The following is a 72089-nucleotide window of genomic DNA, read 5'->3' as shown; positions in this document are numbered from 1 at the left end:
AGACCTGGACTGGAGCAGCAGCTGCCTTGGACTCTGTCCCAGGCTCTGCCAAATCTTCATGGAGCCCTCCTGATGAGATTCCTTCTCCAAGTCTCGGTCCAGTGTCCCTAAGCATCCCCCCTTTTCCGACTCCATGTGAGCTCAGGTGATCTAACCATGCTTCTTGGGGGTTCCTCCAATGAGAACAGTAGAGAATGCTCAGCCTCCCCACAAACTGGCTCTTGTCCAGGGCTCCCATTTTCTGTCCCATCCTCTTATGGCCAGAACTGGAGCTGCACCTGTGATGTCAAAGAAGGTGATGGCTCCAGCTTTTCTGGGTTGGGATGATTCAGGACAAAACCCTTTAGCCCCTGGGGCTGACCCAGCTCTGGCTCCCAAGGGAGCAGAATCTGAGCCCAAATCAGAGCTACATTTTGGTTCTTGTTTCCTTCATCAAGTCATCACCACAGAAAAGATCGAAATTTTCTGTCCCTGCTTCTTCCTTAATCTGCCCATGCTGCCAGAACAAAAAAGGAAGGAAATTTAAACAACGGAAATCTAGTTCTCAGCTCTCTAGAAGCTAGAAGTGCTGGGATGGCCAGATTCTGTCAGGGGCTCTGTCTTCCTGGCTTATAGATGGCTTTCTGCTCTCCATGTCCTTGCATGGTCCAAAAAGAGACAGCAAGTTCTCTGCTCTCTCTTCTGATAAGGGCAAGAATCTCGTCAATAAGGGCCTCACAAGACAGGAGTGGCAGTAGGGGGCAGTGCCGGGCAGAGTTCACAACGTGTATTAGTTACATGCGCACCCAAAATCACTGTCGTTAGAGTCCAAAGCCCATTGGCACCTTGTGTACACCCTTGCTTTATAAGTTCAAATGCACAGATTAAAATGCACAGGACACGGTATGTTCAAAGGATGTATCCACCGAGCCTGTTGGCACATGCTTTCAGTCTCAACACTCAGGGCAGAGGCAAGTGGATCTCTGTGAGGTCAAGGCCAGCCTGGTCTACAGTGTATATTCCAAGGCAGCCAAGGAGACAGAGGGAGAGCCTATCTCAAAAATAAAGAAATAGATAATCTCATCTTCAGCCTGACTGGTGATGAAGAACACAGTGCCACCTACCAGGTCACCTACCCTTGGGTCAGCTACTTAAGTTTTCTGGATCTCACTCAGTCTCTTCATCTATGGAATGGAGATCATGCAGGCAGTGTTGTCTGCCAGGACAATCAATTAAGTCGAAAGCAGGTAAGATGCCTGGTAAGATGCTCGGGAAAGGTGGGGAGCCTTGCTTTCTGCTGCTCTTGACACTTTCTGATGAGAGTAGGAAGTTTGCCATCCTGCCCTGACCACATCTATGAAGTTTCCTCATCTCTTGCAGCCCATATCGCGAACAGACAGGGTCTCTGATGGTGAGAGAGAGCAATTTCCAGCTTCTGCTTCATGCTTCTAACTACCTGCATGGTATTTTTAGACAAGAACCTATTTACCTCTATCACCATAAAATGATTTTTAAATAAACTTAGGAAAAATAAAATTCCTCCCCCACTGAGATAATCTCAGGGAGAGTCTGTAATTTTCTATCTCAAGTCCAAGTGTCACAGGCAAGCATAGGGAAGAGCTTGGTAACCTGGGGTCACTTGGGTTGGGTTGTTATTCTTCTAGCAATGCACTTGATAACCCAGCTGCTTCACCTGAATAGATTATATGCACACACTCCAAGCACCCAGAAAATTTGGACACCCCCCCCCGGCACACAGACCTAGATTACATACACACACATGCGCGCGCGCACACACACCCCTAAACAATGAGATAAGTTTCTTCTGCCATAGCAAAAATCAAATGTAGTTTCCATCCAAGAACACTTGCAAGGCATCCAGACCCAAGAATGAAAAGATCAACCCAGCCTCAACTCTTTGGGGTGCATGCATAGTAAGGTAAGCTATGTCCATGAGTGAACTTTTTGGGAGAATTCCCTGTTTTCCATCTATTGCCCATGCATAGTCATGTACATGATTAAAATCTGAGTCATTATGGGAAATAACAGTCCCATGAGGAAAGATGATTATATGACCTAACCTATCAGTCAAAATAGAGACTCACCTGGGGCTGGAGAGAATGCTCTGCAGTTAAGAGTACATATTACTCTTCCAGAGGACCCAAACTTGATTGCCAACACTGGCAAGTGTGCTCACAAATCACCTGTAACTCCAGCTCCTGAGGATTTGACACCTCTGGCTTCTGCAGGCATCTGCACACATATGCGCATAACCACACACATGCCCACACATCCATACACGTAATTAAAAATAAATCTTTTCTAGTGGAAAACCACCCAAACTGTCTCCCTTTGTAGCCAGTCCTTCTTTCCTTTAGATCTCATCAAAAGATACTTCAGGTTACAAAATGGGGCTCATGAGTGCTCTCTCATTCTTAGGGACCAAGGCTCCCTCCAAAGGATTCTGATCTTTTCTATTGATTTGCTTGAAATAAAGTTTCCTTGGCACGTTTGAAAACCTGAAGGGTAGCAAGGGGAGGGTGGCTTTTATTTATATTCCTTAAATAAGAGGCTGAAAACTTAGAAACACCCAACCATGACTCCAGACATCGTTAACACAAAGAACCTGGTATCTCCATGCTCTGGGAGCAGGAGCAGCAATCAGGGCCCTTATGACATGCCAGCAATCTCCTCCAGCATTTCTGAAGTCAAAGGTCTAGGGATTTTCTTTTTAACTGGGCAGGAGAAAGAAGGAAATATTTGCAGGGGGAAGGATATAAGCTGTGTGTGTGTGTGTATGTCGTTATATACTCATATGGCAGAAGTCAGACATTCCCTCCCCCTTGTGCAGGAGCAAGAAAGAAGGGATTTTATTCTAAAGCCCTGTTGGATTATTTTAAAGTTTCCCCCCAAGAAACTGAGCCCCTAATTTAGTACCCTCTTCGAAACCGGCACCTCATGGTTGAAGGCCACCCAGGCTCTCACATGGACCTTCAATCACATTCCATAAGTGAGGTGCGAAGCTGACAAACCATCCATGTCTGGAAGAGACCACTTAGAGAAACTGCAATAGGAATGGTGGTTCTGTAGCTCCCAGGTGTCAACAATATCAGCTATTTCATGATACATCTTCTCCGGGCAAATCATTGTCCTTATCACTGTAGTGTGGCTAAGACTCCTGGCCAGATCTCCTGGAGACCTAGGCTGGGGTACAGATATTCCTGGGTAGCTCATCTGTATCCATCCACATTGTGCCAAAAGCACTGAGTTTTCCCAGATTCTCCCGTACCTCTCATAACAACGCTAAGAAGAAAGTGTAGTTATCAGAGTCATCCCATTTTTCAGATGAGAGGAATGAGGAACAGAGACGCAGCAGCTTTTGCCTAACATGACTCAGCCAATCACTGAAAGGTCTAGCCTCTTGCCTTCCTAGATAGGGTGAAGTAAATCCAAACTCCTGCTTCTTGCATTGCTAATGAGTTCCCCATCATCTTCAAAGAAAATCAGTACCAGTGTTCTTGGGGTTAGAAAGATGGCCCAATAGTTAAAAGTACATGCTGCTTTAAGTGATACCCCAGTTTGGTTCCCAGAACCCATGACAGGCAACTCACAACCACTTGTAACTTCAATTCCAGAAGATCCGACACCCACTTCTGGCTTCTACATGCAACTATACCCACATGCACATACTCTCTACCATACACATACACACACACACACACAGGGAGAGAGAGAGAGAGAGAGAGAGAGAGAGAGAGAGAGAGAGAGAGAGAGAGACTTGCATAAACAGAACTAAGAATAAAAATAAAATCTTCAAAATGTTTACCTCTCCAGAAAGCCTCAGAGAAGAGGCCTTAGGCAAGGATGGCCTCTTTGGAGTCCTCTGCCATTGTGGTTCTATAATTCTAGACACACAGGATAATCATCACAAAAACACAACAGTTCAAAGAGGTAGAAAGATATCTCACTCACAATGGAGAAAAATAGAAACAGCCATTATAGCAGCCGAGATAAGATAAACCTGCCCAATGCAAGGAGCTCTGGAAGAAACATGATTAAAATCTGTACTTCATGTCCCACCCCCTGACTGCAATGGGTTCTCAGAAACCAGTATGAGCCAGAGCCCTGTCTGAGTTTGGGTTTTTATTGTAGTGAAGAGATACCATGACCATGGTAACTCTTATAAATGAAACATTTAATTGTGGGGTCTCATTTACAGTTTCAGAGGTTCAGTCCATTATCATCATGGCTGTATGCAAGGCAGACATGGTGCTGAAGCCGAGAGTCCTGCCTCTTGACTCAGAGGCAAGAGGAAGTCGACTAACTGTCACGCTGAGAGAAGCAGGAGCAAAAGAAACCTCAAGGCCTGCCCACAGAGTGGCATTACCTCCTCCAACAAGGCCACACCTCCTAATAGTGCCACTCCCTTTGGGGGCCATTTTCTTTCAGACCACCACTAGCCCAGAGAAGGCAAATGTCACAAACAATGCAGCAGCAAACGGCAATTGCCTTCAAGGGAGAAGAAATCGATCTCTGTGGACTGTCACAAAGTGGGAACTTTGGTAGAAATATAAGTTGTGCCTTCCTCTCTTCAGACCTTTGGGGTTGGAAAAGACTACCTATCGGCTGCTTTTAGATTGTGACATCCCTCTTTGTGGTCAATACAAACCAGACACAAGACTTCCCTAATTTTCAGATGAGGAAATAAGTTCAGAAAAGGCAAATGAGTTACTTGAGGTTAGAAACATGATCACACACACACACACACACACACACACACAGAGGCTAGGGACTGGTCAGAAGGTCAGGGACAGCCTTCAGGGGTGAGGCTCTTTCAACTAAGACAGGCAGCAAGCCACTCTGATGCAGTCCATGCTCAAATCAGCATTAACCTCCCAAACTCCTCAGTACAAACGGCGTTTGTGTAGCCAGAAGAACCATATGGTCCAAGAGTAATAGAAAATAGTCACAGAGCTGGACATGGCAACGCATGTCTCTTAACCTAGCATTCTGGAGGTGGGGACAGGAGGGCTGCAAGCCCTATGCCAATCTGGGCTGCATAGTTCTTGGGCTACGTAACAAGACTCTTTCTCAAGACAGAAACACAAAAGATAGGGAAGGAGGAAGGGAAGCGAGATGAAGAGGAGAGAAAGGAAGAGAAGACACTATAAGAAACCAGTGTCGCTCCCAAGGTCCCAATGAGGAGCAGAAGGAGGGAAAACATGAGCAAAGAAGTCGGGACTACGAGGGGTGCACCCACCCACTGAGACAGTAGAGCTGATCTATTGGGAGCTCACCAAGGCCAGCTGGACTGTGACTGAAAAAGCATGGGATAAAACTGGACTCTCTGAGCATGGCGAACAATGAGGGCTGATGAGAAGCCAAGGACAATGGCACGGGGTTTTGAACCTATGTAATGTGCTGGCTTTTTGGGAGCCTAGCCAGTTTGGATGTTCACCTTCCTAGGAATGGACGGAGAGGGGAGGACCTAGGACTTACCACAGGGCAGGGAACCCTGACTGCTCTTTGGACTGGAGGGGGAGAGGAGTGGGGGGAGGGGGAGAAGGGTGGGAGGAGGGGGAGAAGGGTGGGAGGAGGGGGAGGGAAATGGGAGGCTGGGAGGAGGTGGAAACTTTTTTTTTCTCCTTTTCTCAATAAAAAAAAATGGAAAAAAAAATAAAAATGTCCATACTTGAAAAAAAAAAAAAGGAAATGCCTAACATGCCAACTGCTGTAGATAGGACCACCTGCCACCACACACTTACCAGGACACCCCTAGACAAATGTCAGCCAATCGGGGGTTCTGAATCTCAGAGACCCCTTACCCCCACCTTTACTACTATAAAAAAAAACAATTCCAACTGAGTTTGGGGATCTCTGGTTATTCTAATACTTTGGACATGTGGAGAGACCGAGTTTGCAAAGTTGATTAAAATAAAGGCTCTTTGCTTTTTATATACGGAAAAAGAAAAAGAAACTAGTGTCATTCATAATAGAAATATTCTCACTACTTCACCCAAGCATCCCTAAAGGTGATTCCTTATAATAAGATCATACCACCTATATTCTTCTGCAATTAATTTTTTCCACTCATTTTTTTGTTGTTGGGGGGATGAACTTCGTCCATGTTTGTATATGACTTTCAAAGGAATCCATCCTCGTTCCGTAGAGCAGCTGCTGACCCCTGAGCCAAACCCAGCCAGACACCCCTTTGTTTATGGATAAAGTTGTTGCAGTACTCCCATGGTCGTTCATTTAAGTATTGCTTACGGCTGCTTCCTTATTACAGTGGTGGAATAGCTGTGCCTGGGATGGTGTGGCCTGCTAAGCCTATAATATTTGCCATCTGGTCTTCTCTAACAACGTTTCCTGACCACCTCCACCCCATTATAAAGCACACCATTGTATTACTGAAATAATTTATTCATTCTCCTATTGGTGGGCGTTCAGACTGCTTCACTTTGATGTTATTTAGACTGTGGTTGGGAATCTTGCACACATCTGTGAATTTATCTAGGGTGTGCATTTAAAGATGTTGAAGCATGTTCGGCTTTTCTGGAAATTTAATTTTTTTCCCTCCTAATTGGTTTTGCTAGTTTATGCTCCCAACAGCAATGTAAGATAACTATTAATTATCTTCTGCAATCTCAAATTCTGAACTGCATTTGGTACTGTGCATATGAAATAGAATCTTCAAGTTTTCGTTTGCATTTTCTCTAATTGCTAGAGAAAGTAAGCCATTTGGGTTCTTCAAGAGCTTGCCCGCCACTGCTTTGCCCACCTTCCAGGATGGTGTTCGCCTCCCTCCCAATCTCTCTCCAGTGTAACACTACATAAGCACCACCCCCGCCGCCAGGGCTTCCCCTTCCATGTTCAGATTTTGAAAAATTAAATACTTCTTAGTGAAAACCATCCTTTACATGGTCTGTGCTTTTGTGACTTATGCAATCATTCCTTACAAGAAAAAGAATGTCCATGTGCGTGTATAAATATTCAAATTTAGAAGAGAAAGATCAAATGTCTTCCAGCACCTTTATACCAACAAGGCAATGTCTCAGAGACACTGTGCATCAAACGCCACCAACTCAGTGTTTTCAAACTTTTAAATTTTTGCCAGTTGATTGAGAATGACATATCACTGAGGCCTTCATTTACATTTCCCAGATCACTGATTATATGAAATGTTTCTTTGTGTGTTTCTTTGCCCTCTGCATACGCCATATGCAAAATATTGATTCATATCTTTTGCCCATTTGACTTTGGGTCTGATTTTCTTTGGGATGAACAGTTATTTCACATTCTTGTAGCCAGTCCTCTCTAGAGCGTGTGGATTACAGACCATCCATTACAGACCATAGCTGATGGGTAGGATAGAGTAGACTTTTTGTGTCTTGCCCTCTGTTTCAAGGGCGTCTTTTCACTTTCTGTAGGGTATCTCCAAAAGTCCTTAATTGTAATAAAATGGATTTTGCTGACCTTTTAAATATCCAGCAATCTTTGTTACCTTCTGTTTATCTTCTAAAGAAATCTTTCCCTACCCTCAGAAATAATCAAGACAAGCTCTTACATATGTAGAACAAGAAATTGCACAACAAACAGTTCAGCTCCTAAATGTCAATTGCTGGGAAAGGAAATCAACCAGCTGTGGTGGATTCAGAGTAGAAAAGCACAAAACAGCCACTCCAGCAACTACAGGAAGACACAACAAACTGGAAGAATCTGAATACTGTCATCTAAAAGTAACTAACTCCCCGGGGACTTAGTGCAGGTTTCGGGCTCTTTTTGGTAAAGTTAAAAATAACCAAACAAATTAAAAGCATATCGTTTCAGGAAAACATAAATAGCATAAAAAGGAAAGGAGAATAATAAGCCCGTGATTGAGAATGATGGCTTCCACATGCTGTTGAGGTGAAGGGCAGGACGGAGTGGGGAGCTCTCAGAGGTGGGCTCTTACCTCAAGAGCTTGGCGTTTGCTTTGGACAGTGGCTTCATAGGTGCTTGTTGCCTTTTTAAGAGAAGCTAAATGTGATAAATACAAGCAATTCAGGAAAAAATGAAACTGCCCAAACTAAGAGTTATAATTAATAAAATTACATCTTCCTGAAGTATTGATTTTTTTGATGTTTCTTCAATGAGAGCATAGGAGCAATCCTCCTAAATCTTCTCCTAAACTTTTTCTCTTCTTTTTCCCTTTTTTATTGCTTTTATTGAGCTACATATTTTTCTCTCTCTCCTCCCTTTCTCTCCCCTCCTACCTACTCCCATGATCCGCACGTTCCCAATTTACTCAGGAGATCTTATCTTTTTCTACTTCCCATGTAGATTAGATCCATGTATGTCTCTGTTAAGGTCCTCTTTGTTGTCTAGTTGTAGGCTGGTTTTTCTTTGCTTTATGTCTAAAAGCCACTTATGAGTGAGTACATACTATATTTTTTTTTCTGGGTCTGGGTCACTTCACTCAATATGATGTTTTCTAGATCCACCCATTTGCCTGCAAATTTCAATGTCACTATTTTTTTTTCTGCTGTGTAGTAATCCATTTTGTAAATGTATCATATCTTCTTTATTCATTTTTCAGTAGAAGGTCATTTAGGTTGTTTCCAGATTATGACATTTGGCTATGACAAATAATGTTGCTATTAATATAGTTGAGCACATGTCCTTGTGGTATGATTGAACATTCTTTGGGTATAAATCCAAAAGTGGTATAGCTGGGTCTTGAGGAAGGTTGTTTCCTAATTTTCTGAGAAATCACCATACTGGTTTCCAAAGCGGGCTGTATCAGTTTGCATTCCCACCAGCAATTCAGGAGTGTTCCCCTTACCCCACATCTTCTCTAGTATAAGTTGTCATCACTATTTCTGATCTTGGCCATTCTTACAGGTATAAGATGGAATCTCAGAGTTGTTTTGATTTGCATTTCTCTGATGGTTAAGAATGCTGAGCATTTCCTTAAGTGTCTTTCAGTCATTTTAGATTCATCTGTTGAGAGTTCTCTGTTTAGGTCTGTACTCCATTTTTTTATTGGATTATTTATTCTTATGATGACCAATTTCTTAAGTTCTTTGTATGTTTTCAGGATTAGTCCTCTGTACAATGTGGGGTTAGTAAAGATCTTTTCCCATTCTGTTGGCTGTCATTTTGTCTTATTGACCGTGTCCTTTGCTTTACAGAAGCTTCTCAGTTTCAGGAGGTCCCATTTATTAATTAATTGTTTCTCTCAGTGTCTATGTTGCTGGGTTATATTTAGGAAGTGGTCTCTGGTTCCAATGCATTCAAGTGACTTCCCCACTTTCTCTTCTATAAGGTTCAGTATAGTTGGTTTTATGTTGAGATTTTTGATCCACTTGGACTTGAGTTTTAAAGCTTTACGTTTCAATTTTAGGTATGTAATTCACCTGGATCTGTGTTTGTAAACTGGCCATTTGATGGTTTTCTAATGTGGATTATTATTTATTTCTATGCTATCAGTGTCTTGTATCATACCTACCCCTGGGAGGCTAATATAAATGTTCCTGGGTTCTCTGGATTATATGCTATTCTTCTATCTTTCCAAACTCACAAAGTAGTATACCTTTTAAATTAGTACAGCTCTCAGACAAGTCTTGGTGCCTTGCAGAGGGAATCTCCACCCTCTTCTGCTTTGAGATGCCTTGGCTAATCACAGCTCTTGAATATTCCACATTCAGCTTAGAAAAAAGCCTATGGAATTCCACAAATAATATCTTGTTAGGATTTTCATTGCAGTTATATTGGCTTTATAAAGCTAATTTTGGGAGAGCCGACATCTTTCTACTATTGACTCAACATGTGCTAGAACATGGACTATATCTCTGTTCTGTTCTGAGAAAACAGGGATTTTCTTATAAGGGTAAGAATATTCTTTCATAGAACTTAGACAATTTTTTCATTAGATTTATTCCTAAGCATGTTACATTTTGCTGGTATTGCAAGTATATTAATGCTTTATTGCAAATACATAGAATGCAATTAATTTTTGCATATTGATCTTTACTATTTTTATTTCACTTTAAATTTTTATTTTACAGGGGGAGAAGTGGGTGGGTGCATGTTTCAGTGTGCAGGTGGAGATAGAGGACAGCTTTTAGGAGTCTGTTTTCTCAGACTCGCAGTCTTGATGGCAGATTTTCACCAAGCTTTCTCACTAGCGCTGTATTGATCTTAGAGCCAACAAACTTACACTCTTCTAATTCTAGTCATTGTTTTAGTGCTTTTTGAGGGTTTTTTTATTATTTGGCTTTTTGTTTTGTTTTGTTTTGTTTTGGGGGTTTTGTGTTTGTTTGTTATTTTTGTTTGTTTTGTTTTGTTTGAGACAGGGTCTTACTATGTAGCCCTGACTAACCTGAAACTCACTATGTAGACCAGGGTAGCCTCAAAATTATAGAGGTCCTCCTTGGCATTAAAGGCATGAACCACTATACCTGGCCTCTCTTGATCTTTCTATAACATACGATCAAAAATGCCAAACGCTGAGGAAGCACACAATTTTCCTTTAAACTAGAGATTTTTGAGAATAAGGGGGGCACCGTCATTATTCCCTGCATGTTATTGAATTTGGGCATACGGACATGCTACCTTCTTTGCTTGTAATCCCTTCTGGAGGAGGAACTTCTTTAACTAGGCCAAGTGCACGGGCTAAACCTTATAAAACCCTTTTGTTTAATGGGGAAGGCAAACATTTAAAGTTAAGGAGACAGGGGCTGGGTTCTCTGCACTTCCTTTCAATACTGCTTCAGAGTCTCAGTCAGCACAGCGACAGGAGGATGCAAAGCAGGAGAGGCAGGATTTGAGAGAAGAAGCAAAGCTGCCGCTCTCAGAGGTCGTTTTGATTGTCAATAATTCTAAGGCGGCAACTTGGCGATCTGAACGTGAGATAAATAAAAGCACAGTGCTGGTTTCTGTCTACCTGGAGGTTCCAGAATGTTCTCTGCCTAACTGAGAAACTCCAACTCCCTGTCACAAGTCACAAGACACTAAGTACCTGCACCTTCTGTCGACAATGCATGAGGAGACAATGCCTCAGAGACAGCCCAATATGGTTCAATTTGCCCTAACAGAAGCAAGAAACACATCCAAAATAGAGTAATTATCTTATCAAACCCCAGCACTATTGGCAATCTGAGAATGAGGTCTCCAACAACCTGAACTGTCACATGCTGTATTTTGTCACTAGCATCCCCAATATAAACGCAAAACTGTGAAAACCAGGGGCAAGATTGAATGGCAATGGATCCATTCTGGCGCTGGGCGTGAGTCACTTACTGAGGACATAAATTATAGCGCTGTCACCATCAGCCATCCTATTTGCAAATAAATGTTGTCATCTAATTGTACAAGACTTGGAGATTGTTTAACAAATTTTTCCGAGGGAAGGCTCAGCAACAGCTAGGACTGCCAGACACCCAGATTCTATCTGTCGCACCAGGCTGTCTCTCTCCATGGGACTCTTGTTGTTTGGCGGGACAGACACTGTTATCCTATCTTCTCAACCTCCCTTGGAGATAAAGCCACAAAGGCCAGGTGAGCTTCTTGACTGATTCCATTAAAGGGTCATTAAGAAGAAGAGATGGAGAGAGGCAGCTTCTGAAAAGCAGCAGGAAAGGGGAGGACAGCTCTCTTTGTTACAGGATGTATGGCCAAGCAAGATGCCAACGCTGGGGCTATAAGCACAAAACCTATTCTTTTTTTTTTTTTTTATGATCATGCTAGAAAAAAAAAGAAACCACCACAACCAACCAACCAACCAACACACACACACACACACACAAACGTGCACACACAGCAGGATGAGAAGAGCTAGAAACAAAGCCTGGGATCCCTGGATGCCTGGAGTGTGGAGTGTGTGTTTTGAGCCTGTGGATATCCACTAGGGAGTCCTTGACTCCTCTCTTCTGAATGCCTGACCTGTGCATCATCTTTTCCTTCACATCCATTATCTTCATCTCCATATTATCCCCACCCTCATCTGCATCCCCATCTTCATCTCTGCCCCCGCCATCTCCCAGAAATGTCTCCCTTCCATTCATCCACGATATCAACTATGTTAAGCAATACCACTTTTGAGAATGTTCTGCCTTCTAGTCACTGGATTATCCATCCACCTGATATAAAGCTATCTGCTCATTTAAATCTCTAGCACAACTATGGCCCCATGCACCTGTTCCTTCCTGGGGACCTTCTCAGAGAGATCATAATCTATACCCACTGTAAGGTGCCTGTAACAGTTAGCATTGATTTTCAGTTTGACAGGATGTGGAATCACAGGCGAGACCAGCCTCTAGGCATGCCTGTGGGTGATCATCTAGATTAGGTTAGCCTCTGGATGTGTTGTGAGGGATTTCTTACAGTACCTTAAATAAGGTGAGAAGGCCCGCCCTAAGGGCTGGACCAAATGAAAAGGAGAGAGAAAATAAAAAGCTGGCAAGCTCTCGCCACCGTGAGTTCCTCACCACCATGGACTGTAGCCCCTTAAACTGTGAGGCAAAGCAACCCTTTTCTCCTTTAGAATGCTTTTGCCTGGTGTTTTATAGCAGCGACCAACCAGACACGTAACTAAGAGAGTGTCTAAAACTCCTAGTCATTTCACACAGGTGGGCCTGGCCATGTTAGCTCAAGTTCCATGCCCATGAACTGTCCAAGCTTTCATGTATGTCCCTGTGATGTTATGTGACTGAACCCCCCCCCCAGCCCTTCTTCTGTCATGCCTTAGTAACTAGTCCCAGTCCCGTCCCTCAGGGGTAAGTCACTATCAGCATCAGCCCAGGTTGAGGTACTCAGAGGCGGGTGAAGAGAAAGCCTCTGTTGCCATTTTGTAGAGGCTCAACACATCTTTCTGCCTTTTCAGCCACCCATATTTTCTACCCCAAAGGACGGTGATTGCACTTCCTGGGATTATCAGTGCATTATTCAGTTTCTGATGATATATTTTCAGGGCTTTCTCAGACACACTGCCCTGGTGATAAAGAGGTGGATTCACAGTGGGAATTCAAGTAGTACAGGAATATCGAAGTGGGTGAGGATGGGGGTTCTGTTTGGCATCGCCTCCAACCCCCCGTCACTTGTCTTTTGCATCAAAGGAGCTCAGATTCAGAGTCTGGGAAACTCAAGCCAAGAAGAGTCCAGGACAACAAAAGGAAAGATAATGGCTTTTTACTGGGGGAAAAAAAAGAACCACAAAAGCAGACTAGACCTGCTTATCTTGCATTCTGGCAGAACGGCAGACCACCAACTCAGATACTTCAAAAGACCCCTGGCTGGTTCCCCAGCCCCTCCCCGGGGGTCCCTGCCGAGAGAACATCATAATACATCTCCTCATTTTCTCCTGCACTTTTGAAGTCAAAGTGTGGTCTGGTTAATTAGATGTTAGTGGGGGCCAGGGGGCGCTGGAATCCAAACTCAATACATTTCATTTCTGAAAGACAAAGAGGTCAAGTGCATATTAAACTTGAGCACGCAGGGAGCTCAGCTGGGGTGTTTATTCAGCCGGACGCCTTGCCTTGCAGGTTAGGCAGAGAAAATGCCAGGCAGCTTTTGGAGGCTGGCTGGGTGCAAAGACGGGCCTGGAAGGATGCCCATCTTGCATTGTGGGAGAAGAGGGGGTGAGGGAAGCCATTCAAATGTTTGCAACATAAATAGCCTGGTCCCCACAGTCAGAATTTGAAATTTCTGCCAATATCCGACTCCTTTCATGAGACTAGCCGGGTAAACAGACCGGCTCTTCATTTCACCTCCTGCTGGAATCAAATCCACCAATTCGACTCTCTCTGGGGGAGCTGGCAATGGCAAGGGCCTCCTGAGAGCCCCTTGGAGCCGCTGGACGGAAGCTACCTCTCACTTCTACTCCTGGGCTTATCACAGAGCCACAGCCAGTTCTTTTTTTGCCCTTCTTTCTCCTCCCAGTTTCTTTGACGTTAGCAGTAAGGAGCATGTGCACACCACTCCATCCCAGCTTCAGTTTGATGACTCCATAGTTTTGAGAAAACCAAACACATCCGATATACATATTATAAGATACCCATGGGCTCGTATATTTAAATACTCCGTCCCCGATTGGTGGGTTCCTTTGGGAAAGATTAGGAGGAGGTGTGTCACTGGGGACAGGCTTTGAGGTTTCAAAAGTCCATGCCAATCCCGAGGTGATTTCTTTGCCTCTTCCTTAAATATAAAATGTGATCTCTCAGTCTACTGCATGTAACCTGCTGGCCTGTCTTGATGCTCATAGCCTCTAACCCTCTAAAACTGTTATTCTCGATAAGCATTTGCTTTGGTCATGCATCTTATCACAACAGTAGAAAAGTAACTAAGCACAGACCTTGCCATCAGAAGCTAAACCTAGTGCAGGCCCAGCAACCCACTTTGTAGACCAGGCTGGCCTCGAACTCCCTGAGATCCTCTTAAGACTCTGTTTTGAAATATCCCTCCTGTTTTGTAATGTTCTGTTTGTTTTCTCCTTTCCTGCCATGTGTCTCCATTGGGAAAGGAAGGGCTGGTCACACGTGGGGTGTCCACATTAAGGAAACTACTCATTCAGCTGCTGAATTACATTCACGGGCCACCATTGAGAGCACGCCCTGTCTCCAGACCACCTGGCTCTCACCCACGATTTGGGCACCTGGCAATCCTAAGACTTCTTTCTCCCGAAGGCTCACTAAGCCCCTGCAGCAAATCTCTCCAAACAGGCAGAATGTCATGTAGACGCACTGCAGTTTGGGATTCCCTAAAGCCGTCCATTTAAGATTTTTTTTTTTTTTGTCTCGCCAAAAAAAAAAAAAAAAAAAAAAAAAAAAAACACACTGTAGCCCACTGCAATGTGGGGTGGATTCCGCACCATCTCTAATCTCAGTTCTCTGTTCTATTTCTGCAGCATGAAGTCACTGGGCTGTAATTGTTTCCCTCCCTGCGCAGTGCTGGGGTTCCCGAATCAAGCCTGTATTGAGACAGGTTTTTCTTTTTCTTTTTTTATTCCGGCTCCGCCAAGAGTGGGTGGGGAGAGAGATCTGCTGAACTCACAAAGCTGTTTCCAAAGTCTGCACTTGTCGCCATCTTTAGACATCAGCGACCCGACGTGGATTCTCTCGAAAAGCTGTTTCGACTCTGACTGCCCCAAAAATCTAAATTGGGAATTCGAGGGAACCATTCCTGGTGATCAAAGTGGTGATTCCCATCTGCCTGGATTTCAATTCCCCAAAATAATTTACCAGGAACCTCAGAGAAGTAGTTGAGGAGGATGCCAGATACACAGTCACCAGGAGGGAATTCTTCTTTTGCACAGTGAATGGAGCTGTCCTCCTAGAACTGCAAGAGCAGAGGCCACCAGCTTCCACAGTATAGAACCTTGTGTGGCAAGAGAAATGCTCAAAGAGCCTGCCGCCCACACAGGCTTGACATTAGTGAGATATCCCTTCACCCATGTTAGACTGGCAATTACCCAAAGGTAAGCAGTGGCAAGGATGCAGAGAAGGGGGCGCTCTTGAACTCTGTCAGTAGAACTGCACATTCATAGAGCCTTTGTGAAAAACAATATCGGGATTTGTCCACAGAGTAAAAACAGAAGTGCTGTGCAAAACAGCCACCTGCTGTCTGGGTGTGTCTGTAGAAGATGCGAGGCCAGCGAGCTGAAGAAATCTCTCTCCTCACAGTGGCTGCAGCTTCGTTCAGTTAAGATACAGAATCAAACTAAGTGTCCACCAACAGACGAACAGAGAAAGAAAACTTACCCTTACCTTCCCCAATGAAGGACCTTCCCACAGTCCTCTGCCTGCTCCCGACACCCAGACAGCCACGGTCGTATCTGTCTTATCTATCACATCTGCTGGGAATTGAACCCAGGACTTCTCATATGCGAGGCAAGTGCCCAATCCCTGAGCTACCTTCTGGGTCCTCATTTTGGTTTCAGTTGTTGTTGCTGCTGTTTTTGACAGGGGATTGATGTGCACATTTTGCTTCTGTCATCTATCCATGTTGTAGGTCAGGAAATAAAGATGCGTGCGTTCACACATGCGCACACACACACACACACACAAAACAGTGATGGACTGTCATGTCAGACTCTTTCCAGCTGGTTTTGGGTTTGGGAATTTTTGTTTGTGTGTGTGTGAGAGAGAGTGTGTGAAAGAGAGGGAGAGAGAGAGAGAGACTGTACAAGTTCACTTGCCTACCCTTGCGGAGAGGCCACAGGTCAACACCAGGAGGCGTCTTCTTTCCACTTCCCCTTATCTTTTGGTCAGATTCTCTCGGTGAGTCTGGAGCTCATTGTTTTGACTGAGCTCTGAGAATCCCCCTGCCTCCACCCATCGCCCTCCAACTGTCAGGTTACAGATGCATGTTGTCAATCAACCCAAACTCGGGTCCCCACAGCAATCACTTTACCCACAAGGTCTTGCACGTATCCCAGGCTGGTGTTGAGTACAACAAGGTCATCCTCCTGCTTCAGTCTTCTGAAGACAGCCTTGACCAGAATACACCACTAAGTCCTCCATCTCCCCTGCTCTTGTCATTGTAACTGTGTGTGCACCTAACATCCCTTGCGCTTGTCTTTCAATGGGAGAATTTCCCGAACAGAGATAGTCAAATCCAAAAAACCAGCAGTGTTGTTTGTTTTAATAGGTACCTCAGGTTACATTCCCCCAGAGAGTGCAGAAATGTCATTTAGTGCTCAGCCTGGTAAACTTTAAGTTTGTAGATTGGTTTCTAAGATGGAGATAAATTATGGCTCATTTTAGGCAATTCATCTGTGTCCTGAGGGGGGAAAATCCAACTATATATGAAGGCCTACAAAGACCTAAGTTATTCTGTCAGACACTGTCTGAGAAATCCGACAGCATCAGGGTTACAGAACTGAGCTGGCCCTGGTTCAGGGACTGTCCAAGGCAATCACACATCATCACTATGACCTTAAATAAGCTTCTCCCATTGTTTATCATCCTCATGAATAATTTTATAATAATAATTATGCCTGTAACTTGGAAGATTAAAGATGATGCTAGGGCACTGAGTGTTAGCAGTTTGGCATATATAAAGAGTTTAGTCAGTCATTACTGGGCTAGTTATTTTAAGTTTTCGGAGCCTCTGTTTTTTCATCTGCAAAGTGGGGGCAATTATCACCTATCTTAGAGAATGAAGTAAGTAAGGAATTGGGTCGGAACAATGCTTACCTTATATTAAGTTGTCAACAAAATTAGCTAATACCACGCTTAAAATGCAACACTACCAAGGCGGAATCAGGCTCAGGTGGCTGCCCAGGCCTAAATGTGGTGTCAGCGTGGGCCTGGAACCCACAATCCTCCACAATGCCAGGGAAGTAACTTCCTGCCAAGCTTAAGCAAGGTATGGATTCTTGGAAAGCCACACCCATTTCCCAGGATAAAGAAAGCAATCGGCATGCACCTGTGCCGTCACTCTCTTTTCTTCCGCGGTAGTTGACACCTATTTTAGCTCCTCTCGCTGTTGTGGCTGTGAGCACAAGGATTTCTCAAACCACCATGTTGAGACTTCATGCCTCCAGCTGCTGCCCTGGCTTCTCACTTCTTGAGGGTTGGTTGCATGCCCAGATGAGTCTCCTGGCATGAGGTGATGATGACCCAGGCTGTTGGAAGAGTTTCAGTTATTCAAACAACCTACCCTGAGAGAGCATTTGTTGAAGGCAAAGGCCTAGACTGAGGGCTAGAAGGAGAATTCTAGAAAATGGAGCCCCTGCCTCCAGGAAGCAGTCAGTCCACCCTGGCTGCTCTATTCCACTAGGCGGGCTGGCGCACAAAAGCCACCTGCACTTTGGGCAGAAATGGCTTGCTCACTGATCCAATGGAAGATACAGCTAGTGCTTTTAAAAAAGAGAGAGAGAGAGAGAGAGAGAGAGAGAGAGAGAGAAGAAGAAGAAGAAGAAGAAGAAGAAGAAGAAGAAGAAGAAGAAAGAAAGAATGTATGAAAGAGAAAAAGCTCCAAGCAAAGTCATTAATTGTATTTTGGACCCATATAAGAAGCCCACTTCACCTCTTTCTGAGGATCAGCTTGACTCGATTTACCAAAGGCGCTAATGATGCTCTTATTTGAAAGTTAAATTGCATTTTTTAGCTTGGGAACAGAAGTACTAGCCTTGACCTTCGGCTAAACCAAGGGTTGTGAATATAGTCTGAAGCCTTATGAATGAAAGACACAGAAAGAGCCACAGCATATGGAGTCAGGAAAAGAGCTGCAAACTATACTCTCTGGTGACCAGGTCCCATTAGGGTCCCCACACAGACCCAACTCACACAGCAGACTCCACCAGCAGATGAATTTTCACCTCTGGTGGGGAAGGGTGAGGGAACTATTTAAAGCCTACTCACCCACACTGGAAGGGTCCAGAAAATACATATTTCACAAACACATGGTATATTAGGCAGCTTTCTGTTGGTGTCACAAAGTACCCGAGGAAAAGATGGTTACAAGTAGTAAAAGTCTGTTTTCCTTCCCAGTTTCAGGGTTTTCAATCCTTGGTCACTTGGCACTAATACTTGGGGCACATGGTGAGGTGAAGCATTGCAACACAAGTGTATGGGGGAGACAATTGCTCACCACATGATAGTCAGAGAACAAAAAGAGAAGACCATGGGCCCACCATAGTTTTTGAGGTCACCCCCACAAGAATCTACTTTCTTCAACTAGGCACCACCTCCTCAAGAGTCTACTATTTCCCAACAATATTATCAATATTGGTGACCAAGCTTTAGCCACACGCACTTTGAGGGAACCCTTAAGCTTCAATATTAGAGGGCAATTATTTTTGTGAGGAAGAGAGATAAATGGTTATAGATGATAGACAAAAAGTTCATGGACTGTAGATAGGGTGCATAGACTGATATATAGACAAATAATAGGCTGTAGGTAGATAGATTGATAGAAAATAAATTATATATAGATACATGCATAGATGAATGATATAAATGATAGATAAATGATAGATGATAGATAGATAGATAATAGATAGATAGATAGATAGATAGATAATAGAAAGATAGATAGATAGATAGATAGATAGATAGATAGATAGATAGATAGACAGGATTATTATGGACAGATAATTAAACCATAGCTAAATAAACTAACAGAGAAATCATAGATAGATAGCCAATATCCCTGAAGTGTTCCATGATTGCTCTTTATGGGCCAGAGCTTTCAGTAAGAACTGTAGCCATTCTGCTAGAAAACTTAAGTGCAATTGGAATAATTGGATGCAGGCGCGATAGGAGCCAACGGCAGTATTTGTGCACCAAGAGTAAGGTGGGTATAATTATAGTAATGAGCAGCAGAGGTAAAGCAACCATTAGAATGGCCTGACTCATGGAGACTTGTGGCACTGGCTACATAATCACGGTGTCCCTAGAAGGGAAACAGATAGGGTGCCTACTAAATCACTCCTCTGTCTGTGCAAGTAAGAAATCCTTCCACTAAAGCAAACAAATGTCGAGCTCAAAGCACAAGAGTAGAGAATTGTGTGCCCCTCAGTCTATTTCCAGCTTGGAGTCAGTTTGCAGATCTAGATCCTCCTGAAGGAAAGGGAGCTAGGCTCCTTTGAAGAAGGACCTGGTTTATTCTGAGTCTTCCACAGCCCTGTTTTTCTCAAAGGGACCAGTGACCTTCTGCAGGGTAACTGGCAAGTGCAGAGTGATCATCTCTTACCCCTGGGCCTCCAGGAATGTGATTATACTTCTGTAGGGCTCAAAGAAAATGGGAAGTGACTCTTATTTTTAAGAACCCATTTTATTGTGTGGCTTCTTTCTATATCTGACACCATATCAAATCAAGTCACATAGTAGTAGGCCATCCCAGGAACATGTGTTTCAAGGATTTGATAGTGTCAAGCTTATATGGTGGGGTGAGAGGCCCTAGGTAAAATGTCAGTGATCCAGGATCTTTGATTATAGTAGAGAATAAATAGAGTAAGCTAAACACCATCAGGCAGAAGAATAAAGTATAGTGCATCCCCCTGTGTTTTACATGACGTCTAACTGGGGTCATGGCCTAGATTATCCGACTAAAGCCTTATGAAACACAAGTGAATTGCTTATTGATTGGAAGCTTAATGATTAAAGAGTTTTAATCATTATCCCCGTCTCCTCCCCTAACCAACTCATCCTCCTCCACACCCGATATCAGAGAGAGCTTTTGAAAATGTAGTCACTCATCTGCTTAACCTACTATCAAGAGCTTATTGGGAAATCCAAGCATCTTACCATAGAATTTAAGACTTTGCTAATTCAACTCCATCTCCCAGGAATTACTGTCTCACATCATCTACCCCAGCCTCCTCAAGATGCCTCTCTATCTGAAAACCATCATTTCCCCTACCTGGTACTATCTCCTCTATCTTTCCTATGTTTAATTTTAACCATCCTCCAAGCTAAGATATCACCCCCATTTCTAGATTCTATCACTCTTTTGTAGTTCTCTTTCTGAGTTTCTCATATTCGGTTCCACTTATGTGTCCTCCTATGTTTCTTGTTTACCCCTTATTCCTTCTTCGTGAATACGCTCTGGTATACAATGTTTATAAACATTGGTGAGTGGGTGGATGACTTAGTTGAACGAGTCAATAGGAAACCAAAAATCCTAACTACCAGAGAAAAAGCAAATATGGTTGACAGACCATTGATTGGATAGATACGTGTGAAAAAGAGAGAGATAGAGGGGAAAGAGAGAGAATGCTTGCACAGGTAAATAAATAGTAATGGATGGGAAGGGAGATGATAAATGGATGGATACATGCATGCATGGATGGATGGATGGCTAGATGACAGATAGATTGATAGATAAATAGAAGATAGATGATAGATAGATAGATAGATAGATAGATAGGCAGACAGATAGATCAATGATAGATAGACAGACAGATAGAATGCATACATATACAGGTGATAGATGTTGAGTTGGAAGGTAGGTAGCCCAGATATTCTAGAACTTAAATACTCCTCTTCTATACCTCTAATGACTCAGATATTCTTCTCCCTAAAAAGAAGAAAAAAAATGTTTATTTTTCTCTCAAGTTAAATCTTGCAGAGTCTTTTTGAAAAAAGAAATGGGGAGCAAATAATCCATGACTCGCTTTCTTTTCTGTTAATGACACCCGTGTTGGCAAACTGCAGCTTGTAAGATATTCCTAAAGAATATAAAGGCCAAACTCATGTAGCTGTACACATTGGAAGATTCTATGACTTAAGCGAGTGTTTTCTTCCCCAAAACATCCACAGTTTCACAATCCATATTTCAGCAACAAACCAAATAGAAGTTTTCCAATCCTTATTGAGGTTCCTATCAAGCTACACTAGCTTCACATCAGCAATTAATTTAATTATATATTAGAATCATATATTTGTGTACCTTTTATTGTCCACTACTGTAATAAGGAGGCCTCTAGTTAGTTCCCGGCCACTTAGCACCAAAATAATCACACAGAAACTATATTATTTAAATCACTGCTTGGCCCATTAGCTCTAACTTCTTATTGGCTAACTCTTACACCTTAATTTAACCCATTTCTAGTAATTTGTTTATCACCATGTGGCTGTGGCTTACCAGCAAGATTCCAACCAGTGTTTGTGTCTGGCAGGGATACATGGCTTCTCTCTGAAATGACTCCTTTCTCCCAGCATTCAGTTTAGTTTTCTCTGCCTTCCTAGATTCTGCCCTGATCTAGGTCCAAAGCAGTTTCTTTATTAATCAACCAATCATATTCACAGAATAGAGAGGGAAATCCCACATCACACTCCCTCTCAAACATGCCCTAAAAGCAAACATTTCGAAAGATTCTGTAGACATCCTGATTGCCATGTTCCATGGCTATAGAAAACCAGCAAAAGTACACGCCTTTACAAGAACTGAACCTTTTCTTTCTGGGATCCAGGTGGGCATGGTACATGCACTATGTGCCTCCTGACCCTCACAACAGCTCCACAAAGAAGGTAGTAGTGTTCGTAGTTCACACTGTACAGGTGATGCCATCAATTCCCAGAGAGGTCGAGCAGCTGAGGCAAGGCCACTGCTCTTCATCAGTGAATCTGTGTAATCTGCGTAGTGTCAAATGCGCTCCCACACAGCTCTAAGCAACTAAAGAAGCAAGCATGCATCCTTCCTCTCCGAGCCAAATAAAATTACTTTCACTTGCTACTTTTAAAAAGTACAATCCATAGAACCAGCTTAATGGAGCACACCTGTAACCCCAACATGCAGGCGGCAAAGACAAGAGGAGACAGAGTTTGAGGTTATCAAGTAGGACCTTATTTTAAAAAAAAATGAAGAAGGAAATGGGAAGTGAGGAAGGAAGGAACAAAATGAAGGGGGGAAAAAGGAAGTCAGCCCATAAACCTATTTTTCCTAATGTGCCAGGCTTTCCTTCACTGCGCTAGAAAAAGAAGGAAGAAGGAAGCCTGGCAGTTCAACTAGCTGCTTGTATTCCTTCCCCAGCCTACAGTATCTCCAACCACAGCCTTCTCTGCATTCAAGGAGCCTTAGCGAAAAGGTCATGAATTTGAGGAAAAGCAAGGAGAAGTATATGAGGAGATACACCTCTGGCTGTTTCCAGAAAGGGTCTGTCTTAGTTAGGGTTTACTGTTGCTGTGAAGAGACACCATGACCACAGCAACTCTTAAAAAGAAAACATTTAATTGAGGGTGGGTTGCTTACAGTTTCAGAGGTGAGGTCCATTATGATCATGAAGGGGAGCATGGCAACAGGCTCATGTGGTGCTGGAGCTGAGAGTGTTACACCTTGCAGGCAACAGAAAGTCAACTGACTGTTACAATGAGGGAAGCATGAGAAGAAGAAACCTCAAAGCCCACCCCCACGGTGACACACTCCTAATAGTGCCACTCCCTTTTGGGGCCAGTTTCTTGCAAACCACCACAGGGTCAAGTGAAGAAGGAAGATCTGCCCTGAAGTAGGGGACAGCATCCTAGGGGTTGGGGGCTTAGACTGGAAAAGTGGGGGAAAGGCCCTCGAGTACCAGCACTTGTCCCTCCCTGCTTACGGATCACGATTCCATGTGACCAATTGCCCTGCTCCTCCACTGCCTTGACTTTCTGCTATGGTGTGCTGCACCCTCAAACCAAACGCCCGCATAAACCCTCCCTGCCTGAAGGTGCTTTCATTGGGCATTTTGTCATTAAAGATGACTAAAACAGAGTCCACTTACATGAAATGCAGAAATAGAAAGAATTGTAGTTTCTAGGTACTGGAGGGACAGAGAAACGGAAAATGGTTGCTGGTGAACACTGGGTTTCTCTTTGGAGCAACAAACTTGTTCTGGAATTAGAAACTGTCAACAGCTGTGCAATCCTATGAATTGTATTCCTCAAAGAGGCAATTTTATGGTTATGAATTCTATCTCAATAAAAATTAATATTTTTAAGAGGCTAGAAATCACATAAGAGATTTTTGAATGCCCTAAAATTGGAAACGACCCAACATGAGAGGAACTTGATAGATGATTTTCTAAATTGGAAAACAGTCCAAAAATGTGCATATTGTTACTTTGTAAGGAGTAGTGAAGCTGAAAGAAACTATCCTCAAGCATCAATAATAAATACATTTCAATCAATCATACTCGAAGAAAGGCAGAATTATCCTGCCCTCTGTGGAAAATTATATTATAGATTCATTGTCAGATGAAGAGGCAATGACAGTATTCAGCCAGGGATTATGGGGGAAATATTAGAGGCATGTCAAGAAAATAATAAAATCATCTTGATTCTGCTGAGTTTTTATCATGTTCATTGTATTTGTCAGTTAAATGAGTCATTTGTTACATCAATTTTTGTTCTAAATAAAAACTTATTTTTGTACCTTAAGAAGAGTTGTGGAGGAAGGAGGAGGTCTCCTGAGCTGAAGGTGACAGTAGACCTGAAGAAAGGTTTGGAATTCTTCTTTCTGAAAGCCAGAGGCAAGACATGAGCCAGGTCCCCATTGTCTCACTCATCGACTCATCCTCCCTTCTCTTTTGGATACAGACTCCAGGGCCACTAAGAACAAATATGGAAGCAGATGCCTAGGACAGATTACTCCAGGAAAAGCCTTGCTCTGTTCTTACTGTTCTCAGATTTGGCCTGCTCAGACCCCCGAGTGTCTCTCAGAGAGGTAGCCCTGCTAAGGTCGGCTCTGGCTTAAGGTTCATGGATAGATCAGCCTGCATTGAAGTTCATGGAACTGATTTAGATTGCCCAAAAGTTCTGCAGTGTCAACCTGCTAATGCCGGAAATCTGCTTCAGTTCCCGGACTTAAATCCACATCAACAACTTATGATTGCTTGATAGCTCTTTTTTGATTCTTTCCATTGTCATGAGCATTTTTCTCCAAAACATCATAGAACAAAGAACTTCAAAACTGAATCTAAGATTTCCTGGGTAGCACTCTGGCTGTAATTAAACCTTCTACAATAATAATAATCTACACAATTACTTTCCTCCTCCTCTTTCTCCTCCTCTTCTTCTGCTGCTTCATTTTCTCCTCCCCCTCTACATCTCTCTCCTCTTCCTCCTATTTCTTCTCTTCCTCCTCTACCGCCTTCTCCTCTTCTTTCTCCTCCCTCCTTATGCTGTTGCAGTGCTACAGACTGAACTCAGAGACTTATGAAGGCTCATCTGCTCTGTCACTGAGAAATGCCCCCAGTCCTCAGTATAGTCCCTGAAAATAAGGGAAAAGAACAACATGAGGTAAGGAAAGGGGGTCCATCTTCCATCTCAGAGGGTTCCTGAAAAGAAGAACACCTACCTCAATGAAGCAGATAAATGAACTAGAAAAAGAACAGTGTTACCATGCAGAAGGGTGGGGAGTGGCAGGTGAGGCTGATGAGCAGACATTGGATGTGTTGGATGACAGCAATGCCTCCTCATAATACAGGAATTTTCATTCAGGTCGCATCCCTTAGCAACCCACACAAACGCTGGCCAGAAATGTTCAAATCAAGGACACAAAATAATTTCAACTTCCCTACCTGCCTCCTCCTTTATGATCTCACCCAAAGACTCCGAGACAGATGATTGCAAAAAGATGGATGCCTTCGGGATAAATGTCACTGGTCCCAATAATTCTCCAGGTCACTCCGTAGACTTCCTCTGTGCCAAGATAGATGGCCTGTGCTCTGTTCATAACAATGACCATCAAACCTTAGCATTTGCTTAACATTTTGCGGTGTGTATGAACTTAGATCGCCATCACTCCGTGAAGAAGGATGATGGTATAATTAGAACTATACGGAAGAGACAACTGAGATCTGGGAAGGTAAAGCGAGCTAGCTAAAGTTCTCCACATTGTACATATGTCTAGGCCTGAGACATTGTCTCAGTCTCCCTAAGGTAAATAAAACTCCTTCGGGATCAAGGAACCGGATTAATCTAACTTGGGGTTTCCCTTGGATGGATTTTTTTCATATATGGTAAGGGGGGTGCCTCCAGTTGCAGTTGTCCCGTGGGGAAGGACCACACCTCTTTTCTTTTGTAATGACAGGTGCAGTCAGCCCACCTTATACTTGAGATCCATATTTAGCAACCAACCATCTATGGACAGAAAGTATCGAGGGAGGAGGAAACACTCTGCACTGACCATGTCCAGACATTCTGACCGTTACTCCCTATCAACAGTTCTGGCCACTGATGACGCATTTTCCCCGAATTCAGTCTTAGAAGTGATGGACGTTATTTAAGGACTGTGAGAGGGTGTGTAGAGGTTGTATGCAAATATTCTGCCATTTTGTACAGGGCACTTAGCATCTGCTTCTTGAGGGAGCCTGGGATGAATGCCCTGTTCATATCAAGGGATGAGTGCACACATTTCATATAAATCACTCTTCAGAACCCTGAATCACGCAGGTCTCTCATTTAAGAACTATGAATTTTTATAAAACTTTGCTACTGGTCAACTCTCTTTTCAGATCATGGCACAAATGGGTCTTGCCCTCAAGCCTACCTCAGCTCACCCGGAATGGGTCAGGAGAGACGAAAGGAAAGAAGATCATGCAGAGACCTCGGTATGAAAGCCTCCATGAGCTCAGTAGCATGGAGAGACTCATTCCTCAGTCCACTCCTGACTCTGAGCCCACATTCTTTCTCCCACCCTACATGGGGCAGGGGCAGGGTCTCTGGCACCACCCTGCAGGACTCAGAGGTTCTGCAGACTCAGTTATGTGAAAATAATAAAAGCAGTTTCTTCTGAGGCAGAGAAGGAAGAGAGTTACAACCATCCAGATCCCAAAAGCAAACACAAATAGGGCGGCAAGCCCTGTATCTTGGATAAAAGCAAGACACAGAGGTACATGAAACTCATGTTCAGCTCTCAAGAAATTCCATTTATGAAATATATAGAGGAAGGTATGGACTATTGTTTCGTGTTATTAGAAAATGTTTACTTAATCTCCTAATTGCTGTTTTTCACACTCTCTTCCTCTTCCTCCCTCTTTTCTTCATCTCATCCCTATCCTCCTCCTTTCTCACTGCCTCCCTTTAAACTTCAAATACTTTCCTTCCCCTCCCTGCTTATCTGTCTGTCTGTAGTTATCTATCTAGGTAACTATCTAGTCCATGCTACCCATGAGCACTCCTGTATCACGGCTGATAAGAATTAAAGATATTGTAAATCTGAGAGTTAATTCACTGTTAAGAAAACCAGGGGCAGAGATGCTACAATATTCCATACCTACATCATCCCACCCATTCAACTCTTCCCATCTCTTTCTGTTCATTTGCTCATTCATTTGTGCCTAAGTTATTAATAACCTCAATGATGTTTCAGGATCTTTGAACTAGTACAGCCTCCTTTCCCAACAACTTCTAAGTCTATAGAGGGAGCCAAATATATAAGCTACACCATGTGCCAGACACCTCAGGAAGGTTTTAGAGTGGCAGAGACAGCTTCAAGTGATGAGCATGACCCCAAAGTGAAAGCTGAGGCTTGGTATGGTAACATGTTCTAGATTGCATAGTGTAGGGGCAGCCAGGTTGAGATTTATGTAGAGACTGATTTCCTATGGAGCACATACTCTCAACACGGGCACATTGTCTACAGGACCAAGTCAGACCAGGCACCATGCACATAGACATAACCGGTAAGGTCTAAGTATTTGAGGTCTTGACAAATGTCCCTGGGAGGATGAGGAACTTCCTCCTGTCTGAATCAAAAACTATCATGTCTTTATCTTCTCAGAGGTGTCTGAGCAGCCTAATGCTCCTCAGTAAAAAGAAATCAAATTGTGTTCAATTCCCTAGGGCTGGAGTAACGACGTGGATGGGTCAGTTCATAAGCCTTGGGGAACTATGAGTAGCGTCTGGATCCTTCTGACAACTACAAGGCAGAATCCTTCCAGTGCTTGCCACCAAACCTTGGTGGCCCTCGGCCTGTAAATGCATCCCTCAGCTACACCATCACCTTGCATGCCTCAGTCCAGATCTTCTCCTTTTGTAAGAACGCCAATCGTTGCATTACAGCTAACCCAAAAGACCTCAGTTTTACCTTTATGACCCTGTAAAGACTCTACTTCCAAAGAGGTACGCAGTATGAGGATTAGAACACCAACATGTCTTTGTGGAGGGACACAGCTCAGCTGCTAACGCTCAACCTGGCTTCACTTCCTGCCTGCCACCAGCTCCCACCTCGCTCTCCTCTCCCGAGGCCTCTGACATACTCTGGCTCATCTGGACGGTGCTTGGCACCCTTCCATCTCCAGCCTTGAACCTCACCCCACCCGAGCTCGACCAGTATTGTGCTACCCACCAGATTTCTGTGAGTTACAAGGAAGCTTCCCTCCGGGCAAGTTGCCAACTTCACGTTTCTTCCCACTTGTTAACGGCATCTGGCAGCTCCTCTCTAACAGCCCCATGCCACTCCGTCATAATCAGTGCTTTGTCTGCCGTTTCCGGTTGGGTATTGAGATGCAGCTGGGGACAGTCAGCCATTTCCCCAAAAGCTATTGTGTGCTTAAGAAGAAAAATTTAAGTCTTTAAATTGGCCACCATCCCTCCGCATGGAAGCCCAAACCATATCCACTTTGCCTCAGTTCACCCTGCAGATGTTTCCCTTGAGGTGAGGGACGGAGGGAAGCGGTAACAATATGGTAGAATATCTACTACTTTTCTAAGTGCTTTCCCATCACCATGCCTTAGAAATAAATAAGGAGGCAAGCATCCCCCTTGGGCAGATGTGGCAACTGAGGCTAATCGCTGAGGCTAAATAATTAGTGTATAGTCTATTCAACCAGGCATCATCCCACACTGTCACGTCTCTCCCTTTCCCAAAGCCTGGAGAAAACTCATTCAGATGAATGCTGAGTAGGAAGGATCTTACTTCCGGGACTAGAAGAATGTGTTTCTTTGTTTCCCCAGAGTCTTTGCTCTCATTGTTCCTGCTACCTTGAATGTTTCTCTAAGCAACATTATTCTCCCTTCAGGTTTCAGCTCATAAACTGAAACCCCTGGGAAGCATACCTTGGCTTCATAACGTCTCCCAGGACACGCTCTCCTATAATCCCTAACTTCCATGAACACGTGTGTCACTTGTAACTCTCTCTATGTTTAATGGCTTTGCCCTGATGGCCAAAGCAGGAGCCAAGAACCTCACATCCCCAGTCCCCAGCATTCTAACACCACTGCTTCTGTCCCTAGGAGATGGCTTCGAAAATACCTGCCAATGAAGGAAGGAGGCCATCATCTCCTGCCCCAACAAAGCTACCCCTTTCTCTGAGGTATGGTGTCTTTCCCCATGGTCTTAGTCGGGATTGTTATTGCTGTGAAGAGACACCATGACCATGGCAACTCTTATAAAGGAAAACATTTAGTTGGAGTGGCTTATATTTTCAGAGGGTTCGTGCCTTGTCATCATGGTGAGATGTGGTGGTGTGCAGGCAGACACGGTGCAGAGAAGGAGCTGAAAGTCCGACATCTTGACTCACAGGCTACAGAAAGTGGTCTGAACTGGGCATAGCTTGGGCATAAGAGACCTCAAAGCCCAACCCCCCAGTGACACGCTTCCTCCCATGAGGCCACACCCACTTCAACAACAAGGCCACACCTCCGAATAGTGCCACGCCCTATGAGTTTATGGGGGCCAATTACATTCTAACTGCCACACCCACAAACCATTTGGCTTGTAAATGAAATAATATTGATGTAACAGCATCCCTCAAATGGAAAAACACAAGGCATGCCCATAAAACTACACACTAAACAACATACATAAAATTGGGACCCTTAGAAAATTCTGCAATACTAACAAGCTATAATTTATTACCTATTAATTGAAGTGTGATTGTTTGTCTTCTCTCCTAGACTTCTCTTGAGAATACTGATTCTATGCCATCCCCTTGAGTCTCCTGGAAATATGTACAACAAAATTTCCTAGAATTGACGAACTAATTAATAAATGCATCTGATAATGAAAGTGGGAAATATTTCACAAGTCCAGAAAATCTTGCCCAATAAGGCATTTTTGTAAGACAGAGTTGTTGCTTTTTATAATATAAGAATTTACATTAACAAGAGACTACTTCAGGAACCCATTAGGATAAGAAATTTTCTATTCTGTTTCCAGAAAGACCTTTGTGCAGTTCGTAAGTCTAGTACTCTCATGTGCTATTTTTCTATTATTATTGAAGTGTTATTAGCATATTGAATCCAAAATTCACACCAGGAAATAGGAATATACAGTCCCTGGGGACTTAACCATTGTCCATGATCAAAACTATTTTTGATATTAGTATTAGACACTGTAGCTTCAAATAGATAGAAATATGGCCCTGGAAAGAAAAGAAACTTTGAAGTTACACTGAACTGGCTCTTCTAGGACCCAACGTTTCTCTCGCTTTGCACATCACAGACTCACTGAGCAGAGGTGGGAAACTTGCTGTCTCTCTAGGTAGGAGGTGGTACGTGAGGTTCTGCATTTCCAGCAAGCTCCCTTGTGATGCTGCTACTGCTGGCCATGGACCATTGACCATGCTTTTAGTAGAGACAATCTAGAGCCTTCACTTACAAAGGTTACAATACCTTCATATTACATGGTCTTGGGAGTCTACCTGCTTTAGAGGATGTTATAACCTAGAATTATAATTAAATATCAACACCATCTTAACTCCATCTATTTCCATTATAGTAAAACTAAGAATTTAAGCTTCTAAATTCTGGGAAAGAATCTTTAAAAGACTGTTTCCTTACCTCTTCTCCAGAATAATAGATTTAACTGGAAAGTTCTTGTACAGACAGCTTGCCAACTCCAGCCTCCGCTCTCAGAGCAGCAAGCATCTCTTTTGGACAAATGGAGTAAGGCTAACTAGTTCCTACTGATGACTGCTATTCTCTTAACTGCTTTGTAATCAAAAGTAATCTGAAGGGTCTGGACCGATGGCTCAGTGGATAAAGTACTTGCATTAGGACATGATTCTGGTACTCATGTGGAAAGCCCCACATTGGGGTGCACATCTGTAACTCAATCACTGGGAAGCCGAGACAGGTAGATTCTGATGACTCATTGGCTAGTCAGTCTAGCTGAATGAGTAAGCTCCAGGTTCACCGAGAGACACTGTCGCAAAACACAACGCTGAAAAGTGATTGAGAAAGACATCCAGATGACAATCTCTAGCTGCCACATGCGCACACACATACACACACACACGCAAACAGAATACCATACACAAAGATTATTTTTGTTTTTAGTTAAAAATTGATCTGAAAATCCTTTAATTAGGCAATCAAGATTTCAAAATTTATTACTATACATATATAAACTCTCAAGCCTGAGTCTGTGCATTAATCATGCTGTTAGTGTATGGACAGTAAGCACTGGCATTCCTAAAGGGAAGGCTAAAGAAGAGAAAAACTAACATGTAGACATTAATGAAGTTTGCAGATGATGGTGGGCTCCCTGATTGGCCATTCAAACTTCCCGCTATGTGACTTAAGTCTGATTCTCTGACCTTTCCTTCTATACTGGCCATGTCCTAGTCCTTCCAGTCCAAGACACACTACTTTCTGACCCTGACCAATATGCCTCACCCTCTGGATTAATTATTTACCTCATTGCTCTGGCAAAACCCCTGCCGAAAGCAACCTAAAGGAGGCAGGGGTTACTTCGATCCGTGGACTGAGGGTGCTGACTGTCATGACGGGATGTATGGCCTCAGGAGCATGAAGCAGATAGTCACATCTTGTCCGCAGTCAGGAAGCAGAAAGAGATGAAAACTGGTCCCCTCCCTGATTGTTCTTTTTAATTCCATGTACGATCCCAGCCCATAGTTTGGTGCTACTGACATTCAAAGTATGTCTTCTCTTCCCAGCAAAACATCACTGGGAGTGCCCTCACAGACACACGAGGAGGTACGTCTCCTGGGGGATTCCATATTTGGTCCCCCTGACAGTGAAGCTCAAGGGTCACATTCTTCTCTACCCCAGGTCCGTGGATAACACTGCTTCCATCACCTTGAATGTTCTTCGTAATTTGTCCGTCTCCCAATACTTGCTTCAGACACAACAGTGCCTATTGAGTCTTTCCTAACTCTTCCAACACAAAAATAACCCTTTCCTGTTCTTCTTGTCCCACCACACTCCCTACAGGCAACCACGGCATGTGTGTATTTATAGCCTATTTGTATTTACTCCAAGACTGAGTTCCCTGAGTCAGGGGCCACACCAGGTTTGTTCTTCGTTGAATGAATGAATGAACAAATGAACAATAAACAAGTGAATCTCTGTGGTAACTCTGTATGTATCCCTCCTTCTCTATCATTATATTAATCAGCCTAAGTATCAGCTCAGTGTTGTTTGTGTTTATCTGTCTATTTTTCCACTATACTCTGCCACTGAAGATAGGATCTGGGCCCTTCACCGCAATTCCTGTCAATACTCAGGAAGTATTCGTTTAATGAATATGAGTCGCTTGGAGTCCGAGGCAGATATAGTTACTTCATAACACAAAGGATAAACACAACACGGTAAGATTTTTGAAAGGCTGTCAAGTCCATGTCTTGATTTACACAGGAAATTATCATGACAGCGTCAACATTTCCAGCCCTCGCAGATCAGTTTTGCCAATTATGTGCACCGAGATAGGGGTGCAGCTGCTTGTGAGACATGACATCAAAGAGGTCCCCTCGGTCTGTTCAAAGGTCTTCAAGATATTTTTAGTTGACAAACACCATGTGTCACTCATCAGACGTCCCATTAAACCAAATTGTACAACTTGTTACATGTTTCCCATATTAATTGCGAAAGCTCTCCATGGAACTTAGTTCTCCTGGGAATGGAGCCTAGTCCAAAAGAAGGCATAGTGTAGGTGTGTGCTGGAAACCTACTGGCCACACAGCTTCACTTGCCTCTACCTACACCTTGCCCCCACCTGGGTCAGCCCCAACATTCTCAGAGACTCAACAACACAGCATATGCAATCTGCAAATTCTCTATCCCAGAACTCCTAAAAGCATCTAAAGCAGAAAATATCTCAACTCGATTGCTACAGGTGTTTAGAAGTTCTATGAGAAGACAAATGATGTAATACTCATCAAATATTGAGTGCAGGTGGAACACACAGTCACTGATAGTTCCGAACACAAAGAACATGCTAGGCACCCCGTCTCTGCGCAATGAATTCTCCAGCTCTGAGCCCTGGTGACCTGCTGCTATTCCCTCTGCATTGAAACAATCCCTCCTAGAGAGAGGAGGCTTCTTAAAGTGAAACTTACAAGGTTCAGGAAGTAAACGAAACCACAAATGTCAGGATGCATCTAGATTTACAAGATTCTCAAGAGGAGAGACTAAGGTTACTCTGTTTCTGTAAATCCTGGCTGGATTGGAGTTGGACCTGGAAAGGTTTCTAGCTCTGGTCTACTGCCTCAGATGTCCCAGGCTTGGGTGTGCCCTGACCCGCAGAGGACCTGCTTATTCCCTCGAGGGTCCCAGACTCACACTCGGACCCGCAGAGGTTCCAGGTTCCTGCCTATTCCCTTTGATGTCCCAGACCAATGCCCGGACCTACAGAGGTCCTGGCTCAAGCCTACTCCCTCTAAGGACCCTGACTCACACCTGGCCACACCAGAAAGAAGTAACAATTGCTGAGGAGCAAAACTCCAAGCCAGCCAAGCTGCCTGTATGTTGGGTATGGAGCTCCAGGGATGGATGGCATGGTGAGATGTCCACCATCAGTGTTGAGATGGGCATTATGGTGATGCAGCTGCCTCTGAGGCATCTCTACTGCTGTAACAGATTTCCTTGTTCGTTAAGCGAGACCTGGATAGGATCAGGCCTTTCCTCTGTTGCTGGTTCTTTGCGTGGATTGAAAAGAAGTTTGCTTACATCTCCAGAGAAAACACTGCACAATACATGAGCACCCAATCTCTGAGTTGTAAATACTCCATCTCTGAGACGATGAGGCAGATGATGCTTTTATACAAATCTCCTCAGTTCCTGGAGATTCTGGAAAGCTTAAAAGTGAGCTAATGTGGGGACTTAGTAACAGTGTAAGTTACTGTGCATTAACTTATGCAAAATAAAAATTAATTCATCCTGTATCGAAGCTCCCCATGTCACACAGCCACCACTGGAATATAAGAGAACGACATGAAATCATTTGTGATTCTCCCAACAGTTAACTGTTCCTCCCCACTTTACCCATCTCTCAAGACCTGCATAAGCAAGAACTCTCCCTCCTGCCTTTGGAGGACATGATATCTCTCTGTTATTATTGTACATACCTGGTGTAATCAACTTGTAAAAACTACTTATTTTGCCAGTGTTTTAGAGGTTTAAGGACCCACTGGTTTGAGCCTCTGCAAAACATTGTGATGAGACTGTGCAGGAGAGCCCGTTTGAGAATAAAGCAGAGGAATAGTTCTTTTCAAAGCCACTTCCTAGTGACCTGAAACTCCCCACTAACCCCCAACTCTGAAGCTCCTAAGACCTCCCAATAGCTAGGACGAAGCCCTTAGCATGTGAGCTTTCAGGGACATTTCTACCTAAACTGTGGCAAGGGTAAATATTTTTAAATGTGATAGCTCAACTTTACATAAGCAAAAGTCAGTTGTAAAATATAGTGTAGAAAAAAACATAATGAAAAGCAAAACCATATTCAAAATATGTACGGCAATTATAACTCATCTAAAAATACATTTAACAAGAAAAATATAAGCATTCTATGAAAATGTACTAAAAGGCATTTTCAAAAGATCTAAGATGAAAAATTACATTCTTGGATGTAAAAGCACAGACTGCAAATTTCTTTGTTCTTATGAATACAATAACACTTCACGCAGAATCCCTTTGTTACATTTATTTAACAAAGCGAGCATTAAGGTACACTGGTATATGTTTCTGTTACTGTAATAAAATACCTGACGCTGCTAACCTTATAAAGAAGAGTCTTTAGTTCTAGTTTGGGGTATCTCTATTGGTTTTGCCTTCTGGCGAGGGCCTCTTAATAGCATCATAATAATAGAAATTGCATAGCCAAAGCAGAGGCCAGAGACTGAGGTATAAGTCAACTCACCCACAATAACTCAGGCTTGGGAAAGTGCAGAGATCTCATAAAAGGTGCCTTACCACTGTGATGGCCTCTGCCACAAACCTGCAGGCAACTGGGCCAAGAGGAAATAAACTAAAACCTGTGAAACTGAACAAAACCAGGCCTTTTCTCTTTTAAGTTTCTTTTCCTCAGGTGTTCCGGCACAATGCTGCCGGGCTGACTACTGTCACACGCTCTAACTGTGCGCTACCTTCTCAAGCTCTCGCTCCCCTCGGTAACCACACCAGCACCAGCTTTTAACGCATGAACCCTTGGGAGACACAGGCGAGCCAGACTGAAAATACAGTGTTCAGCCACTTAGAAAAGAGCGAAAGAACAGGAAGAAATTCATTAAAAGAAATAATAATAACATAGATGGGAACTCGAGAGCAAGTTCCAGGTGTTGAAATTCACACTAATCTATAATAAGCAAAAGAGTCTGGTGTGACTTTGACTGGGGACTACGAGGCAGAATGGGAGCCTGGGATTTATAAGGAAGATTGCTGTTGCCAAAGGATCTGTTTGCTGCACGCTGTCAGGTTCCCCTCCGTCCATTTAGATCTGCGGCCAGGAAAAAAACAGGTGAGTCCATACATGCTCCTTGTTCCTCGTTTTGAAGAAAGGGAATTAGAAAAAAAAATGAGGACAGATTAGTGAAACAAAAAGCCATACCAAAAATACAGTAATGTGCAATAAATGAGCAAGAAAAGGCTCTCCAAATCAATATGATGAAGATGCTTAAGAAAGGATGCCTTAAACAATGACTAAAATGGATAACTGGCTAATACTATAGAAACTACATACACATCATATATTCCTATCTCCTATCACACACAAAAATACATTTTCAACAGGTTAAAATTATAACTGTGGCACTACCAGAAAGGAAAATAAGAAAATTATTGTGACTTAGGGTTAAAAACTTTAAAAAAAAAAAAAGGTTTAACAAAAACTCAGAAACTACTAAAAGGAGATGGAAATGAAAAATCTGGTTCCATGTAGACATGTAGACATGTTTACAATGAAAGCAAAATGAGAGTTGTACTTACAACTGAAGGAGAATAAGTCGCTTTAATATGTTGAAAGTTCTGGGAAGTCAAATGCATTCGGCTTCAAATAAGTCAAAGTTCAAGTAAGAGGGTCATAAATACAAGCACACTACATGCACACACGTATACATTACACACACACACACTAATACATGCATATACACCACACGCACACACGCATGCACACACACACACACACACACACACACACACACAAAGACTGGGAATTAGCCTGTGAACTTGTCAAATTTTTAATCTCTTTAATGAGCAAATCAACTTGCAAGCATATGTATTATTATATTTATATAATAGATGCAAAGCAACAGGAAAGTGGGTCCTGTATACTGGAATGCAAGTGGTTACAACTGCTCTGAGTAGCAATTATCTAATATTAATTAGAGAACACAATGCTTGACCCTACAATCAATTTCTAGAAATTTCTCATTTTAAAATATGCCCTCACCTACTCTGGGATATGGTGTCACATAATTTATCAATACTGAAATGTAAAGAAATACATTTTTAATTAACTATGATTTTAAAAATATGCAATTAAATATTATCTAACCAGGAGAAAGGAGGAGGTAGTGACCAGGCATGAAAGTAAACACCCAAAATCCCAGCACTCAAGAAACTGAGGCAGGAGGATCAAGGGCCTCTGAGTCACAGAGGGAGACCCTGACTAAAGGGATACAGGGATGGGGGCTGGAGAGATGTCTTCATGCTTAAGAACACTTGCTGCTCCTTCAGAGGACCCAAATTCAATTCCCACGACCCACACCAGGGAGCTCAGAACCACCTGTAACTCCCGCTCCCAGACATGTAATGCCCTCATCTGGTCTCCAGGGCACACACACACACACACACACACACACACACACACACACATATGTGGTGTACACTAACACCACACATACATATACATGTAAATAAACTTCTTTAAATAAATATTTTTTTCTCAAACAAGATGGAGGACAAAAGGGGAGGAGGAGATCAGGGAGGGGAGGGAAAGAGTCAAATCTTGGTTAATGTTGGACCGCATGGCCATAACGTGAATATATACTGTTTGGCATGTTTAATTTGAAGCCCAAACTGCAAAGTCTCCACATAACCATTTCTGTGCGTTTAATCCAGGTCTCCTTTCTTCCATACAAGGCGTAATTGTTCTCAAGACTCGGAAGGTAATAGATTTGAAGATCTCATAATTACTCATTTGCCTTATAACACGTTGAATTCAACAGTCACCAACACGGTGCCACCACTAATAAGATGACTGAAAGCCAAAAACAAATTGGTTTTTGCTTTTGATCTTCTTTCTGTAGCCAATTTTATAACTGTAGAATGCATGCATCTCACTCGCTGCGGGGACATTTAGCCTCTATGCATTGTTTTCTCTAATTAAAAAATAGATATTTTTCTGAGGTGTGTAAGTAATTATATATTAAATACTTACTACATGTCTTTGTGTTGGTGTCTTTCCAGCTTTCCAGTACTCTGGCAGTCTCCTAGTGTTCCTTTGCTAACATAGTCCTCTTGAAAGTCTCAAGGGAGGATGCAAGATGGGTCAGTGGGTACCACTGCGTGCAATGTGAGCCTGATCATGTAAACTTGATCCTGGAACCACAAAGTAACTCCCTAAAGTCGTTCGCTGACCTCAACTCACACATACAATAATAATAAATAAGTAAAATTTCAAAGAAAGTTGCAAAGGAAGCCTTCCATGAGTACTTGTGCCCAAGTTAGCTCTCCCATCAGCTGGGATGTGAGTGTTGATGGAGATAAAGCTGGTGGCTCACAGGCACTCTCTCAGTGCCTTGGATGTGCTACTTAGTATCCTTTTGGAAGAATCACTTTCTACAGCTTTTAGACCTAAGTACTCTAAATCGTTTATTTTTTTTCCTGTCTTCCAGAGATAGACGATCTTACTAGTAGATTACTAGAGCTGGTCATACAGTTGGTTATTTTGTATCAATATTTTCAAAGCCGCAACATGTTCTTGCAGTTGGGGTTTTGGGTTTGTATTTTATTTCAAGGAAGTTTCTAAGAGTTTGAATATTTGCTCTGCTCTTCTCTTGGGTTCTTTTTCTTCAATGATTCTTAATTTGAATATGTTGGGCTGTCTTATTCTTTTTTAAGAAAAGGTTTCTTTAATAATTATGGGGGGTGGACAGGGTATATGTTCATGAGTACAGTGCACACGGAGCCCAGAAGATGGCATCAGATCCTCTGGAACTGGAGTTACAGACAGTCTGAGCCATCTGAGCCGCTGCTGGGAACCCAGTCCTGCTCTTAGCTGCTGAGCCTTGCAGCATGGGGTTGTCTTTTGTCTTTAAGATTTTCTTTTCCTGGATCTCTCCCCGTTTTGCACTTGTTTGTGAGAGGCAGAGGAGAAGATGCATATGCTGTCCTTGAACTCTCTGTGGAACCCAGACAGCCTCAAAGCCATGATGTCCCTACCTCTGCCTCCCGTGTGCTAGGATTACAGAGGTATACTGCCTCATCTGGCTTGATTATCTTCATTTTCTTTTCAGTGTCTAATTCCATCAATTCAGCTTACGTCAGCCTATCCTCTTTCTCCTTCCAGGGTTTGTTGTTGTTGTTGTTGTCGTTGTTTTGTTGTTGTTTTGTTTATGACTCTTTCCCAGGCTCTGTCCCTTGGCTTCTGTGTCTTTCTAATTCTGACATGTGGTGTTCTTTTCTGTTTCCTAATGCCTTTTCTGCATTTGGAAGAGAGCATTCACTTGCTTTGTGGCCTGGCTTCCTATGTGCAAAAATGGTCTTTTTCTCCTTAATTCTCCTATTCCCTTAAAACAAGTGTGTGTATGAGTGTATACGTATGAGTGTGTGTGCAGTGTGTGTGAGTGTATGTGTAGAGTGTGTGAGTGTGTGTGTGAGTGTATGTGTAGTGTGTGTGTGTGTGAGTGTATGTGTAGAGTGTGTGAGTGTAAGTGTGAGTGTGTGTGTAGTGTGTGTGAGTGTGTGTGTGAGTGTATGTGTAGTGTGTGAGTGTATGTGTGAGTGTGTGTGTAGTGTGTGTGAGTGTGTGTGTGAGTGTGTGTGTGAGTGTATGTGTAGTGTGTGTGAGTGTGTGTGTAGTGTGTTTGAGTGTGTGTGTGAGTGTGTGTAGTGTGTGTGAGTGTGTGTGTGAGTGTGTGTGTAGTGTGTGTGAGTGTGTGTGTGAGTGTATGTGTAGAGTGTGTGAGTGTGTGTGTAGTGTGTGTGAGTGTGTGTGTGAGTGTATGTGTAGAGTGTGTGAGTGTGTGTGTAGTGTGTGTGAGTGTGTGTGTGAGTGTATGTGTAGAGTGTGTGAGTGTGTGTGTAGAGTGTGTGAGTGTGTGTGTAGTGTGTGTGTGTGTGAGTGTGTGTGTGAGTGTGTGTGAGTGTGTGTGTAGTGTGTGTGAGTGTGTGTATGTGTGTGTTAGATTTGGTTCTGATTCTTTCCTGTGACTCATTTTTATACACAATGGATTTTCCTGAACCATTAGAAGGCATCTTCCAGAAGCTAGAAACCTTCCCAGGATGCCTTGCACCTTTGTTGTAGAGCTCAAGAACACAGGGCTTGCTTTGTGAGACTTCCTTGCCCTTGTCTCTCCTGCAGGTTTTCTCCCAGCTTTGTCTCCCTTTCTCTTGATTGGCCCTCTCTTCTTTGACTTTGATTCCACCATCAACCGTGCCTCCGGAGAGAGTGTTGCCATTCTGGACAGACAGCGTGTGTGGTTAGTTTTCAGGCACCCATCAACATAGCCCTATGACTCCCCTTGAACTAACTCTCTCTCTCTCTCTCTCTCTCTCTCTCTCTCTCTCTCTCTCTCCCTCGACTTGAGCAAATTCACTCCCAGTTTCAGACAGATTCTCAAATTTATCTGCTCTGCTCTCTAGCTAAATATGGGCTAACTTGGGGCAACCCTGTTCTCCAGTTTGGCAAATATTCCAATGCTTCCCTCTGCTCCTCACCCCCATGTTCCATACCGATCGCACAGCTTTCAGCAGTATTTCCTCACAATCTTGTGTCTGAGGTTTGCAAAGATGTCCTATCTCCTAATTTTATTGTGCATGCCCGTGAACTTTTTGTTTTATTCTGTGGTTACTTCATCTGCGTTTTGAGAGCTCTAAAATGATGCCAACACCATGCCACCCACAGTGACTTTTTTACTGTATGAAATTGTGTAGTCTTTGAATTTTTCACCACAATCATTACAGCGAATCTTTGCTTTTCATAACCCCCACCGGCCCCCGGGCTGGGGATCACACTCAGAGCCTTGACCATGCTAGGCAAGTGCTGGTCCACACCCCAATAACTTCAATATCTCAGGGCTGAGTTGCTGCATCTCTTCTTTAGGAAAGTGGTCTATGATCTACCTTATCCAAGACCAAGTATCATCACAGCCCTTCATGTGAAATCTCAATGCATGTTCTCTACCTTCCATTTGGTCATCCTTTAGTAATTTACCTACCTTGTCCTGGCCTCAGTTTTCTCATCCATCAGAAATATTCCTTCCTTCCTCTCATAGTTCCCATCCTGCTTTCATATCGTCCATATTTGTAAAGTAGCTTTCACGTCTGAGACAACGCACGTCGTGTTTACCTGTTGGTGTTGGGCTTAGTTTAACATCGTGTTCTCCAGTGACATCCTCTTTCCTGTGGGTTTTACACAGTTCCATTCCTTGTGGCTGTATCTCATCTCATTTTAGCTTGCATTGCCCTACTGGCTAAGGATAGTGAACATTTTTTACATATTTGCTAACTGTTTGCTCTCCTTTTAAGAGCTATCTGCTCAATTCATGTGCCCATTTATTGATCAAATGGATCTTTTAGTAGGGTTTTGGTGTTGCTGTTCTTTATATATTTAAATATTAATCCTCATCTCTTCTCTCTGCTGATCATTTCCTTCACTCTACAGAAGCCTTTTAAATTTATAAAATTCCAGTTGGTGATTCGTGTTACGATCTCCTGCATTCGGTGACTCCTTCCCAGAAAGCATTTGTCTATGCCTCCCTCCTGAAGGGTTTGCCCTACGTTTTCCTCTACAACTTAAAAGGGGAGGGTCCCACATTAAAGTGTCTGAATCTATTTAAGTTGATTTTTTTTTCCTGAGATGAGGGGTAGGAATCTAACTCCATTCTTCTACAGGTGACTATCCAACTTTCCAGGTGCCATTTGTTTAAGAGGCGTTCTTTCTTCTAACATGTGTGTAGTGTTTGACAGAGAATAGCACCCCACAGTCCTGGGCATGGAGAACTTTGGTCTCAGTTACTAGTGCTGTTTGAAGACATTCATATATATATACACACACTGGGAAAAGGACATCATGGGGGAAGGCATTGAGTTTTCTGATCCTGCTGCCATGTCTGCCACTTAAAGCCATGTTGTCCCTGTCATGAACTCTTAGCCTTCTGGACCTGCAAGCCAGAACAAATTCTCCCTTAAGTTACTTTTGGTTATGCAATTTTATCACTGGAAAAAGAAAATCCACAAATCCTGGTGGTTTGGGCGGCTTTGTCAAAAACAGAGAAATGGGAGCTGCATGTGTTTATTTCTGGGCCCCATTCTATCCCACTGTCAATTTTGATAACAATACCACCCTGGTATTGTCACTGTCTGAATTAGTGTTTCTATTGCTGTGAAGAGACACCATGACCATGACAACTCGTATAAAGGAGAACATTTCATTGGAGCTGGTTTACAGCCAGAGGTTTTGTTCATTATTATCATGGCAGAAAGCATGGCAGAGTGCAGACAGATATGGTGCAGGAGAGTAGTTAAGATTTCTACATCTTGATCCGCAGGCAGCAGGAAGAGACTGACTCACACTGGCCAGGCTTGAGCATCTGAGACCTCAAAGCCCAACCCCAGTGACACACTTCCTTTGACAAGGCCATACCTACACCAACAAGGCGACTCCTCCCAATAATGTCTCTCCCTAAGGGCCTATTGGGACATTTTCTTTCAAACAACCACAGTTACTATGGCTCCTTGGAATTGTTTAAAATACAATTTGCTATTTCTAGTGTTAGTTGTTCTGCTTAGAATTGCCTTGGATGCTGAGAGTCTTCTGGGCCTTTGCACAAATTTTAAGATTTTTTTAAATCTAGTTCTTTGAAGAGAGTTAATGAAATATAGACAGGGATGGTATTAAATCTGCATACTGCATTTAGAAATATAACCACCTTTACAATATTACTTCTACCAATTCAAGAGCATAGGTGGTCTTCCCATCTTCTAGGGTCCTCCTTGACCTTTTTCTTCAGAGATTCAAAGTTTTCATTATAGAGGTCTCTTACTTCCTTGGTTAGGCTGATTCCTAGGTATTTTTAATCTACTATGAGTAGGGTTATTTTTCTTGATTTTTTTTCTCATCAGTCTCCTTATTGAGAAAATAGAATTTTCTGCTGTTTGAATGTTAATTTTGTAGCTTGCTACTTAGCTGAAAATGTATATCAGATATAATCATTCTTTGACGGTATCTTTAGGGTGATTTAAGTATAAGGTCATATAAACTTTTCCGTGGATCCCCTTGACTTATTACAAGTGCTATACTGAATAAAATTGAGTGAGCATCTTGTCTCATCACTCATTTTAAAGGAAGTATTTTTGCCTCACCTTGGTCACATATACCTTTTGTTGTGAGATATGTTCCTTCTATTCCTAGTTTTTTTTTTTTCTAGGCTTTTATCATGAAAGAATGTTGAGCTTTGCCAAAGACCTTTCTGTGTCTGTTGACATGATCATGCTATTTCTGTACCTAAGTCTATTTATAGTCCGAACCATCCTTGGGCTTCTGAAAAGAAACGTAGTTTATTGTGGTGTATATGATCTTTTTAATGTATTATTGAATTTGGTTTGCAAGTACTTTATGGAGAAATTTTGCATCTGTGTTCGTAATGGTAATCAGGCTGCAGTTTGGTGGTTGCTGTTATGTCTTTATCTGGCTTTGGGATCAAGATAATACTGGTTTTATAGAATAAGTTGGAAGCAATCATTTCATTTTGTGGAATAGCTAAGAAATATTGGTGTTAGTTCTTCTTTCGAGCTACGATAGAATTCAGGTCTTTAGTTCTTGTCTTTTCTTTCCTGGGAGTCTCTTCATTACTACTTCAATCTCATTTCTTGCTATAAATCTTTTTAAAATTTTTGTCTAGGAATTTATCTACTTCTATATTTTTTTACCTGTTTAAGATACAATTTTTCAAATCATCTCTTAGTGATTCCCTAGATTCTACTGGTTTCTGTTAGAATTTCTATTTTTTATCTCTAATTTCACTACTTTGTGTGTTTCTTAATAAAAGTTTGAAATTGCTCCTCATCTCACTTCAAACAAGTTAAGGAGAAACAAAATCTATTCATAACACAGGGTTTAGTGGCCACCCCTAAAGACCATATCAGTCCTGCTGGTAACTGCAGAGAAAGGTCAGCTCTAAGCATGTGAGGACAGCTGAGATTTCTTCCTGTATTACAGAGAAGAGCAGAACTACCCAGCGTGTGGCCCATTTTGCAATGCCTTTCTTGAAAGCATCCCTGATGGAATATAATAGGTTTGTACCTTTACAGAGGACTGGTGTAACAGAGAAAACCTTACCTCTAACCAAGCAAGAAACTTCCTAAATGTGGGGTCTCAGACACCAAGAAAGGTGGAGGGAAAAAGTCACCAATAATCTTTTACCACTTTTTAACTCAAACTCCTGTTCCTAAGCTAAAGTAAGTACTGACGCGGGATGTCCTTCTGTATATGTGTAGCTTTTATTGCTTGATGAATAAAGCTCTTTCAGCCAATGACTTAGCAGAGCAAAGCCAGGTGGGAAATCTGAATATATATATATGGCAGAGTCAAAGAGATGCCATGTAGCTGCCGAAGGAGAAAGACATCACTGCCAGAACTTTCCAGTAAACTTCACCTCATGGTGATATAATACACATATAAATGGAAATGGGTTGAGGTCTGAGACAGAGACCTCCATGTGAGTGGGAGCGGTTCCAGACCAAGGACATTGTGGAAACAGGACTGAGCCAGCGACCTAAGCCAGAGAAGGCCTGAGGCAGTGAACTCCACAGGAACAGAACTGAGCCAGCAACCTGGGCCACAGTGGGCCTGGGAAGGTGAACTCAAAGGGAGTGGGAACAGATCCAGACCAGGGACATTTGTGGAGGCAGGACTGAGCCAGCGACCTGGGTGGGAGAAGGCCTTGGATGGCAAACTCTACAGGGGCAGGACTGAGCCAGATACCTAGGCCAGAGCAGACCTGAGACAGCAAACTCCACAGGAGCAGGTACAGAGGAGCAACTACTGGGGGGGGGGGGCAAATCCAGAGACCTCTGTGGATCCAAACATGAGTCTCGGACCTACAAGGGTGTAGGCAGGAACCAGAGACCTCTGAAGGTCCTGGCATGAGTCTGGGACCTTCAAGGGAGTGGATCTGAGCCAGGATCCCTCGGGTCCAGGTGTGAGTTTGGGACCTTTGAGGGAATAGGTAGAAACCAGAGACCTCTGCAGGTCTGAGTGTGAGTCTGGGACCACTGAGGAAGAAGGCCTAGATAGAACCTCTGCCAGTCCAGGCACACCTGAGTCTGGGACCTTCGAGGGAGTAGATCGGAGCCAGAGATATTTGCAGGACTAACCCCAAACCAAGGGCCTCCACAGGAGCAGATATAGACCAGAGATATTTACAGAAAAAGGTCTGAGCTGAAAACCTAGGCCAGAATAGGCCTGAGACAGTGAACTTCACAGGAGCAGAGCAAACCCTGGGAGCACTGAGCAACCTCCAGAAATAAGGAGTGACCAGTTGGGTGACTGGAACTGTGGCACTGAATGCACCACGAGGAACAAGCATCTGAGCCTTGAATCCACTGGCACCTGAAAGATTGATCAACATTCAAAACACAAGGAGCCCTGCCTGGACACTGGAGAAATGCCCACAAATGCTCTGTGATTCTGTATGTAAAGCTCAAAGCAGCTTCAAGGAGGCAAGTGTGTTTGCTTGGAACAAGAAGGCAAACCTTACCCCTCTTTGCCTTGGTCTGGGGCTCTGAGACAGTGCAGCTGTGAAGGACGATGGGCAGCATGAACAGCTGTAAGCTGGTAGACACCGCACTAGCCACCAACACGTCTCACCGGGGGAACAGGAGAGAGCTATCTGAGATGATGAGATGTCACACTGAGGCCACATGCGACTCCCCAGCCCTCGGGTGGGCAAGGCTGTCGCAGTGCTTTGAGCCCAGGAAACATTCCTGAAGCACAATGCCTGACCTCTGCTCCCTCTGCCCCTGGCTGAAAGAATGGAAGAGCTTGCCCTCGAGTCTCCTATTCTGCCTGATTTAATGGTTTCCACAGATCCCACTGCTTAACTGTCTTAGGACAAAAAGGAAAGAGAAACGGAGTCGAGAGAGGACCTCAGAAGTATGGGGAGACCGGAATTCTGGAGCTGCCATGGAGTTAGACCTTTGTGTATTGTACTGCACAATGAAAGTTCGCTAGCCTGGAAGCTTTGATTGAAAGGGGCGGGTGGGTTGGTCTGCGCCTGTCTTGACTCAAAGGGCTGGGAAGAAGGGGAGAGGCTGTAAGAAGATGCCGGCTGTGGCCAAGGGGTTTGGCTGGAAGCTCCAGGAAGAAGTAGTATATTGGGACAAGATTAGGTTTCTGATTCTAAAAGGCCTGGATGTCACTCCCTCTACCTCAGACTGACAGTGTGTCTTTATACTAGGGATTTCCCGCTCTGAGCTCCAGTTCTTTGTCTTAAACTGGACGGTTACAATGCCCACCCATCTCATAGAAGAACTGTCTCAGGTTGGTCCCCAAAAGCAGACTCTGAGATGAGGGTTCCTATCAAAGGGCTTTTGTAGGACTCATCAGGAAGACCAGGAGGGAGAAGGTCATGGAACAATCAGGTATACCTGTCAAACCAACGTGTGGGGAGAGGAAAGGCAGGATTTGTGAGCCTGCAATGAAACTGTCACCTGCCATGTGCTGGAGATGCCCAACTTGGGGTCCACCTAGACATACCAAGTCACAATCTCCATTTTAACAAGCTAGAGGGCTGAGAAGCAGAGGTGTAGGGTAAGTCTCAGAGATGCTTAAAGGCAGGGATACTGGCATTCGTCATGCTGTTACCAAACAAGGACTCTCCCGCTCGTGCCATTAACCTGGCATGGCCTCCCACCCTCACTTTTACCTCAGTTTCCCCATCTTTCACACTGCTTACACAGAGACTAGGGGCCTGTTCTAAGGTACTGCATGTTGGCCCTAAACCTCAGGCCTGTCTGGTTCCTCTCCTCACTCCCTTGGGCTCACCCTAGCAAGACCCTGTTCTCCAGACCTCTGTGCTGACCAGAGCTTCCTCCCATGGAACACGTTCCCTGACGCAGCCCAAGACAATGCACTTCCTGACCCAACTGTGCTGCCCCAGACACTGATGCCGACCCTCACCTCACTGGTCATGACCCTGTCCAAAGAGAATGAACTCTCCCTAACGAATCCCTTTTCCGGGATACAGTTGCGCATTGCTCTGTTTTCTGTTGCTTTACCATAAGACGAAACACTGAGTTTAAAGAAATAAAGTTTAGGGCTTAGAGGGATGGCACAGTGGTTACAAATACCGGCTATTATTCCCGAGGACCCGGGTTCAACTCTCAGGACCCACAGTACAACTGTCTGTAGTTCTAATACAACCTCACACAGATATACATGTGGACAAAATACCAATGTACATAAATAAACAATTTTTAAAAACTTTTTAAAAAAAGAAGAAAAAAGAAAGAAAATTTATTTTCACTTATGGTTGCAGTTCAAAATCAAGAGGCCATATCTGGTAATGACTGTTTGGAAAGTCCTAAAGCAAGGAAGGACATCATGTAACAAGAGGGGAAACAGACATGTCACCTCTGGTCTCTCTCTCTCTCTCTCTCTCTCTCTCTCTCTCTCTCACACACACACACACACACACACACACACACACACACACAAGTAAACACTATTCCACCATTCAATCTCTTTGTTAATGACTTTAGCTAACCCTAATCACATCAGCTGCCTCTTGCAACCAGAAATGAACTCCCAGCCCTTGCTGGGATCACCTGGAGCCTTTAAATATTGGCCTACGCAGTTATCCAGAGGGCATGGGTCAGCAGTGGGACACAGGCACAGGATTATAACGTGCCCAGCAGATGCCCACATATAACCAAGGTCAAGCGATGCAGAGTCTAACATTCTGGCCCCATCACTGGACCTATTTAACCCTACAGAGTAGCCAGGCCCCATCTACCTTGGATCAGAGGTCAAGTTCAACCAAAGCCAGCAGCCAGAGCTCTGAATGTTCTCTGGCCAGCCCCTCTGCTGCAAGTGGCTGATTACGTGGGGATTCTGTCCCATCCCCACATCTGCTCAATGGACCCCTTTCCTGTCTATGTAATGGAAAGGTAAGGATAAAGCAGAAGCTCTGCTCTGGGTTCAAGCCCCGACTCTGCCACTTCATGGCCATGTGCATCAATTCTCAATGATGGGGAAGAGACTGCTGTTTAATGAATGGATTCTATTCCCCTGCCTTCTGCATGTGGTCAGGCAGGAGGTGGATGCCCATGGCTCCCATAGGCCAACCAGACCCACCCAGGATGTCCTCAATCACGAGGTACAATAACCTCAGCCAAACTATTCTGCCCCTTCTCCCAGCAGAGATAGCCTAAAGCCCCAGGGTCGTTACTTCTAGTCATCTAGAGAGGTTTCTTCAGCTTTTCCTATGTTTTGTGACTTCTTCTATCTACCTCTTTCCAACAAATCCCTCAGAGGTTTTAATTAGGTGAGGTCAGAGTCTATTGCTTATAGCCTACATCAGACCAAACACCTTAAAAAGAGGGTTTATTTTAGCTTACAGGTTCATACGGCCATAAAATGGTAGAGTAGGGACTTGAACCCAGAGCTTTTGCTTTATCCCTACCTCTCCATTAAATAGACAGGAAATGGATCCAGTGAGTAGAACCTGGGAACTCGAGCCAAGCACCATATCAGTGGCACCGTGTGGTAGAGGAGGATTGTTCACTTTGTGGCAAGCCAGGAAGCAGAGAGAAGGATGCCAACACTTGGCTAGCACTCCCCCATCCTCACATGGATTCTATCCATCCTACCAGCCCATAGGATAGCACCACCCACACTCAGGAATCCTCCCACCTCTGTTAATCCTCTCTGGAATCCCTAGACAGACACGCATCTGGGGGTGTGCCTCACAAGTCTCATATGTGATTCCAAATCTGGCCAACCTGACAAGGAAGACGGACTGCCACCCAACCCGAGGGTGTTACCTAGTGTATCACAACTGTCAGTGCCCACTTCACAGAGAACCAAAGCCCATGAGAGGTGGGGTTCCATATCCACTTAGAAATAGAATCGGAACTGCACTGAGCTGTCCTCCCCTTATCTGCTCCTCATGAAAGTCTCATAGACAGCCGGGAAGCAAGTGTTGGAGAAATCGCTGCTCCGCCGGAAATGAGTGCAGAAGAGATCCAGATTAAAAGCACTAATCCTGTTTGTATGGGTCTAGGGCAGAGCTCTAAGTAGTCAGGGACGCAAATACCAATAGTGGTTAAAACGTGAAAGCTCTGTCCTCAAACTGAACCCTCAGACATGGTCCATGACCCATAAAGAAGAAATCACAAAACGAGAGGAAATGGTCCCTCTTATATTTTAAGGAATATTTATGGCAATTGTATATAATTTTCAAGGTTAACGGCATCTTAATGAAAGTCTCGTTTATCTACATATTAGTGTCCTGAAGCTAGCCTCATTTACATAATCATAAATTGCATTTCAACTGTCCTCAGCAGCCTGCTCCCCGCCTGATGAAAACGTAAACGGTAATTTTATTTGGACTCAATTGCATACATACTGCATTTATGCAGCATCAGAAAATAACATTTTAATCTAGCCAGCAAGTTAGGAACTCATTACCACAAAATAAGAACGTTGGTGAAAACCCTGCCCCTCGCCTGGGCAACACAGTGGAGCTGAGCCTCTTGGCAGAGGTGTGGGTGTGCAAGCCCCAGTGTGAGCATGGGAGAACTGTCCCATCAATTTTCTGTCTTGTGGAGGCATGGGCAGGGGAGAGAACCCCCCATCACCCCCTGAGACAAGTGGGAGAGCTGGCCTTGAGGTCATAAGAGCAGGAGAGTTGTCCCTGTCATTCATAAGCTCATCACTGCAGGGGATGAAGTAGCCAGGGCAATGCTGGAGAGCCCACCCTGGTAGCAAAGACAGGGGAGAACTGGCAAGCTCACCAATCCCACAGCTGTCCAGAACCAGAGCCAGGGTTATGTGTTGGCCCACCCCAAAATCCACCCCATCTGTGATCTGCCGGAGTATGGGGTGAGGGGGAGTAAATCCTGTGGACCCAGAGCTGTAGAATCTCCATGACACACGGCAGCAACAGGATGTGCAGGAAGACTACCATTGAGGGCCCAGCATGGACGGCACAGCGGAGACCAAGGCCTTGAATTAAACCAATAATGCTTTTTATAAATGCCTGCATGCAAAAATACATGGAATAATCTATGGATAAACTGCATGACTCACTGTGCCACACTGCAGCTTCTCTGATGAGATTTTTCCCCTTCTTCGTTTTTCCTCCCTCTTTTTCTCTTAAATTTTATTTTGTTTTATCTTGGAGTGAGGAGGGAGATGAGTAGGATCAGCAGACGTGATGTGAAAGACGTGAAGAATAATTTAAAAGAAAGAATGTTGGTGAAAATGCCAAGTCTGCTTACCAAATGTCTTTGAAGACCCCGTCATTGTCATATTATTGCTCAGTTAGTTTAATGGAACTTTCTCAAAGCTGGAAAAGTCAAGGCACTGGGATGGAAATACCATTTAACCTCCAAAGTGCCAGTAGTTGGTGAGCACAGGATTCCATGGTGGACAAGGGGGCTGGGAAGAGGCAACAAGCAGACCTAGAGCTGGGGAGGAAGCTTCACTGCTTTGACACAGGCAGACTGACTGCGTATGCATTAACTTAGGCAGGTGTCAACTCAGCCCAATCCCATAGTGTAACTTATCCCGACCCTTGTCCCAACCTGGAAATGAACCCCAGGTCACACAGTGTTGGAGATCTCATTTTGATTGTTTGCTTCTTCCACCATGCCCAGCTCTGAGCAAGGTGCCAAAAAGAGGCCCGAGTAGGTACAGAACCTTGCCCTGTCCTCATAGGTAGGAGAAGAGATGCTCACAAGTTTCCAATAAGAGAGAGACTGCATGAAAACCCTTCACTGATGCCCCTGGTGACTAATATACCACCCTCACATGACTAATGTAGACTCTGACACTCAGAGAGTTGTGAAGGTCCCCCGCCACTGCCAGAGTCAAGACGTAAGTTGTTAGAGGCAGACAGAAGGTCGTGAATGTCCACTAGGAATATTGCAGGTTCCTAGGAGCCAAAGAGTACAAGCGGGAAGTGTGATAGGGTGCAATACCTCCATGGGATTCCCTGTGACATCACCTTTCAGCTACTGTCCCTGCAGTGAGCATTGTCACACACCTTGGTACCTGCAGCTTCATCGCAGTGACACTTTCTGAAAGACGTGTGGAAAGCCAAAGTGAGAAGCAAGTCTCAGCACGGCATCTTCCCAGTAAGCCTGGCTCACACCTCCCTGGATTCCAGGAGCATGCGGCATGTGTCTTGATAATCAAGGCACCAACTGAAGGCTGCTTCCTGAACAGTGGGATCACAGCTGTCTACCCATCTCTGCCCAGGACCACAAGAGAGAAAATGGCTGGGATGGGCTAGATGCAAGAAATGACTAGCCAGCTGTTCCCAGGGGCCGAAGTGGTGGACAAGACAAGCAGTTTCTCTGGGTGTAGAGCAGGGTGAGGCGTGAGAAGTGATGTATCTGTTTCTGGTAGCTGTTGGTATGTTGGCCAGCCTTCAAAAAGGGACTCTTAAGTGCTACAGTTCTCTGCAGACCAGCAGGACAATGGTCAGGGATGTCCAACACCTCCCACAATGGTCAGCATGGCTCCCAACCCCATCTACACTCAAGTCATCATGAGTGCAACATCCTTCACTGTTCATGGTACTTCTGTGTCAAGCAGCCCAGATGTGGCAATGTGCCTGCCTTGTCAAGGCAATGTTCTGAAAGGCTCTTTCTCAAGCATGGGATTCCTGGGGAGCTTGTTAGGACTGGAGTGCCAAGTCCCTTCCCGGATCCCATGAATCTCCATGGTTAACAAACATCCCAGGGGCTCTGAGAAGGGTGCTACAAAATCAGTTGTCAGTTCTTATCTCTTCTGGCCTGCCCAGGATCCAGACCTCCAGGATCCAATCACACTCCTGGTATTTGGTCTAGGAATGCATTGTCTGTAATGCTTCAGGAGCAACTCCAATGCTTCCTTTAAGATATAGCTGTGGCCCACTTTATAGAGAGAATACCCCGTTGCAGTTTGCCCTCTAGAACTCACATGAACATGCATGTTGTGAGTGATATGTGGCACACAGAGGTTTTTGCAGATTCAAAGTGGCCTTAACCAAGGCAGACAAGAATGTTCTCCTTGAGCCAGTTGAATCCCCAAATTTCCACATGTTGTCTTTGTAACAAAGTCTCTTCTGGGGTATCTGTTTCTCCTGGACCCTGGATCCTGAATATTTGTGCATTCATAGCTTCCAGTAGATTCCAGCGACTTCCTACTTGTCTTCCAGGAGCTTTGGGGAGGACATATTACTCTACATAAAACTCTGTGTCTTCTCTGAGATATTGTGGGCTGGGGATCTTCTGTCTTTAATTGAGAGTCCAAACTGACACAGGTGGATGCCATGATCCTTCCTGTGTACACAGCTCAGTGGCATGAGCAGAGCTCCCAGCTGATATAAAGGGAAAGAGTACCCTGTCCCTGGAGAGATCAGAGCAGAAGCCAAGATGCCAGACAGCAAGAACGGTAGCAAGCCTGGCACCAATGCCATCAGGAGAGACACTGGACCTCAGGTCTCTGAAGTCCTCCCACCTCGACCCCAGTGTGCTTTATCCTATACATCTCAAATCCAGTTCCCCCATTACATCATCAAAAATACCCATGTTCTGCCTGTACAGGCTAGGTTCACACAAAAGTGGCAAAATACAATTTAAATCTCTCCTAAGTGGCAGCATCGTCAGAAAGAAAAACAAATTAATCAACAAAGAATCCCATTTCAATGGCTTTCGAGCCAGCCTGTGTGCGTCACCAAACCACAGGTGAAATGCTAATAAAACACAGAGAGCCACGGCAGCATGGTTTCAATGTGTTCTATTGTTCCAAAGAAACAGATGCAGAATCCATTTCCAAGCCTGGTCCTTTGAATGAGCGGGAACTTTAGACACGTGCGGAACCTATTAGACAGCATCCTGAAGAATGGAGCTTAGTGGAGTCACTGTTGCATGGCAGATGGAATGATCCAGAAGGCCCATCAGCAGTGGATGCAAACATCATCTTCTCTGGGTAACCTGAGACAGCTGCAGCCGGACGGGTCCTGGGAGATGGAGCAACTGGAAAACAACCACGATGAAGTTGTTTTCCCTTTTTAGCCTAATTTGAAAAGACACTGGTGGGGGGGTGGGGCAGGCTAGCTTCGCCTGCTGAGTGTGAATTGCTGGAAGAGAGGCCATGTGCCGGCAGAATCCATCACAGCAGAGCAGACAGAGCCCTGGAAGCCTAGGGGCTGCCTCCCGCCCCACACCGTTGCCCCCAGTGTCCATCCTACCCTGCATAGCCCGACTGGTCTTGTCTTCCAGGCACAAAGTGTCTTTTTCTTCTGCATGCTATCACACACATGCTTTTGTCTGTCTACACCTTCTCCCCTCCTCAATCTGAATTTGGTTCCAAGCCCAGATTCAAAACTCCCCTCATCCATGCTGGATTCCCTGTCTGGTAGCAATGTTTAGGGCCCCCTGCTGCAGGCTGATAAGCCGGCACACCCTCTCCCTGGCCACCGTACTGGACAGACCCCTCGCTCTGCCATGGGTTTCGCCTCTTTCTGAAAGGCCTCCCTTGATCCTTGGAAGCCCTCTAAGGGCAGGAACCAGGTCACAGACATTATTGAGTGGGACACAGAATTCAACAGGTTTGGAGGCCAATAAATGCCTAGAGAAAGGGCAAGGCTAAGGTGGAAGGCATCACCTCATAAAGCTGTGACCCCGAGTGTCACCGCCCCAGTATCTCTTTCAAGATCGTCACTGGAGTTGAGGTATGAAGGGATGTGATTAAACTAGGAATTTTTTGGACAATCCCAGATTTGGACCTAAGAAGCATGGTCACACCTGATGGAATCTGGGCTTGAGTTCTGGAGTCAAGCTGAATCCAAACCAGAGCCTGCCTGACCATGATGCTGCATGGTCTCTATAAATCTGTTCCCCCTGCCCAGATGTAGGGGTGACAGCAGCAGCTTTGGGGGACAGCTGAGGTGACCTGGTCAAGTAAAGCAAAGCAAAAATAACAAACCAAGATCCTCACTAAACAGCAGACTCTTTCCCATTCTACAGTTTGAATCTGTTTGCTCTCCCATGTCCAGACTCAGGCTGAAATCTCACCCTTGTGACAGTAAGAAGCAAGGGGTGATTAGGTTGTGGAAGAACTCATGAGTGGGATTATGGTCCCCACAGAAGAGACCCCAGAGACCATCTTGCCTCTTGTACTGTGCGAGAAAGCTCAAACAAGGTTTCTTTGGAAGGATCCTTTTCGACAATAAGAACACGTATTATTCTCATTGGTTAGGAGGTCTAGGGTCTCTCCTGATGGCATTGGTGCCAGGCTTCCTACCATTTTGCTGTCTGGCATTTTGACTTCTGCTCTGATCTGTCCAGGGGCAAGGTGCTCACTCCCTTCATATCAGCCGGGAGCTCTGCTCATGTCACTGAGCTGTGTACACAGGAAGGAGCATGGCATCCTCCTGTTTCAGTCTGGACTCCCAGGAGACAGAGGCAGCCTCCTTGTGGCAGTGCCCCATCGTGAGACTCCCCATCCTGTGGTACCTCAGTTTCCCCATCTGTAGAACAGACAGACAGGCTCAAAATTTATTTTTACCATTCAAGCAACACATCATGCAAAGATTTGTACCAGACTTGGTTTTTTTTCAAAGTATCAAATGAGTGTGAAACCCTCACTCGTGCCTCCTTAGCAACGTGGGAATTATTACCCATGATTCCTACAAGGATTTAAAGACTGCCATCGACCAAAGACAAGCTTTTAGCACAGGAACCTACTACCAGTGGCAGAGGCATCTCTAACTTGAGAGTGGGGATGGGTCTGTCCTCTGTGTGTTGCTCAACAGTAAGCCCCAGCTTTGCGACCCTCTCAGCACATGCTGAAGTGTGTCTCCTGATATGACAAGCTGAAAATATAGTCCTCATTTAATTTATCCTCATCAGTTAACCGGGGGGGTCAGAAGGGTTTTCCTGAAGCCAGATTCAGTGCTACTGGCCCAAGCCGCTAAAGGAAGGACAGTGGCATTGTAAATATGACAGGCAAGCTCTACAATATCCTCCCCCACCGTTAAGGGAGGAATATCAAACTATAGAAATGATCCCTGAAAGTATATGGGCTGTACTCACTCATATTTGGTTTCTAGCCATAAACAAAGGACATTGAGCCTATAATTAGTGATCCTAGAGAAGCTAAATAAGGAGAACCCAAAGAAAAACATATAGGCATCCTCCTGAATATTAACCTTCATCAGGCGATGAAAGGAGAAAGAGACAGAGACCCACATTGGAGCACCGCACAGAAATCTCAAGGTCCAAATCAGGAGCAGAAGGAGAGAGAGCACGAGCAAGGAACTCAGGACCACGAGGGGTGCACCCACACACTGAGACAATGGGGATGTTCTATCAGGAACTCACCAAGGCCAGCTGGCCTGGATCTGAAAAAGCCTGGGATAAAACCGGACTCGCTGAACATAGCGGACAATGAGGACTACTGAGAACTCAAGAACAATGGCACTGGGTTTTGATCCTACTGCACGTACTGGCTTTTGTGGGAGCCTAGACAGTTTGGATGTTCACCTTACTAGACCTGGATGGAGGTGGGGGTTCCTTGGACTTCCCACAGGGCAGGGAACCCTGATTGCTCTTTGGGTTGATGAGGGAGGGGGACTTGATTGGGGGAGGGGGGGGAAATGGGAGGCGGTGGCGGGGAGGAAACAGAAATCTTTAATGAATAAATAAATTTAGAAAAAAAGGAGAGGAATATCGAGGGTTCAGCATGTTTGGAATCTGCATCCCTCCTCACTCCATGTGTAACACAAATCTCTGACCATCAGAAAGAGAACAGAATTCAAAATCGGATTCGCAGCACACTCACGTAACTGTATGCAATGTGTAAGCCTGCCACATAGATGAAGACAGCTATGATCATAGGCTCTTAGTGGGGGACTGCCAGGGTTCCGTCGAGGTTAAAGCTGGGCATCATGTATATCCCAGAAAAACTAGTCCAGTTTATATAGAGTGCCCCCAAATAAAGGTTCATCCTACCTCCACTCACTACTAAGAGCATCCCAGTGAGTATGACCCTCCTAAGCCAGAAGAGGACTTCAAATAAGAGATACCAGGGAGGTCCATCTACCTCTTAATTCAACCACAGCCCATGTTGATAAGGTCTAGCCCCTTTTGGAATTTCTTTAAATGTCCCCCCAGGGATTCTAATGGACACTAACATTCAAGGCTATCACCCCAAATGAAAGACAGCTCCCTGGGAGGCAAAGGACAGTCAGCAATGGTTGGCAGATAAGCCTAGCTCCCCATGGGGGCATCACGGGAGGAGGAAGCATAAATGAGCTGGTCCATGGAGCTCAGGAGACTAGTCATCTTTCTGTGGACTCCCACTTTCTCCAGAAGCAGTCGGAAGCCTCTAGGCAGTTCACATGGGGTGGGGGGAGCCACACAGCTCAGCAGCGAGAAGGTGATTAGTACTCGTCTCCTTCCCAGAGGAGCCCCTGTTTCACCTTGAAGCAAAGGGGAAGAAGCAGGAGACAGATTTGTCCACACCTTTGGAGACATTCTGCCAGAGAATCCCATCGAGGCACATGGAGTCAGGTCCCTGGCAGTGATCAACAACAGAGCCCAGGGTGGAAACAGGTCTTGGGCAGGATTTGTGAACAGATTGTCTCCAAATGCTGCGCCTCTCCTAATTAATGCTGGGAAGTTAAGTCTCTGGCCTCTAGCGGCACATCAGGGAGGCTCTTGGAAGAGCGGGGTCTGCCATCTCCATGTCCCTGTCACAGGGAGCACAGCCTGTCCCCAGGCAACTCCCCTGAGTATTGAATCTGTTTGAAGGGCTGGCTCTGGTCTCCTGGTTGGAGAGCATTTCAAGAGCAGAGAGAGAGAGATGGGGATGGAGAGTGGGTCTTTCCGAAGAGGGGCAGTGGGCATCACCACAGCTGGTCACGGAGGGGCCAACAGCTCCCAAATACAGTCCAGACACTTCCCTTGTTACACCTGCCACTGTCTAGGCTCCTGGGAACATCTTCGGTGCTATACTAGGAAAAGCTGTTTCAGAGAGAGTACGTAAGAAACTTCAGCCTGTGTGGGCACACCTATCATGTGTGGCTTTACAATCACAATTTTGATTTGTAAGTAAATGAGATATTGCCAACCATCCTAGTTAAATTATACCCATGTTCACACACACACACACACGCACACACATACACACACACACACACACAAACACACACACACCTGGTGTTTTCAAACTTTCTGATCTTTACTAACCTAGAAGTGAAAAACATTATCTTCATCTAGCGGTGTCTCTGTGTTTGTGTGTTTGTGAGTGTGTGTGTGCGCACGCGTGTGTGTGTGTAGACCTACTCACACATGAGTATGCCATGACATGACCAAGAACGACTTAAGGGAGTCTTTTCCCTCCTTCTACCACGTGTGTTCTGAAGCTCAAACGAAGGCTGTCAGGCTTGATAACAAGGACCTTTACCCATTGAGCCTTCTCACCCATCTATCCACCATCTCTTTTGAGACAAAACCTTTCACAGAATCTGGAGTTCACAAATCTGGGGAAGCTTGGTGGCCGTCAAGCTGCAGAGTTCCTCCAGGGTCTGCCTCCCTGGCCTTGAGAGGGCATGCACACACCACCACCCCTGGCCTTTCACAGGATTCTGAGAACTGGACTCAGGTCATGTTTGCTTGCTTTTCCATATGCTTAAAACACAGCTTTGTTTCCTATTTGTAGGTTCTGCTGGTCGTCCTTGCCTGTTTTTCTTATTGGTTTGTAAATGCTGTTACTATAGTTAGAGGAAGCAGCTCCACCTTTGAAATAACACTCATGCGTGTTTCGAGTTTGTTATATGTCTTTTTTTGTTGTTGTTCATGGCCGTTCTGCTGTGATTGTATTTTATGTATATTTTTTTAATCTTTTGGTTTTGGGGATTATAATATAATTACATCATTTTCCCCTCCCCTTTCTTTCCTATAAAACCTCCCATCTATGTCGCTTCCCCATCGCTCCCAAATTGAGGGCGTCTTTAATTGTTGTTACCTACATACACGTATGGATGTGTCTATATTCCCAAATACATGAATGCAACCTCCTCAGTCTGTACAATGTTGCTTTCGTGTATATGTTTTCATGACTAACTGTTTGACATTGGATATCAGTTGGTGTGCTTATCCCTGGGGAAATCTATGCCTCCCACTCTCAGAATTCCTTAGCTGCCTGCAGTTCCTTGTGTAGGGTTGAGACCCTGTGAGTTTTTCCCAACCCGTGCTAGCATGAACTATGACTATTTCTAATGTATTGGAATATATTGGGTTTTTTAAGCTTCTGGGGTTTGTCTCATACCTTAGATAGTCTATAAGAAGAAAACATCTTCCATCCTTTATTTCACATGAGGTCTTAAAGAGACTAAGCTAAGCCAGAAACCACTGAACTAAAAAAAAAAAAAAAAAAAAAAAATCACAGAAAAGCATGGCCTGCATTCTCCCTGAAGACCATGATCCCCAAGAGGAAGCTGAAAGGCAGATCATTTTTTTCCAAGGATGGGGCACAGTGGAGCATCCAGGAATCCCAGCTGCAGGGGAGTTCATTTCCTTGGCTTGTAGAGTGTGTACATGTTTCTGTGGCACTGTAGATAAACTGTGCATCCTCTGGTCAGATAGGGTCTCCCGAAAACTCCAATCTGGTTCCCTTTCATGAAACACACGCAACTCTCTGAGTCAGTAAAACATGTGGCCTTCCTTTGGGGTACTAAAGAAGATTCCAAGATGCTGGGTAACAAGGAGGAGATTTTATTTCTTTTTGTTTTATGTATATGAGTGTTTTCCTGAATGCTGCACACCAGGTGTATACAGTAACCACAGAGGATAAAAGAGGGCATGGGATTCCCCTTGAGACAAGAATTACAGACAGTTGTGAGCTGCCATGTGGATGCTAGGAATTGAACCCTGGGACCAGGGTCCGGAGAGACACCATCTTACTGTGCACCACTACGTGGGGACATGTTTAGATGCTGGGGAAGCAGGGGAATGGGACAGTGTGAACACTGCAATGACAATGGAACCCAGAGCCTCTCTTGAGCATGAAGCCATAGACAAGGAAAGTAAAAACCCGCTTTGTCCACAGAATTCCTCCATTTCTCCTGTAGATCCCCAGGGCCTCTGAACTCCAGCCTGGATCCCAGGCACAGTGACAGGCCATCTTGATCCTTCTGTAGTTCCTTCCAGCAGAGCTGTTCCCTGTTCCAATCTTCTTCATCTGGTCTCCAGTGTGCCATCCTTACTTTTCCGACTCTGCCGCTAAAATGAAATAAAATTAAAAACCACTGGCCATTCCTAAAGTTTGCACCGGGTATAGAGAGACTGTTCCAAGCCAACCTGTGTTAAAGAGGTATAGTCAGACCAAAGTACACAGAGTTTGGGAGATCAATTATCTGTGGAGGAAAAAGTTAATGCATAGAGGGGAACCAGTGAGAGTCATCCAAGGTCAACAGTCTGGCCAGCAGCACCAGAGTCTAAGCTTGCTACCTCTGTGCCCCATGCTCATCACCAACCTGCTGTGGCGCCCAGACCAACTGTCTCCTGCTTCCTCGGGGAACGTCCTGGTAAGGACTCTGCATTTGGATTGTGTCTGGGATGAAAAGAGAACAGGTTGACTTTGTAATGTCATCAAATATTAAGCTTGATTTTTCCCAGCTACTGACATCCAAATTGCAAGTGAGCTCAAGAGCCCCAGTGGAGCCTCTTGGCTGTGCTAATAGAATAGAGCTTGCAGCTAGGCAGGCGGGGAGGGCAGCCCCTCTCTGTGTGTAGAGGGAGATGAACAAGAAGGACCATAGGGCTCTGTTGCTCCCTGGGAGCCGGGGACAGGACACCAGCTAATCAAGGCACATTCAGGTAAGGGCCTTCGATTAAAATTTTAAACCAGAACATTCCATAACCATGCATGCTTGAAATGCCAAGGGTCTGCCGAGGCCATTCTGTGAAGTTGTCAAACACTGAAGAAACAGTGCATCGCTTGTCCTCTGGACAGTTGTTGACAGAGAATCCTCCGTGACACAGGACCTACTGTGCAAACAGAGGCAGGGAAGGAAGTCACCTCTTCTCACCTCATTGTTTGAGAGAGCACAGTGAGAATTATCTTCGCAGGTAGAAAAAGAAATTGGCTTAGGGAGAGAGAGTTACTCCACGGTAACGTGTGTACTTAGCATGTGCAAGGCCCTGGGTTCAGTTCCCATCAGTTAAAAAAATAAATGGCTCTCAAGTTTGGCTTCATATATTGTTTTCACTGGGCAGATGCATCACCCTCTCCAAACTGTGCTCGTTCGACTCTAAATACCTGGCTAATAGCAACTTCCTCGAAGGGCTGTGTGGAAAGCTAAACCGAGTGTGTTAGGAAGCACCTAGGACCTGCCTGATGCCAACTAGACCTGATGAGCTACTCTCTAGTTTAAAATGAATGCTATGTGTTACTGATTTCATTGCCCTAACTTTTCATGTGGTGAAACTGAGTCCCGGATGGTGAATCAATAGAATCACCACGGCCCTCAGCAGAATAAAAATCAAGTCGAGAATTCTCCGGAAATAATCATTCCCCATGACACTTCCCCCTCCCTTCTCATCCAGAGTTCTGCACCTCATAACCATGTAGTGTCAGGTGTGCGAGGAACAGACAAGGGCCTGCTTCCACAGGGCCCGGTCCTGTTTTCTAGGGCAAGGCTGGAATCTATGCCCAAGTATCACTGTATGACCTCCTTCAAAGAATGATATCTATCTATCGAGGACCACAGAAAGTAGAAGGGAAAGGAGAACAGAGGTAGTGAGAATAAAAGGGCAGGGGAGAGAAGGGGAAAGGAGAGGGGAAGGGAGAAGAAGTGGGGAAGGGAGGAGAAGGGGGAAAGGAAAGAGAGGATAGGAGAAATGGAAGGGAGAGACGGAAAGGGGAAAGGAAGAGAAGGGAAGGGAAGGGAAAGGAAAGGAAGGGAAGGATAAAATGAGAGAGGAGAAGGGAGAAGAGAGGAAAGGAAGGGAGGGGAAGAGAGGAAAGGAGAGGGGAGGGGAGTGAAAAAGAAGGGAGGGGAAAAGAGGAAATGAGAGGAGAGGGGAGGGGAGGGGAAGGGGGGGAAGGAGGGGAGGGGAGGAGAGGAGAGAAGAAGAAAGGAATCTTAGAACCAGGACCCTCTGCCAGGCAATCACAGCACAGTCTCAAACAGAAGAGAAAGCACACTCTAGTGAGGGAGAGAAGAGCGCAGTAAAGCAAGAGTTCAAAGTCAGAAGAGCCCATGTGAGTGACAGATGTCCGAGTCCCAGCCACTCAGCCACTGTGGGATGACAGAGGTGCCATCCTGAGTGGGCCTACAGCTAAGAGCCCACGCTTTGTTTTCTCCAGCCTCTGTCTTTGATGGAAAGCTTTTGACCTTCATGCAGCCTGATGTGAATGGGACTTAAGCAGCTATTTTCACAGGCTGCTGGGTATATCTGCGATGTTTCCAGCAATTACAATATTGTTGACGCTAAGAAACTGGGGAATGGAGGCAACCCATGTGTCCCCCATATTGCCTCCCCATAGGCGACTGCTTTTACCGCTATGCAAGCCCAGACTCTGATCCTATTTTTCTAGACTTCTCCAGGAAGGCTGTGTTGGCCCAAAGGAACGTGTGTTCTAGATGTGACTAGAGACTATGATAAGAAACAAAGAAATGGTGCCAAGAAAACTGCATATGGGAAGCACAGACAGACCCTAGCAATAAATTAATCTAATTCTTCAGCGTGTTCCAAGGAGACACTGGGTGGACCAGAAAGAAACGACCTGCCCAGGGACACACAGCTCTTTGTTCTGTAATAAGGGTTAGGATGAACCTGTCTGTCCTCCTAGCCAGTTTCCTGGATACCTCATGAATATTTCATGCTAAGCTCAACTACCCATCTTTCAGATAGGCAAGAGCCTCCTCTCAGGCCCAGACTAATCCTCCAATCAGAAAGCACAGGAGGCTGTGTCTGGAATTGGCCTCGACTTCACTGCGCATGAAGCCCTGGGACAGTTGTCTCTACTACCGTTGGACTCCAGCCTTGCAAGTCAATGATTTAGAGGAGAGAGGCACTGCTGCCCCTGGCTGGGCTGGCGGTTTAATAAGAGCTTTAGTCTGTAAAGTATAGACCACCACATTGTCCAGCACAAAGCACACAGTATCCACACTGGATTCTGGTATGCGCTAAACATTGCACCTACTTATACCTGTATGTCCTTCCTTATCACAACACCCTCAAGTCAGGGCTACTTTTGTCCCCATCAACAGCTAAAGACATCAAATCACCTCCTCCAGACCAGCAAGGACCAAAGGGCAGACCAGTACTTAGTGCGATCTTGCTACAACCCATATCTACTTGCTCTTAGCAACCCTGTCTTGTTCCATCTCATTCGCCATCCCTGTGGCCCCCATGTAAAGCCAACTTCCCCGTGAAGGAAAGCATCTCCAGAAAGAGCAAGAGCCTCACTAGGAAGCAACATCATCCACAGTAGGGTTCACGAATCCATGGTGTGGCTCAGACCTTGTTTAAAAGAAACTTGCCAGCTGTAGCGTCTTCTGTAGTTTGGGTTTATGTCTCCTTGAGATAATGGGGGGGACAGTAAATGTTGGGGTCTAGAGAAGAGTGTGGAGCCTAAGGAGTAAGAAATGGCATGAGAAAATTGGGGAACCGTGGTTCTCAATTTCCAGGAATTTGGGGCCACTGTAGAACTGGATGACAAATGTTTCATAGGCACAAAAGGACAAAAGTGACAGACCCCAAAGTCTACTCAGTAATTATTCCACCGTGTCTCAGGAATTGTGTGTCCAAGTCTCACTATGACGCCTGCATGGTACATTAAAGACACTGCACCCTGTTGTGTCCTTTAGCCTGAAAAATATTTAGGAGGAAGGCTACCATCGCCCATGTCACCTTATACATTCACAAGTCAAGACTCTGACATCCACAGAAACAGATGTTCTCCCAACTGAGCTTCACTGCTCAAGCTTTGACCTTAGACTGAATGTATGACCTCAGACCCATATGTAGTCTGACAGATCAGACAGGCCATGATGGTGTATATTGGCTGTTGTAACAAAAAAAATAAAATAATTTTTTTATGTGTAGAACAGAATCTTTTGTAACCTTGCCTGGCCTCAGACTCGCTACGTAGTCAAAGCTGACCTTGAACTCCCAACCCTTCTGTCTCTACCTACTCAATGCTGGGTACTTTGTCTCCACCTACTCAATGCTGGGTACGGGAATGTACCGTCACAGGAATTTCAAAAACAATTCTTACATGTGAATTTAAGATTCTTTGATGAACCTGCATGACTTTCTGGATCCCTGAATTAAGGGAGGGTAGGGGTCGGCTACAAAGAACCATTACCCATAAAAGCGCAACAGAGAGTATGTCTACCTGGCGTTAATGCATAGGCTGCCTCGGTTCTGGGAGCCATTCCCTGGCAGAAGACTTCAGAAGGCCCCACTGGGCTCCCCTGAAATGCAGAAATCATGCAGGTAGGGCTGCAGCAGGCTGCCGCCCTCCAGAAAAGGCTGTCTGCTGGGGAATGGTGATGATTTGTAATCAAATTGTGTTTCATTAAAGAGAAAGTGTCCAGAGGTTTCTCGCTGGCTGCTTCCTAGCAAATTAAAGATAATGGAGTTAACAGAGAACAACTGTAAGTCAGATACCAACAAGTGATATGAGCCAGAAGAAAACTTTATCTCATCGGATGCTTATATAGGGCTTGTGGGTGGAGCCCTGGATTCTGTCCTTGGCCAGAAAGCTGGGTTCATGTACACCACTCCCTGACCCTCTGACTTCGAACCAGATTCTACTCTATGGTCTTTCCTCCCATCTTGGGGGTGGGGTGGGTAGGTTGGAATGGATAGATGTGTGCGCACAAATACATGTACAGATGGGACATTGACCTCAGATGCCCCTTGGGCACCATCTACCCTTGTTTTTTCTCACGGACCTAACTAGGCTGGCTGGGTGGGCACTAAGAACCCCTCCTCCCCGGCTTTGCCTTCTCAGTGCTCAGACCACAAGGGTGGACCATCATGCCTGGATTTCTCACATGGGTTCTAGGGATTGGGCTCTGGTCCCCATGCTTGCCCAGTAGACACTTTATTGTCTGAGATTCCTTCCAGATCCCCAGGGGCCCTCTATCTTTAAAATGGTAAAGGTATCTAAGTAACCTGATGTCCTATTTTGTGGGTGTGAGGGGTTTTCCAGAGTCCAGGACTTCAGTGCTAAAATCAAGAAACCTCTGAACACGTGAGCACAAGTCAGCTCCCTTCTGAGCTCCTAGATTGCAGAATGTTCTGACACTGTGGGACTTTTCCATCTCTAGTGTTCATGAGAATGGCCAGACTCAAAAAGCTGCAAGTCCCACAGCAGATGTGTTAGGAGTCTAGCTGTGTTCCCACCACACAGAACAGACACCACACAGGGTAGCCCATGTCCAGGGCTCCTGGCCAAGCACAGAAACTCAGGCTCCCCAACGACCTTGGAGCCAACAGTAGCAAAGCCTCCAGGTCACTCCTGCAACCTCACCAGAATCCCAGAGCTGGCAAAGGTCCAGGTAAAGAGATCGGAACCCAGCAAGCAGGTGATATTATGGCCACCGGGAAACTAAACGATACCCCATGACCATCTGTTCCAAATCTAGTGGCTCCTTAGCTCAGAGTGTCCTCCACAGGCACACAGGCATAGTCCCGGTAAGCACACTCTTCCAGTGCAAATGTGCACTCCTCACCACCGGCGTTTGGGACAGACCTCCAACCTCTTGCTTGCCCTCCTGCAGCTGGGCATACCTTGCTGCTCAGAAAAGAGAGGAGTGGCCAGCATCCCCAAACCACAGTTCCAGATGTTGGGCCTACTGCACATCACAGTACACACATTCAGGTAGAGGAGAAGATTCTGGAAGGTAAGACAGAAAGAAGGGCGGACTTCTTCACCTTGCCATAGTCAGAGGCTCCCTGGAGCAGAACCTGATGAGGCTGGGGATTCTCGAAGGCCCAAACTGGGCCAGTGAAACCTGGCACTCCATCCAAGAGGGATAGAAACCCAGGAGGAGATGGGGCCTTGGAGGAGGAGGCAGTCTGTGATTTTTAATTTACTTTTTCTTGCCCTGAGACAAAAATTAATTTGACTTGGGAAAAAAAAAAAAAGGAACTTTTAACTTGACTTTTGAAAGTAAAATTTCTGCAACTCTTTTTCCACTTAACAGAACATTCCCTTAACTTCTAAGGCATAATGTTAATATGCACCAAGGATGGGGAATTCCCTGGGCTCAGCCCACATATCACTGAACTGATTTTCTCCTCATTTCCTACTAAGACTGACTGAGATGTGCTAACACGAGAGTTAACAGCTAATTTTGCTACAGGGGAGAGAATAACAGGAAATGATCTTTAATAGTGAGTTAAATAGATCCCTTGAATCCTGATTCCTTTTATTAGATAAGGTCAATGGTTATCTTATTGAGTAAACTGAGGTCGGCAACAAGATACAGAGCAGAATGAGGAACAGACACACTGCAGGACAAGGCTTGAGCCGGGCCCACACTGCAGGTGGTGAGGAACAGGCTGCTGTGGAAAAAGTCACAACCTTGAGGCTAAACCCTGGGGGCTAGCCCATGCTGGCTGTGCACTCTTGTGCACGGCCTGGTCTCTCTGAAGTTATCTTCTGAGTTCCTCTTGGGACGAAGACCTGCTTCTTAGAATTCTGATCCATCAAATTGACCCCTTGTTTTCTGCAGAAGATGCCATTGCCCAGTTTCTTTCATGCACATTGTGTCTTCCAGCCTTCAGAATCATGGCCTTCAAAACAGCCCACCAAGGGCCAGAGGATGGCTCAGCAGGCAAAGCGCTTACTGCGAGATCCTGACAACTGAGTTCCATCCCCAGAACCCATGCGAACAGCAAAAGAAGAACAAATGGGGATGCCACAAAAGTTCTTCTCTGACCTCCATCCTCAGGCTGTGTCACATGTACAACACATGCACATACATGCACACACACACACATACACACACACACACACACACACACATGAACTCATACACACACAATAAGTAATAAAAAATTTAAGCCCACAAAAACAGACCCTGCCTCTGTCAGAACAAGAAAGGTTAAACATTGTTCAGGCTATGCACTTAGCAGAAGGAAAGATTAAGACCCCAAAGTTGGTCTTATGACTCCAGATTATTCATCTTAATGGCACCTGTTCATTGAACTAGCTGTCTCTCTATCTCTTTTATTGAACTAGCTGTCTCTCTCTCTCTTATTGAACAGCTTTTTGATAACGCATTTTCTCACGAAACATCACCAACCTGTGGGTATTTACTAAGCCATCTACACAGTCTACTCTCTTCACGGCATAGCTGTATGGAGAGGTGCATTTCTCAAAATATAAACTACCACACCCCAAAATGGAAGAAATGGTTACAAACTAAACACAAATTGAAGTTGTATTTTTGAAGAACCTAGGAGTCATGGAGAACCAGCAGAGATGGAGCATGAGGTCAGTGGTAGTGGGAATGGATGCTGCCTTGGGGCCAGGATGGCTAGACCCTCCTCCACCCAGCAAAAGGGAAAGTAGGGGCTGGCGATTTCAGAGCTTTGCTCAAAGTTGTACATAATTCATCTCTCTGGGGTTCCTTCCTAGTCCACTGTCCCCTGTACAGAGTGGAATTGGTATCCATACCAGCAGGATCAAGGGAGCCACAGAAAATACCAGAGTGATGGCAGACATTCTCGTGTGCCTTTTGTTGTCATAGAACACTGGCCAAAATCAGTGTGGGAAGGAGCAGTGTGTCTCAGCAGTTAAAAGCACTGACTGCTCTTGCAGAGGACTAGGGTTCAGTTCCCAGCACCCACACAGCGGCTTACAACCATCTGTAACTCCAGCTCCAGGAGACTCCATGGTTCCTCTGACTTCCACAGGCTCCTGCACACACATATTGCACATACATACGTACACTCAGGCACATACACATAAATAAATACATTAATCAATCAATTAATTAATTAACATAGTCCAACTTTAGAAGAAAAATACAACTTGAAGAAGAAAGGGTTCATCTAATCTTACAACTCCCAGGTTACAACCCATCACTGGGTGTTGCGGAAGGTCCTTCCACCCCTCCAGCCAATAGCCACTGAGGGACCACGGGGAGGACAAGGCAGGAACTGGAGTGGAAACCACAATGAAACACTACACAGCGGCTTGTTTTCCACAGCTTGCTCAGATACCCAGGTCTGTCTACCCAGGGATGACACTGCCCAAAGTAGTCTGATCCATCCTCCATAAATAAACAATCTAAAAAAATATGCCCCCGCAGACATACCCATAGGCCAATCTGATGGAGACATTTCTTCGGTTGAAGGTCCTTCTTCCCGGGTGACTCTGGTTTATATCAAGGTGACAGAAATTAATCAGTTCATCTCCCATACTTCAGGAACTTACACCAGTGGGCAGGAGGGAGTTTCAGCCCAGTTCAAATTGGCTGGCTCACTTCCTCTTAGCCAAAGCCCATGTGTGGAAGTTTCCGGTTCCCAGAAGCTTCTAAAGCTGTGGGTGGGGATGTAATTACAGTGTTCTAAAGCAAACAAACACACACCCAAGTGGGAGGCTTGCATATTTATTTGGCTAATTAGAAAGAAATCACTGAGAGGATGTACGTCAGTCTTTTCCTTTCTTTATCCTGCAATACTAATTGACATATTATTAGTAGCACATCTCTATTTTCACTGTGCTCTCAATGCGGTACCTAAGCACATATCGTACTCTCTGGCAGTAAGTAAGGGTGGATCACGCATCTCATAAATATAGCCATGTCTAGGGAAGCCCAAGGGCAGAGCACCAGCATCAGCATCCTGAGAGAGTGTGGCACCACGAAGACATTTATCACACTTGCCCTTCCAATTTGCTGCCTAGCTGCCTAGAGAGCTGGTTCCGCTCTACCTAGCTCCCCAAAAAGACAATGATCAGCACTCCGACAAGCCCAAGCTGGGATCAGAAAGGGAAAGGGAGTCAGGAGGCGGCTCTGTCCTGTGCAGCTTCTATCTGCCTACTGTTCATCCAAAGGAAGAATGAGACGCAGTGGCTCAAAATTTAGGATTAATGGAGACCTTCTGAGATCCTACACTGAGTGTGAGCCCAGCACGAGGCAGTTGCCCCCAAAACATGGAATCAGCAGATTTGGACTGAGTATTTTGCAACGAGCTCTCATTTTCCATTGCTTAAATGCCACTGTTTTGTAATTGTCCCAACAATAAAAGCAGAGAACCATACACAATGCCTGCGCATCCTTTCATCCCAGGAAGCTGTGGGAGGGCAGCAGAAAATAAAATTAACATAGCTCAAGGAACCCAAGGTCTTATAATTTGGGCATGATAGGTATGCAATAATGCCCTACCCAACACTCTTAAGAACTCTTCCTTTTACGGTCAACAAGACAAAACGACAGCCTACAGAATGGGAAAAGATCTTCATCAACCCCACATCAGACAGAGGTCTGATCTCCAAAACATACAAAGAATTCAAGAAATTGGTCATCAAAAGAACACATAATCCAATTAAAAAAATGGAGTACAGACCTAAACAGAGAACTCTCAACAGAAGAATCTAAAGTGACTGAAAGACACTTAAGGAAATGTTCAACATCTTTAGTCATCAGAGAAATGCAAATCAAAGCAACTCTGAGATTCCATCTTACACCTGTAAGAATGGCCAAGATCAAAAACACTGATGACAACTATGCTGGAGAGGTTGTGGGGTAAAGGGAACACTTCTGCATTGCTGGTGGGAGTACAAGTTGGTACAGCCCCTTTGAATGTCAGTGTGGTGATTTCTCATAAAATTAGGAAAAAACCTTCCACAAGACCCAGTAATACCACTTTCGGGAATATATCCAAAGGATGCTCAATCGTGCCACAAGGACATGTGCTCAGCTAAGTTCATAGCAGCATTGCTTGTCATAGCCAGAACCTGGAAACAACCTAAATGCCCCTCGATCGAAGAATGGATAAGGAAAATGTGGTACATTTACAGAATGGAGTACTACACAACAGAAAAAAAATGACAGCTTAAAATTTGAAGGCAAATGGATGGAGCTAGAAAACATCATTTTGAGTGAGGTAACCCAGACCCAGAAAGACAATTATCACATGTACTCACTCATAGGTGGTTTTTAAACATAAAGCAAAGAAACCCAGCCTACAAACCACAATCCCAGAGAACTTAGACAACAATGAGGACCCTAAGAGAGACTTACATAGATATAATCCACATGGGAAGTGAAGGTGTAAGTCACAAACAATGCCACACCAGTTTGGAATTATGATTAATAGGGTGGTATTTATTTAAAGGGGAAAAAACTTACAGATCACCGTCCCAGACAACAGCCCTCTGCGCAACCAGGAAGGGAGTCTAGTCGCCTTCGGAGCAGGAAGTGAAGAGAGGAGAGGGAAGTGGCCGCTTTTTTAAAGGGAGAGAGACCACGCCCCAATGGGCTGGTATCTCAGAGGCTATAGGCTGGAGGAGCGGAAGGACCTCCCTCAACAGGGAAGTAGAAAAAGACAAGATCTCCTGAGTAAATTGGAAGCATGGGGACCTTGGGAGACGGTTGAAGGGGGGAGGTGAGAGGCAGGGAGGGGAGCAGAGAAAAATGTAGAGCTCAATAAAAAAAATCAATTAAAAAAAAGAACTCTTCCTTTCTGTTACAGAGTGAGGCAGGAAGGTGCATGAATTGCTGCAACACGTGGTTGGTTCCAACAGCAGGAGTTACTGAAAGCCTTTGAGTGAAGAAGGACAATGGAAAGTGCTGTGCTACCCAGAGGACCATGTAGAGGTTTGTTGCTCTTGTGGTCAACATTCTCTAAACAGCCTGGGTTAGGGTGTAGCTCAGGGTACAGTGTGTATTATACGAGAAGCCCAGGGTTCCATTCCAAGAAGATGTATCTACCTATTCCTTAAACAATGCATAATCTCAACTACTTACATAACACAGACATTGTATTAGGTGTTATAAATAATCTTGAGATTATTTAAAGCACATGATGTAGGTTATGTGCGATTTTATACAGGGCTTGAGCAGCATGGATTTCTGTACCTGGGGATGCCCTGGAAGAAATCCACCATGAACTCTAAGAGATGACTGTATTCGAGTAGGCAAAATATATTGTAAAGATTCATCCTCCGGAATCCCTTAGCTTTTTCATCGTAGCTGCTAGAGACGTTTAAAAGGAGGTATGTGGCTCCGCTATGTTTCTACCGGACAGCAGCACTCTGGAGTGTTAGCCCTACATTTCAGGGCAGAGAGAAGCTGGAGGCGGCAGCAACATCTGGGCCATTTCATTCCAGGCAAACTATTGATGTCTCCAAGCCTGGCCTGCCTCCCCTGCCGCCACTTCGCTGAGTAATTAAAATGCCTGGAAGCAAAAAAGCCAGCTCCTAAGCACGCCTGACAATGCTCGGAGAGGTTTTGCTAAGTTGTTTCCAGGCGGTGGTCTCAAACACCCAAGCTACATCCAGAGCTGGGATCAGGCCACAGTGCCTGGCTCTCGGCCCTGTGATCTCGTGGCCATCCATAGCCTGCGCATGCCCAGCGGCGGCCATTTCACAAGGTAAATTAAAAAGCAACCAGCATTTGCCTCTCCAACTGGCAACAAGCAGACTGTTTTCCAGCGACTTGTGGGGGGCTCCCAAAGCCCGCAGCATCTAGCTTGATGGAACCCAAGCACGGTGCTGGAGAAGAGACACAACAGATATTGTTTTGACACGACTTGGCTCTGTCTACACCACTTCAGACTCGAAATTAACCTCCAGCGATGCTGACCTTCTGGGTGTTGACCTTGAGCCTCCCCCTTTCTTCCTCGGTAGGAAACGGGAGCTGGGTTTCATGGCCTTGAATATCCTAGGAGAAGGCCTGCTGCCAGAGTCGGGAGGGGCGCCTGTGCACTGCAGTCAGCAGGCCCACAGTTTAAGACCAAATTCTGCCATTTGCCAGCCCTACAAATTGGGGCAAGTGACAAATTACTTGGGCTGGGTGAGCTTTGCTTTCTCTTCTGGAAAAGGAGAAAACAGATGCTGATGATCTCATAGGTCGAGGCGATTAGATTAAGGAAGAGGAGAGAGATGTGGATTGTAATTGTTGGTACCTAGTCAGTGACAAACAAATTTATTTAACCAATAAAGCCTTCACAATTTGTTTGGGGACCATGGACTCAAGTCTCAGAAGGCCTCAGCCTACGAGGGTTTGACATCTCTTCCAGCTGCTGCTCTGTGATCCCAACGGGGGAGGGGGGGGACTGCTCCTGATGTGGGGGATCTCTGCCTAGCAGGGGCAGAGTGAAATGGTGGACCACGGTCTTGTTGGAGGGAGGAGGATGCTTCTAGGCTAAAAGGGCACTGCTGTGCCAGTGAGGATAGCTGGGACTAGGGAGCAGGATTCCGGGCAGGAATAATTCTTGCATTTTATTTAACATATTTGTTATGATTACCTGGGCACAACGGCACAAGCCTTAATGCCAGCACTTGAGAAGTAGAAGCCGGTTAGTGCTTCAAGGACATTCTCAGGTACACACATAGTGAGTTCTGGCCTGTCCTGGGCTACACAAGACCTTGTCTCAAGAAACAAAACAAAATAAAAACACAGTTGTTATTATTATTTAAACTTACCTTTCCGGTCTCTGTTGTTACTTCTGGAGGGGGAGGCATTGTCTCAAGGCAGGGCTATCAGCCATGAGGGTGGTCCTAGCACCTCTCAGCTCAGATCTGGGAAGAAACAAGTATCTGGGTCACCTCCTCTTTCTCTAATTCTTTATGCTTTGTACCCTTATTGCATCTGGATCAGATTCATTGTGAATATGGCACACAAGCTGGGAGATTTTCCCTCTTGTTTTGAAGCAGCAAAGGCAATAATATTTCACTTCCAATTCATTCTCTCAGGATATCAAAAAATTCAAATATTTTTTCTTGGAATTCTCATGACCTAGATAGAATTCCTAGATAAGATTAAATGGCTAAAAATTAAATACAGTTATTAAAGCTTGTTTTGTTTAATGTTATGAATGCAGGTTCCACAAATATTGTAATCATGATACAATCTAATTCCTTTTATTCTGTTCTGTATTATTATTTAAAATTATAAATATTGCTTGTCTCAGAAAAGAAATAATATTATTCCTAAAGCTATCTAGTTTATTCTCTCAATATTTGAATGTTAACTGTTATCTATCTCTCCATTTATTTGTTGACTGAAAATATTTGAAGAGGACTGAATAAATAAAATTAACTTTCATCAACCAAATTAATTATTGCAATAATTTATTCTTGCAATAGTTCACAATTCTAACAATTAGTGAAATTTTAATATTAACAACTCATTTTATAATGCTTCCAGAATGTATACCTATATTTGGAGTAGACCTTAATTTAGATATGAACAGTAAGTCCCTAAGATACACATTGACACGTTACTACTCATTGCAAATGGGATCATAATAGCCTACATCATCACTTAATCACTAGTGACTCATGATTTGAGAAATATCACTGAATTTGGCATTTGTCTATTTAGCCATCCCATCCACAGGCAAACTTTCTCTCATCCCTGAATCATACAGAGTCCAACCAGAGAAGAAACATCATTGGAATGGACCAAATTCAAAGAATAAGTCTCAAATTTAATTTCATGTATCTAATAGAATGGATGAAGGGGTGCTCAGATATGTGCTGTTTTGATGTGTCTATGAGATTGTTTTTCCTGGGTGAAATCAGCATTTGATTCAGTATTACCAAGTAAAACATGTTACCCTCCACAATATGGCCCTCATGGAATAAAAGGGTGGTTGGTTGCTAACGTTTCAGTCTGGAATGGTACCCACATGCTCTTGTTTTAAGCGCTCCCTCCTCAACATGTGGCATTGTTTTAAAGGCTATGGAGCCTTTAGATGTGGGCTCTGGATAACAGATGCAGATCACTAGAGACAGGCTTTAAAGGTCATATCTGCCCCTGGTTCTGGCCATGAACTCGGCTTCCTAGTCCACAGTCCCTGCCACCACAGACAGATGGACCCACA

This window comes from Microtus oregoni, unplaced genomic scaffold (genome assembly GCF_018167655.1).
Source record: "Microtus oregoni isolate MIOR12 unplaced genomic scaffold, Mior012 000004F_ref0000308, whole genome shotgun sequence".
NCBI lineage: Eukaryota > Metazoa > Chordata > Mammalia > Rodentia > Cricetidae > Microtus > Microtus oregoni.
The sequence above is the reverse complement of the archived record's forward strand: the minus strand, read 5'-3'. Positions refer to the sequence as shown.